Source organism: Thamnophis sirtalis, unplaced genomic scaffold, assembly GCF_051295495.1.
Source record: "Thamnophis sirtalis isolate CommonGarterSnake01/CBP01778 unplaced genomic scaffold, rThaSir2_p1.2 scaffold_5, whole genome shotgun sequence".
NCBI lineage: Eukaryota > Metazoa > Chordata > Lepidosauria > Squamata > Natricidae > Thamnophis > Thamnophis sirtalis.
Genome location: NW_028261385.1, coordinates 46,790,716 through 46,862,804, shown reverse-complemented (window position 1 = coordinate 46,862,804; position 72,089 = coordinate 46,790,716). Strand labels below are relative to the sequence as shown.

The window sequence follows — 72,089 nt, the reverse complement described above, 5'->3', positions numbered from 1 at the left end:
CCTTTCTACGAGTTATGTGGGTCTGACATTAGCATGGTAATTATATATCTGTTTATGCAATAAATCATGGTGATGCTAATATTGCTGTTAATATGGGCCAATGAACTTGGAAAGCACATTTGCCACATGAAACTGAGTAACACTTGCATTTTCCTTGTAGACTGTGGAATATTACAAAGGACAGCTGGCTGATTCTTTCTTAGCTGTTTTGTACAAATAATTTTGAAGGTCAACAAACTTTTGTTTTCAGTATAAGGAATAACATTTTAATATCAAGTTCTCTAACGTTTAGCATGATGGCTGAGAAATGTAGAAGAATAGCTAACTTAGCATTACATTTCTCTAAAATGTAATATTTATATCACTTGCTATTCCAGAAAGGCAACAAATCTCACACAGATTTCATAGACCAAACGCTTTAAGTATTAAAAATGGCAATGTCTGCATGTCCTTACAATTTCCTCATCCAACCCAATGGTCTCCAGTTATGTTGGGGCTACAGTTTTCAGAATTGCCAGTCAACCCAGCTAAATTACCTAAAAATTGTGGATACGTAGTTACCACATATCTGGGAGGAATCATTCAAGTGAAGAATGTCTTATATTAATCAAATAGCATATAAAGGTTACGAACATATGGATTATTTATTTATTGACTAAAATCTATTATTATTCAACAAAACAAACTCTTCATGGCTGTCAAACTTATACTTTACCCATTGTTCAAAAAACCTTTTAAGTCAGTGAGCTTTAATCCAGTTTTATTAATGCAATGTCCAAGATGTCCATGTGTGAGAAGAAGGGTAATAAAAGATATTCTGGGGAGCATCAGCATTTTCTTTTTGAACTCCTCTAGACTCTACATCTGAAAATTACTTCCACGATTAAAGGAACATTTTTAATGCTAACCAAAAAACAAAACTTTTAGAATTTCACAAATTATGAACCCCAACAAAAGAGAAGCAGGATGCATGATTTTCCTGAGCAGTCAGTCAGCTGCATATAGGATCATACTTGATAGGAATAAAGTACTAGCCCTTTAAGGATTCAAGAAATTGTGGCTGGGATAATTAAGCTATTAATCATAATACTTTAGGTGGAAATTTTTTCTAATGTACAATTTCATAGAACATAACATATACAATATGCAGTAGTTTTACCAACTTGCTTCTCTCCAATTGTAACTGCCAACATTTCAAGAGAGCAAGGATTTTCTCAGAGATCATTTTTATCCAAGAATTCTATGTGTTTCATTTCATATGCATCCAGTGCCCAATTAGGAAAATTGGTAGTAGTAAAAGGTAGTAAAAAAAAGAGTAGGGTTGTCATCCTCGCTGGACTTATTGTTCTATAGAGAAACTGTAATCAGAGCATGACTCAAGCAATCATAAAATCACAGCAGTGGAAGGAGCCATTTAGGCAATCATGTCTATACTTGGTATAAAAATGCAAAGTTAAAAAAAAATCATAGAATGTTGTTGTCTCTAGCTCTTCTTTATGTAAGCACTTTTAAACTAATTTATAATATTCAGGTAGTTCTTCCTGCAACTTAAATTATTTCTACTCTGCACTATTAAATGACAAAGCTTTGACCTTCTGTGTGACATTATTTCTGGGACTCAAAGAATGCAGTCATATCCCCTTCCCCCACAAGTCTAAAGTCTTCTTCCATCTTTTCTTGCAGGATTTTCTTTTTACCCTCTCATCATCCTTGTGATCTTCTCTTGACCTGTGCAGTTGACCTGAATCCTTCTTAAAATGTGTTTTCTTAAATTGATGTATTGCTGAAAATGGGATTTGACTAACACAGAATAAAATGGCATTTGTGTTATTCTGCAGCTATATTTCATTGCTGACTCATATTGTTTGCAGTTAACGGCTATTCTAAGATCATCTTCACATGTAATGTCATTTAGGCAGGTAACCTGAACTCATGTATGGGATTTCTATTTCCTAAGTGAAAAAGTGCACCTGTCTATATTTAACTTCATTCTATAACTTACAGCTTCTTTCTTTTAGGATTGGATTATTTTAAATTTTCTAGAGTATTAGCTAAGCCACTAATTTTTTCATGAAATCTGATAAACATTCCATCCCCTTCTTCATCCAAGTCATTAACATGTTAAAGAATATCAATAAAAATGTTTAATATTTCAGTTTAATGAGAACCTACTGAACAACACAGATTTCCTGCAATTTCAAGTCAGCTTTAACCATCAAGTAGAGGATATAATTAAAACATTCTAGAATTTTTGTCCACTCAGCTATAATAGAAAAATATCCACTGATACAAGTCTGTAATTTTCCTAAGAGAGTAATAGTATGAGAAAATGATAAAAGGTGTTTTTTTGCCGTATCACCCATGTAAAATATCACACTCAAATCATTTTTGTTACGGGTGATAATTAAGACTGGTTCATTGTGAAAATGAAATCATATCAACCCATCTTAGTCCCTAGTGATTATTCTCTCCCTAGCAACAGATGTTTCCTAGAAATGTTTTCCGTGTACAGATGTCTGAAAATATTTATGTAGTTCATACATATTATATTTCTTCAGACTTATTCTCCAGAACTTCTATCCTATGTATAATTCAACAGTTCCTTGCATATTCATATATGAAGATTTCTAAAATTTTCAGTCAGTGGATACTTTCAGAATTCATGTAAAGCTTACGACAGAAGAGTTACATGATGTATATGCTCATTTGTGAAATGGCTAAAACTATAATTATAACCAGTTATTATGCTAATAGGGATATAACTATAAACAGCTGAAGGGAGGGCTTCAAAATAATGATCTTTTAAATCTAGGTTTTTACTTTTACTTTTTTTTTTTTTAGAAAAAATAGATCTAAAATCAAACCGAAGAAGTTCAAAGATAAGCAAAACACTACCCAAGGAGAAAATAACACACAGGCAACATATATTTCATTATGAATAACAGCAGGAAGACAAAAAATAGACTACACAAAAACAAAACCAACAAAACCAGCCAAAAACTAAAAGGCAAGAGTGGCAAAATGAGAGCCAGTTTGTTCTAGTGGTTAAGGCACCAGGCTAGAAAGCAGGAGACCCTGAACTCAAGTTCCACCTTAGCCACGAAAGCTAGCTAGGTAACTTTGGGCCAGTCACTTGCGCTCAGCCCAACCAATCTCACAGGGTTGTTTATGTGAGGAAAATAGGAAGATGAAGGTGTCCTATGTATGTTTGCTACCTTAAGTTACTTATGAAAATAATAAAAATGAGGAAATGAATGAATGAAGGCATCAGACATGAACAGAACAATGTCTCCCTCCTACATCCTCACCCTTTATTTTTCAAAAATTATCTGGGGTCCACGGAAGTCCCAGAGGTGTTCCTGGATATAAATACGGCACTGGAGACTGGCAGATCCACCATACATTTCCATCTCCTAGATTACAAATAAACATATAAATAACATATATTCATAAATGACTGGAGCCTAATGGATACCAATGAAGATAACTTTGCATATAAATACTTCTACCATATAATTCTATATCATAAAATCATGCATTAGTGTTTAATAAGGATTTTTCCCCCAAACTAGATTCTGGCATGTCTCTCTGATAACTTACATTTGTATGGGATTGTATTAAATCTTACTCTACTGGGCCTGGAATCAGATTTATTTTTAATCTTATTGATCTATTGATGCCTTTTTATGTCTCTCTCTTTGTATGTTTGTGTGTTTGTATGTATATTTATTTTTGTACACACACACACACACACACACACATGTCATTACAATAGTAAAAATAATTACACACCAGATTTAGAGAAATAAACATACAGCAGATAAACATGTGTACACAAACACACACACACACACCTTCAGGCCTAATCTTAAATATCAAGAGACAAGCTACAAAACTATGATGCTTTGGATATTAACATCCTTCACCCTCTGGCACTCAAAGGGACATAGCATGTATACAATACTCAGATTTTCTGAACCTGTGACGTATATTGTTAGAAGCAGATCTCAGATTTTGCTTGTTAGAAAATTACTTATGGAAATGGCAACAGCAAATCAAAACACAGCAATTTTAGCAATTTTATATCAACACAGAAAAATAATGTATAATTTTACTAGATTGCTGGGTATGATTTTGGGCTACAATGCTCTTATATTCAGTATTATTGAATACAGTATTATTGTTGGGCTTAATGTTTTAAAGTTAATGTTGCCATTAGTTTTTATGTTACTGTTAACAATTGTTTTAAAATATAGTTTTGTTACTATACACCTTTTTTTCTTTTTTTACTCTAAAAGTCAACCACAAAAAACCAAAATTTAAAAGTGAAGCTGCATAACTAAAAGTCCTGGGATTATCTTAAAAAAAATCAGGTGAGAAATAAAATTACTGCAGGACAGTATTTATTTATAGCATGCTGCCTTTGCTGAAAATATTCAGCAGTCATCTTATCTGCAAAAAAAAAAAAAGCCTTCAAGCATTGGCATGATTTTTAATAACTTTGCCATTGGTTGAAATGAAAACATTACATTTTTCTTGTCTAAACACCAAATTTTATTTGCAGTCATTCTGCAGAGATTCCTCCTCATTATTTAGATCTGATTTAGGGGAGCAGATCTAGGAAGATACATTTGAAGGCAAGCCAGATGAAAGCAAACTCTCTGTTATGCAGGGAATCTGTAGCTGCCAAGAGCTCTCCATAGTGCTACTTCCTTTTATGGACAATGAGGCAAGGCAGCAGTACCATGGAGAGTCCTTGAAGCACGTGGGCATACATACGCACAGGCTTAAAAACTATGCTTCAGAATCAGCTCTATTCCTCAATGGGAATAGACAGCGGTGCCATGAAGTATATGCTGCAAATAGCAGATGGCAAAATGTCAGAGCTCCACTACCTACTATGAAACTGCAAACAAAAGAAAAACATAAGTACATCAAACATCAAAAGCTGTACATAGCCTGAAGCTTGCTCAGATTTATGGCTTTGCTCTCTGGCTTCTTAAAGTCTTATAAAATCAAAGGTTTAATATAGTCAAATGGCTTACATTTAAGAGCCGGAGTGTACATGAAGGAATCGCACTGCTTTCACATTTGTTTTTCACTGTAAAAATATTGACACCTCCTACAAGGTATATCTCCTACCTATGCAAAGGGTAAGTATATATAGGATACAGCAAGGATCAAAATGCCACTGAAACCAGCAGCATGTTTAAATAGAGACTGGGCTACTTCTCTGAATGCGAACGTTATTTAATAGTTTTAATTTTAAAACCCGTTCATAAAATAGCTAATAAGCGAAGACTGGCGGTCCAAGAACGAACGTCATACATGTTAAGCCACACCAAGCTTAGGTAAGTATACCCCGAGAGTCAAAAGCACACGTATTCACACGCCCACAACAACCTACACCGGGCACAAAAGTAGGCCAAACGACGGCTCGCACTTTTTATAAACACCGCACGCGCGAATTCGACCTCTACGCATTCCCCGAACGAAACCCCACAACGCGCCGCCTTCGCCGAGCCAGAGACACGCAGACACAATGAAGCCACTGCTGCGTCACGGAAGCTCGGGAAGGCAGGCAGGCGCGCGCGCGCAGGGATTTCTGCGCTCGCAGGGGGTCCGACGGGCACCCGCAAACCCAGCCACAGCGTCGGCGAGTGTTTACCTTGCAACCGCGCATATAGGTGACCTCTAGAGAACCGGCCACCTCATCTCCGCCGTCGGGAATCTCAAGAGGCAGCCCCCTCCCCCTCCCGGGCTTCCACCAAGCCGGGCGCGCCCGCTGTGTTTACAAGCACTGGGTTGGCAGCGCCCACCCACCTATCCCTTCCCTCCGCCAAGCACACGCGGGCTTGTGCCACAAGGACGCCCGCACCGCAGTCAGCGGGTGGGAGCGCGCCTGCTCCCTCTTCGCGTCGCCGCTCCTCGTCCGCCCGGCTGCCGCCTCGCCCTCCTGCTCTGCAGCTCTTACAGCTGCCGGGGCCCATCCCGCCCGCAGCCTTCCAAGGGCGGGCCGCAAGCCCTCCACCGGCTCAAGCGCCGTCTTTGGCGTCGATGGCGCCCCCACCCCTCCTCCCTCCACCCCAGGCCTACCGACACCATCCCGGTCTCCTCCTACCTGCGGTCCAGGATGCCGGGGCCTGCGGGCCGCGCTCCCGCCGCCCGCGACGCTGAGCAGGCGAAAGAGCAAGCGAGAGGCAAGCGGCAGCCCCTCCCCGCTCTCTTATTTTGCCGGCTTGGGGCGGGGATTGGAGTTGGCGTGGCGAGGCGGAGAGCCGCTCCTCCTGCCGCGGTCCCGCCCACCGGTGCCTCCGTTAATGCCCTGCCTTATTTCCCGGCCTGGCTCTAAGCGTGGGAAATGCGGAGCGCGTAAAGTCGTTTTTGCCTTCTAGCGGCGCCTTTCTCCCCCTACCCGTCCTTATTCCTTTGGTGGCCGCCGCCGCCGCCTTTCGCGCGTTTTTGTTCGGTCAGAGCTGATGGAATTCATGAAGTCATAAAAGAAGGAAAAGAAAGTTCCGGGCACTTGACACTTTTTCGCCTTATCTCAGTCCAGGACATTCGTAGTTGGAAATCAAGCCCATACATTCTCGGGCACCCATAGGTCTTCGTGAGGCTGTAAGCTTTCTTTCATGAAATCTGGGACTACAACAAGGATGACAAAAGATGTTATGACATCCATTTGCCTCTCAGGTGGCTGACTGGCCTTAGCGCTAAACTGTTAGTACTTGGATGGGAAATTATTAGAGCAATTGGTGGTTGGGGAATTCTGGGAGTTGAAGTCCACGCATCTTAAACGTTTCCAAGTTTCAGAAATATCTAAATATCAGGACGGGTGGACAACGCTGGAAAATCGAAAACATCCTGGAAGAACACAAAATGTTTTTCCCCTGTTAAAGATGGCTGGACAATAAAGACAACAGGATTCAAAGTAAACTGTTTTCCTTTAGAAAGTCCTTCCCAAACCTGAGTAAATTGCCCATAATTGGGTAAAAATGTTTTTTTTCCCCTTTGGGTAACAACACATGAACCCATTACCCAAGAGATAAATATTTTAAGATTGCCAGATTTTTAATAAATTTCTCAGTAGACCTGATTTCATCTTGCTGTTGTGTCCTTTTCAGTTTGACTGGTTTAGCTAACAGCTCTTCCTTAGAAATTTTATCCTTTTTTCTCTCCAAATGTTTACCCCTCAGTGGTGGCTTCTGTTGCAATGTCATTTCATTTAACATCATGACATATGAGATAGCTTAGGCTGATAGCAACTAGATATAAAGCAATTAATTCATAAGTTTCATGAGATTGTGAGAATTTCAACATAGGAGTCTCCCAGTTCTTTTCCAGGCTACAGATTTAAAGTTAATATATCATTGAATACACTAAGTCTTTTATGTTGCAAGTCTTTGAGCACTGTGTGCGTGTGTACGTACATACAACATACATGTATGTACGTACATACAACATAAATACAGAGTACAATACAATAGCAGAGTTGGAAGGGACCTTGGAGGTCTTTTAGTTCAACCCCCTGCGTAGGCAGGAAACCCTATACCATTTCAGACAAATGGCTATCCAACATCTTAAAGACTTCCAGTGTTGGGGCATTCACAACTTCTGGAGGCAAGCTGTTCCACTGATTAATTATTCTAATGGTTAGGAAATTCCTTCTTAGTTCTAGGTTGTTTCCCTCCTTGATTAGTTTCCACCTTGATTAGATAGATAGATAGATAGATAGATAGATAGATAGATAGATAGATAGATAGATAGAGATAGATAGATAGATAGATAGATAGATAGATAGATAGATAGATAGATAGTCATTATTATCTATTTACCCTTACTAGTAAAATTATACACTAAATAAAGGAGAATTGAAAGAATAGAAACTGCAGGAAAAAATACATAAACAAGTTATTTCTAATGTTCATAACAAGTATAAACAGTTTTTCCATTTTTTATTTATTTATATAACATAAAAATTTAATTTCCATCAAACTGTGTAATCTGAGTACAATTGAAGTATAAACAAATAACTCTTCACCCTTGTAACAGTTATCTCTTATCCCATATTTCATATCTTATCTAAATGCACATCCATAAAATATTTTCTGGATTGGCATCCAGAATTATAGATCCAGTATGAAAACATTTTACAGGTCTTAGTGTATTATTTGTATTTTTCTTTTGTTTTTTAAAATTTGTCAGTTTCTTTTGTATATCCAGCAAAACATCCTTTTCAAAACCATTCTCTTGGTTGGACATTGATAGAACTACATTCTGTACTTTTTGTCGTCAGATAAAATTAATTCTATATCTGTTATTTCATTTACATCTTTTAGAAATAATCCATTCATAGCTGATATCATTGCTAACTGTTGATATTGTGGTTCTAGCTACATTCTTCAAATATCCCCTTTAATATTTCTGATACTACACTGTTTTGTATCATTCTGTAAATCCCAGTGTTAACTGATATCAGGTTTGTATTTTTCTTCTGCTTTAAATCTTTAGTTCCCTCAGCACTGTTTCTAAAATAATCACTTATCTTTTCTTACAACTTATATTTGATATTATCCTTCTGTTGATGCAGCCTACCACTGCACTGGATTTCTTGGCAGCCCAGGACATTGCTGGCTCATATTTAAATGGTTGTCCACCTAGTTCCCTCTCAGTTACTGCTATTGAGCCTGATACTATACCTGTGCATTTAGTTTTTCTTGCCTAACTCTGTTAGGTAGTGCCCGGTTTTCAACTCTTGTCAAGATCCTTCTGCATCTTGAGTTTATATTCTAAAGCAGAGGTGTCAAACTTGCGTCATCACGGTGGTGCCACATGACATATCAGGACTTTTTTCCCTTTTGCTAAAGTGAACAGGGCCAGTACGTGACGCATCTGGCCTATGGGCCGTGAGTTTGACACCCCTGTTCTAAAGTTTGGATGTTTTTCCCAGCTGGGGGTGGTCTGCAAATTTGATATATCATCACATCTAAATTATTTATGAAAACATTGATGAATACTGGTCCTAAGACAGAACCTTAAATTCCACTGCATGCTACATGCAGCATCCCTCCATTTAGATATAGCTCCATTGAAGATTGTTGAGCACAGTTGATCATCTAATTGCAAATCCACCTGGTGGTGATTCTGCCTAGCCCATATTTTTCTATCTTATATAGAAATGGGCTGTGATCTACTTGGTCAAATACTTACTGAAGACTAGTAAACTATGTCCACAGTATTTCCCTGATCCACTATTTTAGATACTTTGTCAAAGAATGCAATAAGGTTTGCCTGCATGACTTGTTTTTAACAAGTCCATGTTGATTTCTAGTAAATAATTATAATAAACTCCAAAACAACTGAAGCATTACTTGAACACAATCAACATTGACAAAATCATCATCAGTCAATTGCAAAAGGCAGCTTTGCTTGGAACAGCTGATATCCTGTGACTATACCTTTAATAGTATTAAATAACAAATCTGCCTATCCCAGGTCCTCAGGAAGGACTCAATAGGTGAATAAAAATATCAAATCCCATGTAAACATTTGGCTGACTATGCAAACAACCATAATAATAATGAACCATAATTTAAATAATTGTGACAGATGTCCGAGACAAGTTCTAAAGTGCATTCTTTTCCCAATGACTTAATGACACAAGATAATGGTATCATTTTGCATAATGTTTTTTGTGGACACTACTATCTTTTTGCTTGATAATTTGTTATATTGCAATTTGTAATTTTGTAATAGCGAATTAATGCAGCAAATTGTGTAATATTACATTTGTCCTATTTTGAACTTTTTGAAAAGAATTTCATATTTAAAGAAAAATCTGATGCAACACACAATTATTATGGCATGTAATTTATTATGGCATGTAATGTATGAATGCTGAATAGCAATGCTATATATTGCATTATATTATCTTTCTACCAGTTGTTATTTTTGAGAGAGATCATTCACATACTGCTCTCACATCTTTACAATTATACTTTTTCGCTTTGTTGTCTAATTCATTTCTTAACTTGGCCTGATTTCTAGAATAGGTCAAACCAAACTCAGATGGATTATTTGAGCAGACTGTTTCCATTCAGTGTTTTAAAGATGCCTATTACAATCTTTGACAAATAAAAATGCCAGCTTTCATGGTGACTTTGGGGTCGTGCAGATTGAGAATATCTACTCAATATTATTAAACTTCATAAAAAATAATGGAAAATGAAAAATAGAGTTCTAGAAACATTTTAGAAATTGTGATTGGCATTTAGAAATTTATTTTTATTTGCAATTCTATGGTTAATTTGCAAAACCAGGGCTGTCGTATTGGCAGCTAATTATCCCTCTGTTCTTTTCACGATCATGGGGGAAGCCATTGCCTGCAACCAGCCAGATCCTTTCTAGCCTTCCATGGTTTGGGGTCTTTGTATGGAGTTTTGTCTCTCTGGGTTTTCACACTCCAAATAATAACTGACACTTGCCATGGACACTTCTCTTCCCTCTTTTCTGCAGCCTTTTCACTCCAGCTTCTCCTTCCACAGCAGCAATAAACCTTTATTCTCCATTCATTTTCTTTTCCAATTTTGGGTTACTCCAGGAGTATGTCCTGCAGCTACTGAGGAGGTTGGTAGTCCCCCAGTCGATAGTTTTTAACACTTATATACCTCCCCCTACCAATGGGATTGCTCACTCAAAATCTCCCCTCCTCACTCCTGGTCGTCATCCATAACAGCCCAGCTATCCTTCAAGAATACATTTAAGCTGGAGGTGGGGGGAGTGGGGGACACTACTTTTTCCTTCACTCCATGTCTGGCTCATACCAGCAAAATCCCAGTCACAACAGGCTTTAGCATCCATATGCCACAGACCTAATCTCTGATTCCTATGCCTTTACAATTGTATAATGGATACCACTAATAATCTGTGGGATACTACATTTACTAAATTTCTTCCTGTCACTCAAATCTAATGTAATTATATACTTGAGCCAAATTTTTAAAAAAGGATTCTTTACTGGTCAGAAATACTTTCCTATGAACAATTTAGTATCCCATCTTTGAAAGTTATACAATATATCTTATAGTATCTTGAGTTGAGGGCGTGGCAACTCACAATCTAACTGGTATTCTGGACAGCAATAATTCTCATAACAGTATAAACAACAATAAATATATACCTGTTTCATTATGAAATCATATTACTTATGCCTCTGTAAATTAAAAGATACCATATTTTCCAAAGTATAAGACACCTTTTTCCCTCCAAAAAGAGGGTGAAAATCTGGGTGCGTCTTATACACTGAATACAGCATTTTTGCCCTCCCGAAACCCTGCCCCCTTTGCAAAAATGGACGTGCAGAGGGTTTGGGAGGCTGGGGTGGGGGAAAACGAGCAAAAAATGGGCCCTTCACAAAAAACAAGGCATGCAGAGGGTTTGGGAGGCCTTTTTAAATTTTTTTAAAATCTTCAAAATCTTGGTGCACCTTAAACTCTGGTGCATCTTATACTCCAAAAAAATACAGTACGTTTCATTAATAGTTTCAATCATTAACATAGCTAGCTATTGAGCATTTTCTTTAAAGCCATTTCAAAATGTCACCAAAATATAGAATAAGGTAGTATAAATTTGATACAAACTTATTAATGGCTTTAATTCTATTGCAGTGAGCTAATGTAATAAAGTAACAGTAATGAGCAAAGGTGGCTGTACTCTAAAATGAGACTGACTTAAAATGGAATTTCTTTTTCTGAGAAAATTTGAATTTAGTCTATTTTGTGTTGCTAGCAATAGAACTACAGAACAAGAAAGAATCTTAAAAATATTTCATTTTGATTAATGAATAGGTTAGATGTTCTAATGTTGAAATACTTTATCTATCATATAGTCCTTTTTTACCATTCAAAATTTTATTAATTTTTTTACAAAGCATAAAATACAAAAATATAAAGAGAGATGAAGGTAAAACGAGGAAAAGAGAAATGGGTAGAGTCTTTACAGTCCTGTGGAAAGATCCATATTAGGGATAGAGCAAGAACCATCTGTTGACAATTACAGATTTAAAGGAAACCATTTAACATTGTGAATCTAACTCCCTTGTCACTAACAACATCAAAGCAAACATTCCCAATAGATCATTCCCTAAGCTTTGCTTGAACAGATCCAGGGAACAGAACCCACAACTACTTGATTAATTGGATCTATTGTTAAACTGCTCTAATTTTTAGGAAATGGTGTTCTAATAATCAATCTGCCTTCCTACAATTTCCATCCATTACTCTGTGTTTGGCACTCTTATGTAATAGTAAACAGATTTTGATCTACAGTGTCACATTCTTTCAGATAGTTGAAGAACAGGATAGCCTGAAAAAGCATCCAGAATATTACATACGGTATATCTGTCAATTAAAAGAGATTATCCCTCTTATATTTTGCACTGTGGCTCAGCGTGACATGTTCCCGGTATTTATTCTCATGCATAAATTTATACCAAAGTATCATATTATTTTGATAACAATATAGAGCAGATGTTTTCAACACACTATTATTGTAGGAAAAGGAATGACAGAATCAAAAGAGGAATCAGCCTAGCGACTCTACATAGCCACAAATGGACTAAGTTCTGAACCTCTTGAATTCTGTTGACCTTTACACAGCACTGTGAAGATTATATTGCACGGATTGATCATAAAGTTACTATTTTATCATTGTTGTAACTGAATTGTTGCTAAATGAGACAGTTGCTAAATAAGAACTACCTGTAATGATAGCTCTTATACTTACATTTACTTAAGACTGTAGTTCTGTATTCAGTCTCTTAGGAATATTTGTCAAATAGGACAAAAAATCATATTAAAGATCAAGTAGAATGGATGCTGCTTTTTTGAGGACTCTTTTATTTAAGAGCACATTGTATTTTTATGGCAAAGCTTTGGTTGACTGGAATGTTACACATAATTAAACAACATTTTGTATAGAAAAACAGAATATAACATATACATTCATAGGTGAGCAAGACAAACATTGTCCATATTAAAAACCTGTATTTTAGAAGATGAAATGCAATGAGAATTGTGAACCCATCATATATTTGGTATCTTAATAATTGCTTATATAATCCCATATAATAGGCACAGCAATGCGATGGCAAGCTTTATAAGCAATTACACTTTTATGAAAAATTACTGAATGAGAAGTATTTTTATTCTCATAAAGGCACTGAAACCAGGCCTCTTGCAGTATAAACAAAAATATTGCCATTCCTAAATTATAGAGTTACTGCAAAGACTGAAAATATATTAACCATTCAATAATTGAGCAGGACATAAGGGAAGTCAAAAGACAACTAATATACAGATATTGACAAACCTGAATATTTTTTTTAAAGCAGAGTTCCAGTTTTGGGATGTCTGATAACGCTGATTATTATCTTTAAACATTGTCCACCAGTAGGCATTAATGAAAAAAAAAGAAAAGAATGATATGCCTATTTTCTATATGGGGTTACGCCTAGTGGTGGTAGTCTTCCGGTTTTTACCAGTTCAGGTAAACAAGTAGTGGTGGCGGCTGGAGCACGCGCACATTTGCTAACCAGGAGGGAAGCTAAGTGAATCCCAGCACTGGTTACACCCATACATTCAATGATGAAACAGTAATTTCATAGAATTGGTTTTGTTGCAATTTCTTTTCATTTGAAAACGCAACAAATGACAGCATGTACAGATATATAAAATTACAATCATGAATGTAAACAGACCAGCTGTTTCTGCTTTTATAAAGCCCCGTTATCCTTCTATAGGACTATACTTTTAAACAGTATTCTGCAGAAACCTGTGTGGCAAACTTTTTTTTTTTTAAAAAAAACCCTTTGGATAGTATGTAAACACAAAATAAATTCATAAATAATGCAATCAAAATTAATTCATGCCCTATACTAAAGCATAGGTTAGAATAGTCTTGCGCACATTCCAGATATTGATGTAAACAAAGAATGTGGTAAATCATGTATATACTGTCCATGACTGATTCCCAAAATGTCTCATATTCAAATAGGAAAAAGTAAGAGGTACTTCTACACCAATACTGAGCAGGCCAGGTGTCATCTTAGGGCAAGATACTAATTTATGAGTGTATGACTTTTTGGAGAGTACTTCTTTAGCTATGTAATTACTACAGTGAAATCTCATTAGAAGGTACCTCGATATAATATGAAGGATGTGAGGCTTCCAGAAGCCATATTTAAATTGAAGCATGGAGAGAGATTACAGTCTAAACTTTGCACTTGACAGATGAATGACTAAACGGAATGAACCTAGATTTTGTTCCCTATACAACTACTGCTGACAGAGAAAATAATTGGCATAGAGTGCGAATGAGTTTTTAACTTAGTAGTGAGCATGCATGAATTAGAAATAAAATATTTGCTATGAAACCATTAGCTGTGCTACATTAGCATTAAAATGTTTTCTTTTAAATTTGTTTTGATAGCCCTGACATTTGTCAAGTTAGAATAAATCTTCAGTGAAGCAGATCTGTGAACCGAAACCAAATTTAACTTTTAACAATACAACTGTACAATATTATAGAGATGCTATTAGTGCTTATATGACTCAAAATATATGACACATTAGCTTTAGAGTATTAGTTTCTACAGCAGGTTGTTCAATTTTCTTTGCATTTTCCAAGTCCAAGAATCTAAAGAGTTTTCATCTGTAATTCAAACAACATGCCTGAGTACCAGAAGTAAAGTATAAATTACTAAATTCTAGTTTAGGGATCAGATTTCAGAAAAGTAGCCATTAATCGGAGCCATGTTAATATTTCTTGGAAATGAAAAAAGGCCTACTGTAAACTTTAAAAAGGCCTATTGTAAATCTGTCCCCAAATAACGACCTTTTAAAAATCTTTGTCTTTTCTCCCTTTCTAGCTGTATCTGCAATACAATACTACTATGCTAGGCTGTTTTGGTTTTGCATTGTGCGCATATTTTAGACAACAAAGATGGAAAATTTTGTGCAGTTTTTACATTTAAGATATCTGTACCTTAAAATTACAAGTGTAAACTTTGTTGCTTTTTACATTTTAGAAAGGAAGTCACCTTTAACCTGAAAATATGCAACTTATGCATTCCAGAAGTTATTTTATATACAATGAAACACTCTTTGTGGCAAATGTGATTTCAAAAACTGCCTTTTTCTGTAATGGTTTGTTCATTATAGAAGAGGCAATGAAGTGTTCTTTCAAGTTTTGACTGAAGTGCTTAATTCCTTTTCAGAAAGCATTTCACTACTAACATCACACTACTATTATTTAAATCCTTTTTGTCTTCTAATGGTGCAGTCAAATATCAGGAACTGAAGAGGAAGTGGCACCTGTACAGAAACAAAATACTATTTCAGTCAAATTTTAAGATGAATCCATAATGCCTCATTCTGAGTTCAAAATAATTTCTACAAATGAGTTCAAAAATTTCCACAATACCCAGTCCATTTGAAATTTGCACTGTACTGTAAATAATTGGATTTAAATTCAGAATGGTGCTTTAAAATATATGCTTATGTTTTGTGAACAAAATTAAATTAGAACAGCTGAAAGTTTTCTTAAGGCTTAAAACTAAGTTCCTTGCCAAACCTGATTAGATCAAGAGTTTACTCATTTTTCAATTATTTAAATGTGTACTTATTCACCTCTTTGAATTACTCTTAAAACTAAAACCTCTGGATGTTTTTTACATCACATATCAGTTTAAAAATTGATAATCTTCCACTAAAGTTAAAATTATAGCTATGCATAACTTACAGAAATGTTTACATATTGGCTTCACATATGGCTTTTAATGTAAACTTGCAATATTTAATAGAATCCCAAGAAAGGAAAGGGGCTGGAAGCAAACTGAACAGTTCTAGCAAATGATAGGTAGTAAGAAAGTCAAGATCTTATGAGCCACAATGTCACACAAAATACTTTCAACTATAGCGGTTAAAACAAGATCTGCAAAATATGGGGGAACACTAGCATCTGGAGCATTCAAAACAAGAAAAAGACTTGGAAAATGTGCTGAGCTTTATATTAAATATGATTATTATATAATACTTTAAAGGGCATCTCTTTTTTCAGCTTTTTCAAGTCACTGGTGCAAGCAAAAAAATGGTACAGTACTTCACTTTCATAGGTCAAACTATTTTTTCCATTTGTGTATTAATTAAGCCCAATTGTAAACAGATAATCCTTGCTTAGTCCTTGCTTAACAAACATTTGTTCAGTGATCATTCAAAATTACCATGCTCCTGAACAGAGACAGCTGTTGCAGTGTGTGGTCACATGATTGCAATCTAGGTGTTGACAACTTTATGACCGATTGTCAAACGCCCGCAACCATGTGATCACCATTTGCAATCTTTCCTGCTGTCTTCCCTAGAAAGTCAATGGGAAGTCATCCGGGAGGTCCCAAGTACTCCCCTCTGGTGTCTGGGGAGATGACCAATTAAAACCTTACTGATATGAGAACAGGTACACTTTTTCAAGCATTACTTACCTGAGGGGCCTCTCTCAACAGATCTCCGCACTGCAAAGTCTTCAAATGTTGTTGGTTGGATTTTAGCAGGGGTATAAGTATTCAAAGAACACTTTCTTTCTGTTATGGATTCAATAAATGATGGAGAACCTAAAAGATTAACAGGGGCAAGATAAGAAGTTCTGTAACAAAACGACATTATTATTTTTTTGAGCATCGCTAGTAAGGAGAAATTTCCTAACAATGAAAACAATCAACCAGTGGAATGGCTTGCCTTCAGAAGTTGTCGGTGCCCCATCACTAGAGGCTTTCAAGAAGATACTGGACAGCCATTTGCCTGAAATAGACTCTCCTGCTTGAGCAGAGGGTTGGACTAGATGACCTCCAAGGACCCTTCCAACTCTGTTGTTCTACGTCTATGTAAATCTTTAGGAAATAAAATAACTCAACCTGACTTTGGCATGCCTCTTCTCTTTCAGTCCCTTAGATCATGACACCACTGAAACATTGGATAGATCATCTTTGGAATGGTAGTGGAAATACACTTTCTAGAATTTTCAGTCATCAGTATGAGCAGCTGGATATTGTTCACTGTTGTATATTTGGGTATAGGTTTACTCTCTTTTTTAATTCATTAGATTTATCTCTTGTTATTTCAGTATACATTATATATATTACCTTCTAGTGAGTTTCCATGGAATGGAATCTGGGTCTTCCACTGGTAGCCCACACCTTCCCCCCTGTATATAGGTAGTCCTTGACCTATGACTATTCATTCAGTGACTGTTCAAAATTACAACCCATGCCTGAAATTACAGCTGCTACAGGGTCTCTACAGTTGTGAACAAAATTTGAACACTTAGCAATCCACAGACCACAGGGAAGCTTGCAGAACCCTCCACCTATCTCCCCTCCCTCACCCTGTCTCATCTGATAACCACAGGCCTTGGGCCTATTTCCCACCCTGCTAGATCCCACACTTTCCACCCCATCTCCCATCATGGATTGGTCACTCACTTTTTTTTAGAGATTTCTGGCAAGCAGCCACTCTTCCACAGGACCTTTCTATACAGTGGAGATCATGTGATATTATGCCTGGAAGTGGGTGCCATTTTGGAACAGCTACAATTCATTGTGGCCACTGCCAAAATGGCACACACTTCCAGGCTGATGCCACATGGCTGTCAATGTGTAAAGAGGCCATGTGGCAGAACTGCTGCTTACTGAAGATCTGCCAAAAGATAAATGACTAATCTGTGATATGGTGATGAGAGTGTGACGCCCAGTAGGTCAAGAAGCAGGATCAAGGCCTGCAGGGACTCAGTGAGGTGAGAAAGCAAGTCCAAGGCCTGTAAGAACTCAGTGTGTTGGTAAGCAGAGCATGGAGTGCTGCAGGAAGTGGTGAAGGCCTAGGACAGACCACATAAGAGCTGTGAAAATGCTGCAACTGGGATAGGGAGAACAGGGATCATTGTGGTCATTAAGCAAAATGATCACGTAGGAGTTCTCACTTGACAACCATCACAACTTGCAACCGTAATACGTAGGCTCCATTGCGGTCATAAGACTACCTGTATTACAATATCACATAAATTAGCACATGGATAAATTTATAAATTCTGCTGGGACTTTAGAGGCAAGGTGAAACTGATTTAAAAAGTAGTCTTGAACAAGAGAATGTTGAGAAAAGCAATTTAACTTTGGGGATCTTTAGTATTTGTAGAGATGGAAATAACCTTTGTTATTATATATTATATTCTAAACACATAAATCTGGCAATTGCATAGTATCGTTGTTAAGCAAGATTCAGTTGAGTGAATCTATCAAAATGCTAAAGCTAAGGAGAAATAAGAAATGCATGTATGTTTGGAAACTGTCATCCACTAAAGGACTGGTCACCAACAGTTTTTCAACAGGCCTTAGGATGGAATATGTACTCCACATTGTTTGGAATTAAGTATTTTTAAATCTATACAAACAAGCAAATCAATACAATTGTAATCTAGCCCCTTCTGTAATTGGAATTTCATGACCATTTATCTTAGACACTGTTTTGTACCATATTTATGTCTTAGATTCTGTTTTTCTAAATCTTAGGTATATAAAGAGATATGTAAGCAACTCAAAGTGCTAATTCTGATATTTTAATGAATTGTTTACACTTAGCAATGTTTTGCAGTTTGAAAAATAGAACATATAGTAAATAATTACGAAAGGAGGGTGTAGATGCATTTGGAAAATTTTCACACGAGGTTGAGGCTGTAATTGAGGCAAGAAATTCATCCACTTGCTTTAAAGACAAGGAGTTATGGAGAGTCTCTAGAGGACAAATTGAAGGCACCATGGAATATAATTCAAAGCCTAAAAAAGAAAAAAAAACCCACAGATATTCACCATAAAATCCCAGAAGCACTGAATTATTTCTTGGAGAGCAAAGTGATCTACAGAACTTTAAAGCTACAATAGGAAAAACAACAACAACAATCCTAGGCTACATGTAATGAAATACTTTTTAACACAGCAAATTTCTGATTTTGACAAATCTTTGTTCTGATCAAAAGTAGTTCCAAAATTTTGCGTGATTCTACAATGTAAATTTTGAGAGATACTGCATGTCAAACATGAGAATAAAGAATGGTCAAAAATCACTCTGGCTCTCACTCAAATATGTAAATACATATGCACTGAATATAAATACACTGACCACTTCACAAACTCAAGTAATATTTAGATCAAAGGATTCAGAGGTTATTTCACATGAAGCTCATAATTCTATATAAATGTAATAGAACATGCATTTTTAAACTAGGCAGCAATTTAACCATCACTTACATAGCTGTAGTTACAGTCACATATATATGCATTTTAGCAGAAGCCCTATTTAAGAATTAGTTAAGTTAATGTTGCAATATATCGGAAGACTATTTCTATAACCAATGAAACCGTGTTTCCCACCCAAATAGGAAAATAAATAATACAATTCTGAGTTAAAATTTAAGAAAGGTCCTTTCATAAAACATCAACATGCAAGATTTAACATATATTAAATAATACCGTCCTCATTAATTATACAAAAAATATTTTAGACAAAACTAGAGGTATTCTAGTATTTAATGAGTAAGAAAACTTAACTAAACAAATATTTGATTGTGTGGATATGTATACATACAGACATATATGAGAGATTTGAAGGAGTTTCATGAATTGATTGTGACAGTGCCCCACAAAATGATGTCCATATATTAACATTGTTTAAAGAACAAAACTGTATTTCATTCAATTTAGATTGCCAAATTATTTTCAAGGCATTTGTTTCAAAAACAGGATTGCAACTGAAGTAGTTGTTCAAGGACACATTTAAAATGTAGTATTAATGTTAACTCATAATCTCTCAATGATTTCAATACCATTTTTGCCTCTGTTTTTTAAACCTATAATATTTCATATGTAAAGTAATATTTATTAAGGATATTTGGGTATTTGGTTTAATTGTAGCAATTAAGTTTCTATGTATAATTCAAATTAATTGTATTTAATACTTGGCAAAATAAACTACAACAGTATACATGCAGGCAAGCGCAAACCCTTTCTTTGCATTACAGTAAATTCCACAAGAACTGCAGCTTTTCTTTTACCAGACAAAAATCTATAAGCACAAGTAACTCCAGGATTACAAGAAGGAATTTTATAGCAAACTATTTTTTTTGTCTTAAAGAGCTCATGCCTATCATCCAAATGTTTAAGATATCAGTACCTTGAAAGAAAATGTATAGGAAAATTTTATTATAATTAGTATCTCTCCTTGGCTCTACAGTGGGAACTAAGTAGTCACACATATACTCAACCTTTAGCATTTCTATTATCTAATTATCAAATGTTTTTTAGATATTTCCTAAGAGGCTGTTTCTGTGGGGGGAAAAAAACCTTCCTTCTTAAGTTAATGTCTTTAAAACAAGCCCAGCTTTAATTAAACAATAGTTCTAGGGTAATTTTTATTGCAATATGTATCTGTATCTTAACATGGAAGACAATGAAAGGGTTAGCGCAGCAACAGAAAGCCACCCTGTCATCTTACATTTGAAAGCTATAAAGACATACCACTGGAGCCTAGAAATTCCTCAGAGGAAACCGACCAGCACCTATAGAGGTCTGGATGCTCTGCATAGAGGCCCAGAAAATAAGGTAAAGCACTGTCAGTAGGTACTGATTTCACCATATTTCTTGTACTCAAGATGAGAAAAGGGGAAAGACCGAAAAAAAGGTTAGGGTTACCAAAGTCGAGTGAGAGAGAGAGGCTCCAATGAAAAGGTGAGGAAAAGACAATAAACCACGCCTCTGTCCCTAAGAGTCACTACCAATGAATCGGAGAGTGTCTTTAAAGTTCAAATAAATACCTAAAGCATGCAATAAATTATTAAAGATACTAAGAAACATATTAAATAGATCAGAGAAAGCTCTGTAATGTAGTTGTGCATAATATACAAAGTATATTAGGAACATAATTTAGATGGAATGCATTTAGCTATTAAACAGAATGTTCTTAATTATGCAAATATGTAATAGTTAACATTAAAAATCCAACTTTGTTGCTTTGCATGATCGCACTAAGCTTCTTTCTCTTTTTAGATAGTTTAATTTTAAGAGTTCAAACATGTTTTTAAATTTCTAAATTCATACAATATTTATAATATATAGAAATTGTCTTTATAAATATTTTTCATAATTAAAGGAAATCTGTTATAGGTAGTCCTTGCTTTTTGACTGCTGTTTAACAACCATTTGAAGTTATGATGGACTCAAAAAGTTACAACTGTCCTCAAGTTACTATTGCTGCACACTCTGGTCACATGATCAGTTCAGGTGCTTGACAATTTACAACCCGGTACACTATTCTGGGATCACATGATCATATTTTACCATTTATTTATTTTTTTGCCATTTTCTGGCAAAAACCAGCCATTGGATAAGCTTGGAGTTACAAACATGTGATTTGCTTAACCACCATTTAATTTGTTTAACAGCCACAGTGACTCACTTATCAATCATTGTAAAAACAGTCATAAAATCAAGTACAGTCACATGGTGATTCGACTTATATGACCACAACGACCTGTGACCAGAATTCCGGCCACAACTGGATCATAAATACTTGCATTTTTTAGATTGTTTCTAGTAATCAAATGTATCAAGGAATTAACTATAGTTCTGTAACTTCAGTAAGAGCCCACATTTCTTTCTACTTTTTGATGTTTCTTACTTAATAGTACTGGAGAGCTTTGAATTAAGGATTGAGGGCAATATTATTATTATGGGGCAGTTAGTTCAGTTTCTGTAATAAAAGGATTGACCCTGGCAAAGTTTGTGCAAATTGTTTCATATGGGAACAGAAAAAGGATATGTTTCCACATCTAATTTTAACAACAAAACCAGTTTTTAATTCGTTCAGTCTTCAAGGGAATGCAGCTATATATTGATTAATATATATTGATTAAATAAAACCTGTTCCATCATAATGGGAAAAAGACTGAAATAAGGGAAACAACTTTGTTATTGTTAGTATAGTGTACCACTTTAACTTTTATTTTAATGCAATGTAGTTTGAAGAAAGATTATTGATAGATTTCATTTTAAATGACAATTTAAATTAACAGACTGCTCTTATCAATAGCTATTAATGAAATTAAATAAACAGTAGCCCAAGTTTAAAGGCAGTGTAGTTTGGGATGCTTGAGACAAAAAGAAGTAGAAATACCTTTTCTTTTTTGCCTTCTGCAATTCCCAACACCATTTGATGGTTGCTATTGGAAAAAAAATGCTTAAGAAAATGCACTTTGACCTGATTTAGCAAGACATTTTTTTATGCTGTGGTACAAAGGTTCATGAAAATATCTAATGCAGCAAGAAGGCAAAGAATATTATGAAGAGAGTCCAAGGAGCTTTAAGATCAGATTTTTTTTAAAAAAACACCATGTATTAAGATATATCCATTGTGTCAGTCATTTGGATGAATATGTATAATTAGATTTGAGTTATTTTTTCATATTATTTCCCCAAAAGATTTGATGTGTGAATTAAAAAAATAAAATTAATATATGAAAAGGGATTAATCAATTGCCATACCTAATAATTGGACAAATGTCTATGTGCTTAAGATGGAATGTAGATAGTGGGATAATAATATCCATCCCATTTTTGAAGGGGATGAAGCAAGGGAATATTTTTTTTAAATAAAAGCAAAACATACCATTGGTTGGGTGTCGAGCAAATGTGATAGAAAACCTTTTAACAGCAGAACCACGTGTGGTGTCTGAGAAAGAGAAAAACAGGTACCTGAAATTCAAACCAGCTACCAGAAGAGGGACATTTCAAGGAAAGACAGGAAGGTGGGAAGACGGGAAATAATAATAAAAAAGATTAGAATTAAGTGGCATGCAAAAGGTATTTGAAAAAGTGCACAGGCCAAATAAATTTAAAAATAACCTTTGCTTGATATTAACTTGGATTTTAATGGAGTGCATGGACTTAAAGGAGTAACTACAAATTTGATACACAAAATGATGCGTGATTGGCATTTAATGTTCAGGTAGTGACAGCAGAAAAAAGGTGTATGTGTTTTTTATTCTCAAAACATATTAGAAAATATTGCAATATCATTCAAAATTTGGTGCTATCATTAAATCATAAAGTATGATTTTATAATATATATAATTGTTTTATTCCTGATCAATTTCAAAAATTTCCAAAATATATTTTTCAAAACATTTTTGGTGATACTTCGAAACTTTAATATTTTGTACAGATTATATTTCTTAAAGCTTTTCTTCAGAAGATGATATATTACAGAAGAACTGAAGAAACATTAACCTCAACCTAATGCTGAAAAGGTAGGCAGTGAGAGTCACTGCATTTAATAGTGACAAATAATAACCTAGCCTTCTTCTCAGTCAAAAGATTTAGGCCTTTTTAAAAAGTGTTTCTCAGTGTGCAAGATAGTGGGCATGTGTAAATGTAAATGCATGTGCGAAAGTGTGCACATACCATCTATGCAGGCAGAAGTAGTCAGCTTTTTACGATGAGTACGAGCATAATCCTGTAGATTGGGTGCACTTGAAGACCCCCCGAGCACTGAGGTGCTAAACAGGCTCGCACAGTGAGACCCTGATGGGAGTTAGAGAAAATACATACAAAAACCAGGTGTTCTTCTATTCACATTGGGATGCATGCAACATGCAAGCATTTTGCTCTTACCACGCAAAAGGCACCTTGTGGCATTGCCTTGGATAGATTTGCATTATGCTTGAAGCATCTTAGTGATATTTACAGTAATTTCCTATAAAACTTTGTGTTTATAAAGTTTTTACCAAAGATAAGGCTGTCCTTAAATGAAGGGTAAACAAACTTGGCAAAGGAAAAAGATGGCAGTGTAAAATCAAAAAGACTGGAATTATAAAGGTTAGATTTCGGAAACTGTACTTAAACTGAAAAAAAAAATGAAGACAGAATTCTAGATTCAGCAGAACTGAACACATGTTCATATGCAAATTTTCCTGGAGTTTTTAAGCAGTTCTCAAACAATCTGCGTGTGGCTTACATCCATTTGGGTCTTTGGTAGATGGATCCCATGAAATATTCCCGGTAGCTTATGTTCACTCTACTTGTATTAAAATATATTAATTTCAAATTAATATTGAAATTGTATAAACAACTGTGTTTTTGCTAATAATTTAAAAAATCTTACTTATAAAAAGTAATAGTAATATACATTTACAAGTTTATTTTTCAGTGGCATATTTATCACTATCTAATTCACATTTAAAAGTTACAAAAGTGGCTAATGTAACTTTATTTTTTCAACTATTGATAAAATGTGTTTCTCAATGGAACTTGTAATAGGAGAAATTTCCTATTTAAAAACTGATCTATATTATTTTAACCATGTGTGCCTAACAGCAATGAGTAGCAGTAGCTACCGTGTTTCCCCGAAAATACAACATGTCCTGATAATAAGGCCATGCCACATTTTTCTGATGGGCAAAAATATAAGCCCTCCCCCGCAAATAAGCCCCCTGGACAATCCCCCACCTCCGGCCAGGCAAAGCGTCGCTTACCAACCTAGCGGTGTCCTGAAGGTGCCCAAGCCACAGGAACCGGGGGGGGGGGAGGCAAAAGTGATTGCGTTGCTTGGTGCCTTCGGGATACCGCTAGGTTGGTGAGCAGCATTGTGCCCAGTTGAAGAGGGGGGTTGCCGGGCGGCTACTCTCTTGCGAGGGGGCTCCCAAAGAGCCGGGCACAGCCTCATGGGCAAATGGCTGTGTTGCACTGTTGCAGCAGCACAACACAACAGCCATGAAGCGATCATGCTCACAAGCAGCCACCCGGCAAACCCCCTTTCCAGCTGGGCACAGGGCCATTCACTGACCTAGGGATATCACCAAGCCGCGTGAGGTGCCCTGGCTCTGCAGGGAGAGCTGGGCCAGGGCATTGTGAGGCTGGGAGGCACGTGAGCAAGAGCGGATTTGTCACTCACGCAACCCCTTTCCAGCTGTGCAGAGCGTCATTCACTGGCATTTCAAAGGCGCCAAGCCACGGGAGCTGGGCGTCGTCGAACAGGAGCTCACACGGCTTGGCTATACCCATAGGTCACTGAATAGTGCTGTGCCTGGCTGGAAAGGGGGTTTGCCGGGTGGCTGCTTGTGAGCATGGTCACTTCATGGCTGTTGTGTTGCACTGCTGCGATAGTGCAACACAGCCATTCGCCCATGAGGCTGTGCCCGGCTCTTTGGGAGCCCTCTCGCAAGAGCGCAGCTGCCCAGCAACCCCAAAACAATAAACACTCCCCTCATAATAAGGCCCAAGCCATATTTTGTGAGTAAAAAGAAAACACAGTATTAATGACCTAACAAAAAGCAAAACATTACTAGCACCTCTGATGATGAAACTCATCCAATGTTGAGTGCCACAGCTATAGCAAAACTTTTTGAAGAAAAGTTATACCTTTACTTATAGACATAAGTAGATCAGGCTTTTTTCCCACTGATAATGTGATATAGCATATAGATGAAGATTGAAAATTAGAAAAAGTAAATTACAAAAACCAAGAGCACCTGTTGTATATGCATTTTTCTAAGGAAACTTCTGATATGATTAATACCAATTAAAGGCTGTATTGAAGTAGTACAGAATTTAGCAGAGAAATACATAATTTTTTTATCAGGTTACATGTCAAGTTATTTGACAATATTTATAATTTTGTATGTTCTGAAAGTGTTATACAAACTGGATCATCTATATCTAACAACACAAATCACTAACAATGTACTATTGACAAATTAGGTTGCAGAAAGTGAATGCTGAGCCTGAAAACCCTCTACATTTGCTGTGTTAGAAGACCAGCTCCACTGAGCTGGTTCTTATTTCCATTCAAAAGAGTGCATAAAAAGAGTTTTAGCCTTGAAAACCGGTAACTTGCGATGACTTTTTCCTCTCTTCCTTCAACAACCCTTTTTGGCTTTGTGAAACCTTTTATTATAAATATGTAAAGCACAAATGTTTTTTTTTTTGGGGGGGGGTTCTGATTTTATTGCAACCCACCCTAGAAAACATTTTAGATGAAGAAGGCAGCAATAATGCTTTCAATAATGTTGATAAATACAGTAAAGTATTTTAATAAAGAATCCTTTTGCAGTACTATTTAGAAAACAATATTTGGACTAAAATAAAATGTGCTATAAGATAGTAGTTATAGTAGCTATTTATATTTATACACTGAAAGCTGTAGTTGATGGAATTTGGGGTAGTGCAAAGAACTTTTACTATTGTTTTAAAAGAAAAGTGAAGATAGCAAATAAGAAAAATAAAAGGAATGGCTTGATTTTCAAGAGCATTTTAACTGATACAAAGGAATATCAACCTAGTAATCTTAGTTTGGTTTTAGTATTGATCCAATATTCAGTTGGTATTAAAATTACTGTGATGCCAAATTGCAAACCTATAAAGTTATCAGAACAAAATTAAAAACAGGATGCTTCCATTTCAAAGAATCAGGATTTTATTAGATATACATACCTATAGTACTGGTCTTTTGTTCCACAATTGTTCTTGGAGGTCGAAAGAGAGTATTATTTTCTGTTGGTGCCTGGACATAAGAGAGAGATAAATAAGGAAAGCAGTCTAATGGGTTGGTTGAATCCATTAAACTTGAAACAGCCGCCTGCTAAGACAGACAAGTATTAAAAAGCCATACAATGGGTTAGTAGAAGTATCAACATAATATGAAAGATCATGCAATTATTGCTGAAGGCGTTCCATTTCACTCATGAGATCCTTGCAATGAAGTGGTGCAAGCAGGCATTCATGATAAAACAGAACAGACACCAAGAAAATTATGAAACACAGATAATTGTATCGTTTTAGTTTAGTTTACCAAATGAATACTCCTAAACTGCGCCTGTATTGGAAGGGGAAAAAAAAGAGGAAATACAGACAGGCTGATGAAGTCACCATACAATCACTGAACCATACGCAGCCCTACCAGAATGAATTTCTGATGTTCAAAATTAACACTTATTCTCAGTTATAAAAAAATATTTTAAAAAGTCAAGAACAAACAGAAACAATGTAGTTTCTAAAGAAAAGTTTTCACAACAGAACACCATCCATTGTTTAGTATAAACCATACAACTGCTTTAGCCTTTTGAGTAACATATTTAACTAAATATACAATGTTATATTCATTTTCCCATTTCAGCATGTTTTACATGACAATGGGTGAAGTACTGTGGGAAGAATGAGGAGGAGGGGAAGAAAAAAAAGTACATCCAGTTAAGGTGTGGAGAAAATAATGATTAGTATTAATGATTTTTTCCTGCACAGTTAATGGCAACTGAAAGTATTATCTATTTCTAATCCCAAATATAATCCAATTATTTCCAATGTCAGCAAAAAAATAATAATAATCATTCAGATTTGCCTACCACCAAATTAGATGCTACTGCTTTTATTTCTTTAGGGGAAAAAAGCCTTGAATGACAGCTAAGCCAGAGCTTAGGCCTGTTTCATTAGGCTACAACCCATAATAATCCATATAGTGTTGGAAGCAACCAATTCTATAACCAAATACATTCAGTGAAAATTGTGTAGGAAAAAAAACCAAACAAAATTAAGACATGCACTTGCTTTTTTCCCCCCAGGCATTTTTGGAAGTAATTATTATTTTTAAAATCATATTTTAATGACAGGTGAAGTAATTTACTTTGAACAAAATCCAGAACAAGGGATTAGATGTCCTTAAAGACAATTGGTTCCTGCTTGGAATGCACAGTAACGTTTAATGAAGTAAAGTTTAAAAACCTGTTGCCATGAGCCAAAAATACTGGATGTGAAAGCCAATGATTTAGGGGAGACAGGGGAAGAAGTGATTTGTTCCCCTGATCTGCGTCTTCGACGCCCAGTACCCACACCACTGGTATAATGCAGCCACTCTGGGCTAGACACACTCAGGGGGCTCTCTTCCTGGAAATGAGAAAGGGGGCAAAAAAACAGCAAAGCATGCAACGTTAGAGTCAGAGCTAAATGGTAAGAAAATAAAATATAGTTGCACTCTTTTCTAGATAGCTCGATTCTAACCAAACAAAACCCACCAGCAACTGCAACTATTCAGCTACTGGTTTTGCTACAGGTACAGTACGTCAGCAATATTAATGGTGATTTTTAAATTCTACAAGGGAAATGAGTAAAATTGTGTGTGTATGTGTGTGTATATTTCAGAGACACAAACGTATTGCTTGTAAACATACATACAAACACATACATACATACACTTTTGCTTCATCTTGTATCATTAATGCAGTATTCTTATGAAATAAAATTAAAAATTCTTTGGAAATTATATAACTTTGAATAGCTTTGATAGCAGTAGCAGGTAATTTCTTAATGGTGAAGATATATTTCACGAACTTTTCCTAATGTCAGTGAAATTTAGCCGCACGGATTGTCAGGTTAAGCCTCATTCTTCCTTTTAGTTCTAAGTGTACATAAGTGAACCAAACCAGCCACCAGTTAAAAAAAAATTCCACATCAACAATGCTTAATATACACAAATCTCAAAACAGTACTGAAAGATATTAACTTTCTTAACACCAAGATAAAGTTCAGAAGGAATATTTTTTTAAAAAAAAATAACAATTTTTGTTTATAAATGACAAAATTACAGATAATATATGTTGACACAAACTGACAGTAATTTAATATCAGCATCTATAGAGAGAGTAAAAATCTTTTTATCAAAAAAAAATTCGTAACCAAAATCTTTTATTTTAAATGAGTTTTCAATATTTTTCTTTGAGATAAAAATAATTTGACAATGTTCCTTTAAATATATACAAATAATGGCTTCAAAAGAAATGTAATGTAGTGTAACAGTATTTTCAAGCTTCCCATATTTAAATTTCAAATAACTATGTTCAGTAAATTAAGATTTTAACTGGTATAGAACTAATAGAACTCACATGTATAAATCAAAAGCTAGAGAGGATAGGTATAATACTGTTATAGCAGATCTTTTTGAATCCTGAAAGAAAGCATGTTTCAAAAATATTCATATGTCATTAAAAATTATACGCTGTTGAAATTTAATAAAAGTATTTATGCTATTATAGTAATACATGTTTCCATTATTGTAAGTGACAAACGTTACGGAAATATAGTAAAGCAAAGACAGATTACAGAATTTGCTTTCAACAGACCAGCTAATTCAGAAGCGTCGTGTCAAAAGAATTCAGTGCAAATGCTAGATGATGAAAGATGGGAGGGCTCAAAATAACAAGACATACATTATATACAGCAATCGTTGGGAAACAGAAGTTTATGTAAAAAGATTTCACACTAAGTGATCTGTGAATTCTGATTCCCTGGAGCCAACACTGAATTGTTAATTGACGGAAGGAAGAAACCCTACAATAAGGATTTGGAGATGTCTGCAGCAATAGTTACTGGCTTTAAAATGGATATGTGCAAAGCACGTTAAAAGAAGGCAGGGCTTTCATTTTGAAGCCAGTCACTGTCACCATGGATCCCAAGGAAGGTAGCTTACCTGACTACCAAAGACAGGATAGTTTAACAATAAGTGCAAAGAGGAACATCAATTCTTCATATTTTTGTTACATTTAAGTATCATTTAAGCAACTATATCTCTGCCAAACTTGAGCTACTGCTCTTATAATGGTTTCCAATAGACTTAATAGGCAGATAGAACTTGCACAAAACATAATATATATATTTTTAAACACTGAGAGCAATGTTAAGATCTATAGGAGACAAAGGAAGATTTTCTATAGTTCAAGTAATGCCAAAAGAAATACCCGTGGATAATTTGGAATGCTAAACAATTCTGCCGTGGAGTACAAAGCAGAAGCAAAGAGATTTGCTGTCAAACCACTATTTCCAGATCATCTAATGCAGTGGTTCACAACCTTTTTTTGGCCATGCCCCACCTAAGCATCTCTAAAATCCTATCCCCCCACCCTGCCCCGGGATATATTATTCTTTCTTTATTCAAAAAGTGACCTCTACTCACATGGAGGAAGCCTAAAAGGCCATTAACTTGGTTTAAACAAGGTTCAGTTTTCCCCCATTAAAAGTCAAATTGTTCCCCTGTGGGGCATCAGCCCCACGTCCGGAACCCCTGATCTAATGCCTTAGTTTTTCATAGATAAACAATGCTAATTACTTTTAGCTGTTTGGGGGTTTTTTCCTCTTGAAGTCAGTTTTTGACCACTTGCAACTACCTAGTCTGGTCCCTGCAGTTTTCTTGGCAAGATTTTTCAGAAGTGGTTCGCTATTGCCTGTTTCCATGGGCTGAGAAGGACTGGCCTAGGTCAGCCAGCTGGCTTTGGGCCTAAAGTGGAAGTAGAATTCATAAACTCTGGCTTTCTAGGCTGATGCCTTAACCATTGCACCAAACACAGCATTCCTACTGAAACCACTTAAAAATACTAAAATTCAGTTATATAAAGTTGCCAAATGTTTTGGAATTATTGTTGTACTAGTATTACTCCTTCCTTAGAATAAAAATGTAAAATATATGGGGTATCTTGTTCTTTAAGTCTTTTTCTTCTGTCACTGAAATATTAATTATAGCAAATCTTTCTTCCTGAGTCAGACCACCTCATGTTGCGATTTTTGCTAATCCACATTCCAAATGTCTAGGAGCATCTCAATTTTTTATTGCATATAGAATCAGGATTTGGTTCTCTATAGGTTCTATAGAGAATAGAAATATATATAGAACATATACAGTTCTATAAATTATGGCTGAAATGTATTTTCATTTGTGGCTTGCTTGTCTCTCTGATTTTCTGGATACATTTCTGTCGAAGAAACTGAGATATGTATATATTTGGCAATGATTACCAGAAAAAAAAACAGAACATCATCCAAAAACTATGATAGTAGTCTGTTGGGAAGAACTTTCAGTCTATTAATACTGCATTTCTCACTAGAGAGTGCTTAATTTGGCCAGATAAAATGCTGTGCCATCTCTATTTGATATGTTACACATTGTAGTTCAAAGATTCTCAGCAGGTGTCATTAAAACATCCAAGCTACAAAAATAAATTAAGTAAACAATTGTAAATAATCTTGTTTAAACTCCAAAAATAAAAATAGTAGAAATAATCAAACAAGCAACCAAGAAAGGTGACATCATCTCAACATAAAAGACTTCTGAATTAATTTTTAAAAACCTAATTAGGGACAGAGATTGAAAAGGAGCATAACCTTCCGGTGCAAGAGTATTCATGCCATACCTGGTGAAGAAAATTGAACAAGTATGCATGTATTGCAGTGTCTCCCGTTTTATACAGTCAGAAACACTGATGTAATATTCCCACTTTATCTAATGGTTCTAATAGGGCTCATGGCTGATTAGTTTCCAGAAATCTACAAAAGGTTCACTAATTCTGTTTTATAAATATGTAGACTTTTTCTACATATACTTGATTTTCCCTTTGTTCCTTGATTGCCTTCCTGATTAAGTATAATATTATAATTAAGTAAACTGTATACAAGATTAATGTGGGAATGTATGCACCCTTGGAACACCTCAAAAGCCAGGTTACGGAAACACTGTAATGGAGTAAATCTATCTTTATGGTTGCTAGGAGTTGTCAGTGATTTAATGGTTGATAATCAATCAACTAATCATTATAATACTAGTATGTTTTGTAATTTTTCAGTATCACCAAAATCAATTATATTGATTAGTTGGGGAAGAACTCTAATTTTTTTTATAAAAAAATGGGATATCTAAACTTACTTCTGTTGAACCCATTTTTCTGGGTCTGGAAAGGGGTGACTTCCTGTGTATATGAATTGGATCTGACACCATTGGCTTGAACATCATTATTGAACGATCAGTCTCATCTCTTTTATAAGAATGGGGTTCCTCATCATTCTCATTTCTATGGGATTTTTGCTTTGAATCATCATTCTAGAGGAAAACAGATATTTCATGTAATATAACATTTCGTCAAGCAAACTAAAAGCATAATTCCCTTGAATATTACATATCATGGTCTTAACTAGAAATGTGCATGGTTGTGACTATGACGCACTTACGCTGTTATTCTCATTCGATTATTAATTAATTGATGTTGAGACATTACATGACTACCATTTGTGATTTTATTGACAGCTTCTCCATTGACTCTGCTTTTGGAAGCCAGTTGCAAAACACATAAATGGAAATCACACGACTGCAGGACACTGTGATGGTAAATGCCCATCAGTTGTAAAGTGCCCAAATCTCAATTATTTTACCATGGGGGCTTTGTAAATGTGAAGACCAGTCAGGAAATTACTTTTTTAGTGCCATTATAACTTCTAATGCTCAGAAAACATGACAGTTGTTAATCTATTATGCCTTCTCCATATCAAAAAGCCTAATACCAAAGGTATCAATTCTGTTGTAAGAGCACTCTAATTCAATTTGTAATGCAAGTCCTTGCTAATTATCACTTAATAGACTGTCTTCTATTTTACTTATAATTACATGGAAAGAGTATAATACTGTCTGATTTAAACTAGTTAAATACATCTCTAAGTATATTTAGGAAGTTTCTAAAATTAAACAAAACCTGGAGATTTTTATTTAAGCAACCAAATACTGTGAAATAACATGAAAAGTGCTCTTTAAGTTTCATATGAGAAACATTTCTAGAAGCATTTACCTCCCGTGAAGCAGGTCTGTAGCCAAAACCGGATGGTAAGTTTTTATCTTCTTCACAGCCTTTAGCTCCTGGACTAAAATGTAACTCTACATGGAAGCGTTCTTCTGATGAGACCTCCTAAATAAATGGATAAGTCAGGTCATATTCTGACTATATGTAATTGGCTTTCCTCCTAAATTATTGTTTATTCTTTCCTTACCTTATTTGGATCTTCATACAACATGATAACTATTTGGGTCATGTAATTGAGTTCACTGACAACATTAAGGTAATCCATAGCTCTCTTCCACTGTTCATCTTTTGATGCCTTAGATGAAAAATGTAAATACCACTTGTTTAGTATTCTCTGTGTGCTTATTCCCCTTTTTATTCTAATTGTAAGTTGCAATCTTAAATGTATTTACAATATAGGCGCTCTGAATGTATCTTCAGTTGATATATTTTATAATTCAGTGTTGACAAGTAAAACACCAAAAAAATAAAGATACATTGCCAGACAGAAATTAATCCTAAAGCATTTATTTTGCATATTATTTTAAACTTATTATCAAATCCATTAACATGTAAACTAGGCTATTAAACAACAAAACATGGCTTTAAAACTTAGTTTAGTTTTATATATTAACTAGTATTTTCATATGTTTTAGAGCACAATGAAATCACAAAAAGGTAACACAGTTTTTGCAAAGTAATCAGTCAGTGTTTCCCTTACTGAAACGATCAGAAGTCAACTATGATGACTCTTTAGATCAGTGTTTTTCAACCACTGTGCCATGGCACACTAGTGTGCCGTGACATAGTGTAAGGTGTGCCGTGGGAAAATTACTTTATATATAGTCAATATAGGCACAGAGTTAAATTTTTTTAACATTTTCTAATGGTGGTGTGCCTCGTGATTTTTTTTCATGAAAAAAGTGTGCCTTTGCACAAAAAAGGTTGAAAAACACTGCTTTAGATAATCTTTCAGGTTATTTGTGAAAGAAAAATTATTACTGAACAAGTAGTGTATTCAGTTGGTTATGAAATGAATCTTTTTATCTTTGGTGATTCTGAAAAGGATTGCCACTGAAATACTTACATCGCATAAAGAACCGTAGCGAAGAGTTGAAAGCAATGAATGGACATGACTCTCACTGGTAAAGTACAGCCTAGTTCTCACGTGACGTTCAGGAGACATAACACCGCTAGAATACCTAAAAATAAAATTGCATAAGCGAGTAAAGGGAACCATACATTGTATACACTATTCAACAGATCTAAAAATCTAAAATTTCTAGATCTAAAATCTAAACATTAACTAACAATTTCCACAGTTTTCTACTAATAATAAGGAATTAGGCACACCGTTTAAGCTTCTGTATCAATTTTCTCCTGTTCATGATTAATTAACCTAGGCATAAAACAATATATTTTTGTTTTTGTGCTTACATTTTATGCAGCCTTTATGAATCCATATTTATTTTGGACCTAAATCTCAAATTGGAGGAACACTGAAATCTTAATCAGTGCTACATTTATGTTTAATAAAAAATATACTTCACAATCTGAATTGTCTGAAGTTGAACCCTTGTTTTAAACTGCAGAATATAATGTCTGCATTTGATAATCTGTGCAACCTTGACCAAAAATAAAATCAGAATCTTATCAGAACCTTTACCTAGAAGCTAAACTGTGAGTGCAACATGTGAGAAACTAAAATTACCTTTGAAAATAACAGAAATTAAGTTCAAGTGCCTAAATTTACCATGTTTGTGATGATATATAAATAAAGACCATAGATTTTTTAATGCTAAAATTATATAGACTCCATAGGACTGGAGGCTACCATTTTAACGAAATATTTATCTAAATTTATTGTTATATAAAGGCTTTAATAATGTTGAAAAAATAGTTTAAAAAAAAACTTACAGTGGATGGAGTTTGTTAACAGTATCATCATCCTGAGTCCTCTGAAGATCAGACCGAATTTTCCTCAGTAGTGGATTACAGTAACCTTTAGCAATCTCTAATTTTTCAGCCTCAGTAATACCATATTCCTTAAATGCAAAAAAATAAAAATAAAAAAATAAAAAAACTTGGATACTCCTGAAAATTCCCGTTCAATCTATAAGTCAATTTGTTAGATAAATACCTATTTCTACCTAAGCCCTAATGAGGTAATTCCACTTGCAGATAATATGTATGAGTACTTTCAGGCACGAGCCTCTAATCCTTGTCCTGCTGCTAGATCTGCCCCTGGACTCAAAAAACCAACAACATTGCAATTCTTTGCCAAGTTGTAAACTGCTATTTTTCCTGAAGATAGGAAGGCATGTCAACTGAGAGAGCAATGAATCCATAGGATTAACCTACCCATAACACAGAATGGGACCTAAGCAATGATAGTAGCAGTAGAGAACTTGTTTCAACCTGAGTCCAGATAGCCTTGAGCAGGGGCCATATGCTAGTTAGTAGGATATGATATGAACAAGCACCCCCAAGCATATTTTTTGATACAGATTCCTCCAGAAAATGCATTCACTGGATTCACTAGATATATTTTTAAAGCCTTCTTTTATTGCAGGGACAAAAGGTAAAGGATACAATATTCACTGGAGGGAGAATAAGTTATTTCCTCCTTAACTCTATATTACAATAAGGCTTTAAATCACCATTTGTTGCAGCTGAGTTATTTAAAATGGAGATTCTCTGTAATAAAGATGTTGTGACAAGCTCATTTTTTGCTGACATTATGCCATTTTTTGGCTTCCTGGTGCAAAAACCACCCTTTTTGTTTTGGATTATCATCTTGCCTATATGCTAAGGTCCGAATATATTGTATTTACATTGTTCCTTAAAAATTATTTTATTTTGTTATTTTGTATTGTTATTTTATTTATAATAACAAAAATATTATTATTGTCATTGTCGTTATGATTTTGTACGGTTGTTTTGTATTCTGTATGAATCAAATAGCTATTTGTAATAAATAAATAATTCTCTTTTCAAAATGTAATTTAAAATCATACGTTTAGGTTATCTTCTACATGACTGCATTAACCTAATTCAAATTCATTTATAATTCCAATTCCTCCATTTCATTGATCGTTTGCATCCCAATCACCCATTAGTACTTTTATATGCTTTCTAGATGCTGTATTTAGCAACACTTGCACTTTGCCAAATATTTTTTTCAATGTCTTTCACAACTTGTTAACATTGATGGTTATAACTTCATTAATTCTAATCTAGATGATCCTGTTGTTTACTGCATATTACTAAAGTATCTACTTAGCAATATTCTTTGAGTATCATTATAACTCTATTTTCTTGTATGGGCTCATAATCTGAATAGTGTATCATGTAATCCTCATATTTTAATTTTGTGAACCGTGTTTTTGCTCCTTCTTAGGGAGTAGATCTGAGTTAATCATAGGTCACAAACAATATGCCTCATGATTCTATTGGAAGCCACATTAAAATAAACTAATTATCGGATACAAGACTACATCTAGAAGAAAAATCTAATGAACTGTACAGCATTCACAACTGAATAAACAAATACAGAATTGCACCATTATTCTGGATGCAGTCTAATGTCAACAAGATGTGTGTCATGTATATATAAATATCAGACTCAATTTAATAAGGTAAAGAGGTACTGCTCTTCAATTTGTGAAAAACTGCTTTATGAACTACAAATGCAGATTTGAGACAGTAAATTTAGTCATTTCTATAATAGTTAGCCCTAACCCTAACAATATTATCTGGAGAACATAGCCATTTTATTATAATGAGAGTACTATGTAAGCGGCAATGTACATACCTGAGGGATCACAATATCAGCCAATGCCTTTGACAGTCTGTACAATTCCATTGTATTTTCTAGCTTTAAGGAGACATTATGCTGAACATCGTATTTTATGCAGTCATAGATATCTGGGATTTTACTTATATCATATTTTCCATTCTTTGTTTTAAAGTCTTTTTCAAGCTTGGCCCACCTACGCAGCATTAGGTCCAATGTTTCACTGTGATAAAGTTGAATATCTAGTTGGACAATTATTAAAAAGTAATAATTACACACACATACACTAAAATAGTTTATATTTCTGCAATTCTGGTACGTAACTAAGCCTATTGTTATCTTCTTTCCTGCGCAAGGTTACTGCTATTTTACTTACATAGCAATCTACATCAGTGAAGTTAATTTGCTATTAATATATTAGAGTAACTAGCAGTCATTGGGCAAACTATTACAATTTCTTATTCTGAAAGTTGTTCCTGAATTAATAAAAAGATTGTCCCAACAGTTAATTACAAAATAAATATGCGTAATTAATATTATCAATCCAGCCCGATCAAGCAAACTGTTTACCTGCAAATTTAGGATCTTCCATTCGTTGTTTGATTTGAGATGTCAAACTCTGGATTAAGGAATATACCTTATCACATGTCTTAATAGGATTTTTTATCACTTGCATTGATTTTATCAGAGAAATGCTGCCAGATGGTGTCAGCTGTAGTACCAAACCAAAAAGAAACATGTAAGCTATAATACTTAAAGTCTACATCAGGGCTGTCAAACTCAAGGATCCGGCCCACCGGAGTCCTTAGATCTGGCCCATGGGGTCGCCCTGGAAACAGCAAATGACTGCAGTGCCTCTACCAACATAAACAGAGCTCATGGGCAGCCCTCCTGCATTCCATTTATGCTGGCAGAGGGTTGCAGGAAGCTGTTGCAAGTGAAAACGGAGCTCAGGGGCATATTTTTGCAGTGCAGTCGGGTCACCACAAGCGCCCTCAGCACGAGTGACATTGAACTGGCCATGCCCACCCTCACCCTCCCCGAGGTGAAACAGAACCCTGATGCGGCCCTCATTGAAATCGAGTTTGACACCCCTGGTCTATATATATAGCATCTGATATCCAAATCCCTGAAAAATATGTATTTTTAAAAAAATATACATAGTTGTCTGTCCTATATGAGAAAAACGTATAAATAAAAAAACATTTTTACTTATCTTTTAAATACAGGTAGCCCTTGACTTACATTTAGTGACTGTTCAAAGTTACAATGGCACTGAAAAAGTGACTTATGACCATTTTCACACTTATGACCTTTGCAGCAGCCCCATTATCATGTGATCAAAATCCGGACACTTGGAATTGCCCCATATTTATGACGGTTGCGGTGTTCTGGGGTGATGTAATCCCCTTTTGCAATCTTCTGATAAGCAAAGGCAATGTGTAAACCAGATTCACTTCACAACCATGATAGTAATTTAACAGCTTCAGTGAGTTACTTAACAATTGTGACAAGAAAAGATGTAAAACTGAGTAAAACTCACTTAACAAATGTCTCATTTAGCAACAGAAATTTTGGGCTCAACTATGGTCGTATATCAAGGACTACTTGTATACCACTAAAAAACCTTGGCTAAAAGAAACACTAATTTAAAATAATGACTATATCAACAATTATGTTTATTAGTTCTAGTTGACAATATCCGATTTAACTGATGTCCATCTTTGCCTTATTTTCCATTAATGCTCCTACTTTATTATTTCAAATCATGTAACTACAGCTACATATTAAATTATATATATATTATGTTTAAAAACTCCAGAAGGCCCCAAGAAGGACCAGACAACTAGGCTTTTAGATTAAGGCATATCATGGAATTTGTATTCCTCGTGTTAATGAATAATCTTTGGAGAGACCAAGATCAGAGAGTACAGTCTTTTTAGTTTCTTGATGTCTCAACAGCTTTCCATATGATCAACCACTTCTGGACTGTCTCCAGAGGATTGGGGGGAGGGGGGTTCTCCTTCCTGAGGGCAGTTTATATTTCTTTTTTTCTCTCCCTCCCTCCCTTCTTCCATTTACACAGCCACACATCTCAAGTACATGACTCTGGATGTCTTACAATTTACAACCACATAAGTAAACAAAATACCATATAAAAAGACATGAAAGTAGATAAAGCATCCATGTAAACAAAATATTAAACCAAATCAGCAATCAGATTTCAGAAATATGGATTCAGAAGGATACCATAGTTGATGGTATCAAAGGCTACCAAGAGGTCCAAGAATGAATGCAGAAGTTATCCAAAAGTGACAACAGTGCTGTTTTAATCCCATATCCAGGTCTGAAACTTGACTGGAAGAGGTCCAGATAATCCTCTTCTTCCAAGGTTCTCGGAAGCTGTTGTACAACTACCTTCTCTAAACATGTAAGTCTGGAGACTGAACAAAAATTGTCTAGTATGATTGGGTCTAATGGATGGCTTGTTGGGTGAGTGAGCCAGCATTTCTTAAAGAAGACTTCACCACAACGAAGACTTGGTTAAATGTCACCTCTAAGATGCAGGCAACCTAGGGACATGAATCTAATATGCAGGCAGGGATATTCACACTAATGAGAAATCTGTCCATTTCATAAGGTCCAACAGGTTCACACTTCTATCAGATAACACAGCAAGACTGCACCTAGATCTGTATAAAGGCTGTCCAACTGGGAGCGGATTCAAGCAGCTCTGTCCAACAGATGCCTGATATATTCCTCTAAACAGCCTTGTACAATCTTACCTTGTCTTTCACAATTTCAATTTATCTGTAGAGTATTTTCTAACCTTTTCATAGTCCTCAGAAGTAAAGTCTCTATCTCTTTGGAGAATTTCATTAAGGCGTGCCTTCACACGATGTTGGCAGCTGCTAAGAGAGTCACTGTCACTGTCCAACAGACCATTCATATTAGCACTTTTGACCATCTGCACAAGTATAGGTGTGAGTTCCCCTTCCAATGCCAATAGACCCTGGGAAAATAAAGTTACTGAATAGAATTAAGTATATGAATTCTCAAACTAAACAGAATATATAAATTCCATAAATAAGTGATTGTCTTACCCACTATGAATTTGTCAGAAAAGATGCATTGCAACTTACACACAGATAAAATAATTCTAAAACTGCCCAAATTCAAATCCATCACAACATGTGATACCAAATATATTTATATTTGCAGTGAGGAAATATTGTTTTAATCCATTATAGATTTATCATCTCTTCTTTTTATATGATGATTCTAAGCTTGTATTATGATAGATAGGGGGAGAATCCTGTTCAGTTTTTCAACACTATTTTTTATTTCAGGTTCCCTTACAACTTCTTTTTTATATTTTTAATAAGTTAAAATGCTATAAACATTATGTTTTGTCATAGAACCATTTGCTTCAGCTCCGTATCACTTTTGTTTCTGGGCACCATTTTCAACTGTTTAATTTGGTTTGGGATCTGATTACCAAAACGAGGGGCAATACTTCAAGCAGTTCAAACTGATGGAAGACTATTCAAACTTACAAACTGTTACACAATAAAAGCAGCATTAAGCAAAACAAAAACAATCAATCGCAATTCTGTTTGACAATCTGCCACACTCATTAAATTCATGTGCTAAACAATAAGATTGTCAAGTTTTGGGGTATCATATAGCATGAACTTAGCCATTGTGGTTTGTAAAATAAGGTTTGTAGCTTGCCATGATGTATGAATTCAGCCAATTGTAACACAAATTAATAGACAGTATACATGTTGAATGAACAGCCATTGAAATTTTCACTATCACTTCTAAATCACTTCAGTTTGATCAAAAGGCATTTTCTGAACTTGATTGGATGTTCAAGTATTAATTTTCATTTATGAATAGAACATCGCAGATTGAAATTTTTTGAAATGAATTACAGTAGTTCATACAGGAGAGCCAGTTTAGTTAGTGGCTAAGATGCTGGAGTATAAACTTTTAGTTTTAGTACTCCCTTAGGCATTGAAATTGGCTGGGTGACTAAGTCAATTACACTCTGTCAGCTCAATCCACCTTACAAGGTGGTTCTTTTAGAGAAAGTAGGGGAAGGAAAATCACACACACACACATGCTACATTAACTAGAAAGGGATATGTCATGTTACATGATCCATTGTGAAGTTTGTGCAAAGGATTTTGCATGAATTAAAATTTCAATCTGGTGGGTTCGAAGTTTGAGAAAGGTTGGTTGAGAATATCTACAACTCATTCTCTAATTTCAATTCAAAATATATTGTTAATAAAGATGGTATGTAGATCAAATAAAAAAATCTTGATAGAATTGCTACCTAATTAGACTCAAATTAACTAGGCTGAGAGAAATACATGCATGCAATTTTTATTTTTTAGATCTATTTTTGTATCATATTGCATGCAATTCTTTATGCATACTTATATTTTTCTATCCAATAAACTAGCAATTTATACATTTCATGCAAATTAGCAGAAAAATGTTGATGCTGATTAAGTACTGATGAAGTAGTCTATTTTGCATTGAAAGATTGTAAGAAATTATCTTTTCTATGTATAAATATAAAAATGCAAAGAAGCGGAACTCTTCTTGCAAGTAACCAATACACATTTCATATTTTCTGCTGATATTATACTACCTTTGCAAAAGCTGCCGCTGTCATTTGAACTCTTCCTTCATCAGATGCATAGATTTTGAGATCATGCCGATAGGTACTATGCAATCTAAGTAGACCACATCCTGGAAATCCTGCATAATCACCTACCAAAGAAAAAGACTGAAGTTTCTCGTTTGTTTCTGTAGATCTTCTCTTTTCATAGATATGGCTTCCAGCTATTACAAAAATTTATTTTATTTATTTATAAAATTTATATGCCGCCCAATCCCGAAGGACTCCGGGAGGCTTACAAAAAAGAGGGGGGAAAAAGACACATAACGAGGAAAAAAAAACACGGTTTAAAATAATAAATAAGATACCTTGTCCACCGGGATACATACATCGGAATGCTCTTCCTAGTTCCTCTGCCTGAACTCTACCTGCAGGTGTCAATTCTCCTCCCCATTTGAGAACTAAGAGTAGAGATGGCTCTTGTTTGTGGTTATCTAAATACATACAAGGCGGGTAAAAAGATTTTTTTTAACTTATGTTCAAAAGTCAAGGTGAAACCAATGTTATTTTTCTACAGGGACAATCCAAAGAATATTGTTACTAATTCTGTATGTTGTAGTGAACTGAATTTGATTTTGAAACAGCAGTACTTTAAGGTATATGGCAAATTATTCTGAAATAAAGGAATGAAGGGATGTTATCTGATGCATGCAGAAATAAATAAAAAGCAATACTGAAAATCCTATATAGGATATATATTATAAACTGAATTAATGTATTGATATTAATCAATTCAATAAACCTATTGATCAATTCAAGAATAATCAGATCGACCTTAGCTCTGTTGACCTTTCACAAAGTTCTAACGGCATAACTGTGTTCCTAGAATTAAATAAATAAACTAATTAATGCAAATTAGTTTCTAAAAATAATCAAAATACCTTCTTCTTCACTAGATGTTTTAGGACAACCATGAGGAAGATACGTCAGTTGTACTTTGCGATTTATGCCAGAAAAATGTCCATACCTAAAAACAGCAGTGAAGATATTAAAAATCACACAATACTGGTAAAGGAAATACAACAGATCAGATGAACTGATAAAATATTGCAATACACCAGATTTTGGAAATATCATGATTACCGTATTTTCACGACCATAAGCCGCACTGAAAATCCTAAAATTTGATCCAAAATCGGCAGTGCGGCTTATAACCCGGTGCGCTTTATATGTGGAAAAAGATCTCCCAGCTGCTTTGCTCCTCGCGACTGCAATAGATGTCCAGAAGCGGCCCCTGGGGCCAATGGGGACCGGACCCCCAGCTCGACAGCCCCTGTCGCCTCTGGACGTCCACCGCAGCTGTGAGGAGCCGAGGAGAGCGCGGAGAAGAGCGCGCGACGGCCCCCGGCGCTCCAGGAAGCGGGAGAAGCGCGCGGCCCGGCCTCTCCTCCCTGGACGCCGCAGCAGCAGCCCCAAGCGCACCGATCCCCGCGCCCTTCGCATCGGGGCATGCTCTTGCAGCACGCCCCGATGCAAAAAACACAGAGATCGGTGCGCCTGGGGCCGCCGCCGCGACGTCCAGGGAGGAGAAATCAAACCGCGCGCCTCTCCCGCCTCCCGGAGCGCCAAGAACCGTCGCGCGCTCCCCTCCACACTCTCCTCGGCTCCCCACAACCGCAACAGACGTCCAGAAGTGACAGGGGCCACCGAGCCGGAAATCCAATCCCCACCAGCCCCAAAAGCCGCTTCTGGACATCTGTTGCAGTCGCGAGGAGCGGCACGAAGGCTCCCGGCGCTCCAGGAAACACCGAAAGCAGCTGGGAGAGGCGCGCGGCCCGGCCTCCCCTCCCTGGACGCCGCAGCAGCAGCCCCAAACTCACCGATCCCAGTGCCTTTCGCATCGGGGCGCGCTGCAAGAGCATGCCCCGATGCGAAAAACACAGAGATCGGTGCGCCCGGGGCCGCCGCTGCGACGTCCAGGGAGGAGAAACCAAGCCGCGCGCCCCTCCCAGCCGCCCTCGGCGCCCCCCGGAGCGCCAAGAACCCTCGTGCCGCTCCTCGCGACTGCAACAGATGTCCAGAAGCGTCGGGAAATGTGCGGCTTATAACCCGGTGCGCTTTATATGTGGAAAAAGTTTGAAAAATTAACGTTAATTGATACTGCGGCTTATAATCCGGTGCGGCTTTTGGTCGTGAAAATACGGTACTCCAAAAGAAAGGCTACCGTGAAATGAAATTAAGAGGTTGACCCTGATCCTTTAAAGGATCCACAACATTTGCAGCCTAGCGGCCCAGATGAGGGTGAGAAAAGGGCAACTAGGCTGAATAAGTGGAAGGCCAGCACACACATGTGCTCACACAGCTCTGCTTGCACGAGTGGAGTTAAGCTGCTTACTCACTCATGAGAGTGGAGCTGCACACACACATGCATGCCAGTCCACCTCTCATGTGGCCCAGTTCTGAATATGCCACGGCCCGAAGGTGAGAACCCCTGCTTTAAAGGAACACCAGAACAAAAAAATAATAATAATTCTGTTTTCTTTATCATTGTCTCAGTCAAACTAATGCAACCAACTTCCTTTCAGACAAATAAAGCAACAGTCAGAATTAGGTTTAAATTAGCAACTGATCTGACAAAGTAAATTAAGACTAGTTCCAAAGTTACAGATGTATCTATGAAGAAGATCAGGTAATCTTTACATAGTTGTCTTAAAAGGTATTTTTATTATATCAAAAAACTTGAAATAAAATACTTACATCTCCAACACAGTCTTTAACTGTTCAAGTTTAGATTTGTTTTCTTCAATTTCAGAGTCATTATTCTGTCCAAGTTCGATTAAGAGCTGTCTTGCAATATCAAGTACTTCCTAAAAACAGTGGTAATACAGGCAGTTCATGAAAATGGATAATTATGCAAATACATAGAAAAGAATTTTTTTTAAAAAAAGAAACCTTACCTGTAGTTGCCTAGGCTTCTTCAGCTTTAACTTCCCAGACTTATACCCATTGCATTTTTCAAAAAGATCAAAAAACCTTTAAAGAAACAGAGAATGACGAATTGATTTCACAATATAAGCAGATATACATTCTAGCATTAGCTAGTGATAATGGCACAAATATCAACTTCCCATGAATTGATTGATAGAACTTGTATTCGTTTCATTAAAAAAAAAACCACAGGTATTTGCTGAATATTATCTCATAACAGAATTTGGATTACCTGAAAATTCAGTGAGGTTTATATTTACAAATTTTTAAAGAAAAGTTCATTTTTTTATGTAAAAAACTTATTATTTACTTACTTATTTATTTATTTATTTATTACAATGTATATGGAAGTCCATCTTATGATGACAACTTTTAACCATAATGAAACACAGTGTTACAACATAGTAAGCACATAATCCAGCAGCCACATTCTGATCCCCATTCCCAATAATATAGCCAAATCTTCAAGGCTTATAAAAAGTAAACAGGTTTAGGGTTAATCTATGCCAAATCTGGGGGAAGATATGCCAAAGTGTGTGAGCCATCACAGAAAAGGGTCTTTACCTGGATCCCACCAGATGTAACACTTTAAAATGGAGTCACAGCATGCCTCTTCAATCAGATTTGATAGAAAAGATAAACACAAATGGTGATAGGTGGTCCTCCAAATAACCTATCCCATGCTATGAACTTGATAGATAACTACCACCACCCTTATGTGAACCCAGAAGCAAAATGGTAACCAACAAAACTCATAGAACAAAAGTGTACCAGTCAAGGAGCACACATAACTACAAATGAAGATGAATATACGTGTCCCAGGATTCAATCTGGATCCATCACCGGGATCAGAGATTTTGTCTTCTGATCTTGCTGGAGTCCATTGAGAGTGATCCAGATTGAATCCAACACATAATTGCCCACACTGCATTATGAACCAACAGTTTCCAGATGCTCTTCAAGAGCAGCTCAAAGTAAAGTGCCTTGCCACTGTGAGCAAAACATCTCAGTCCAATAATTACAGGCTGTGCATAATATAAAGCTGAATAAAAGCTCTCCTGTCTGCAGCTGCCACCTATTCCTCAAACAGGAAACCCAGAAAGACACCCAAATTGCATTACATCTGTTTGGGGGTACTGCGATACCTTCCAGAATTAAAGATGGAAAACAAGAGCCAGTCAGTGTGCTATGTTGAGTTGAAGCTTGTCCTTCCTCATCCAGATCACATCGTTTCCAAACATGGTTTCAAACATGAATCTCCATGGTGAGCATGGGTAGAGATAACTGATGTGATACATATAACTGCATAACTGATGATACCCATGCCATCAGGTGACCTTAACCAGTAGTTTCATGTAGATGTTAAAAGGAGCAATCTGACCATGACAGAAGAGCAATAAAAGTCTCCCCCAACTCTAGTTCATGTTGCTACTGCTTCATCAAGGAATTCACAGCAGATGTGCGACCACTGCCATGAATTGGGTCCTTGATGACTTGTATCATCCCTACAGCTATCATAGTGACCATGAACTACTATGCTACCTCATACTCCATCCCCAGTTTTTTTTTATTTAAATCAAGCAGGTAAGGTAGGAAGATTGGTCCATAGCATGGAAACTGGTATATCAACAATCCCTAATGATCCCTAGAACCCAATAAACAGAGCCTTCTATTCAATAATTTATGAATGCCACCAATCTTGGGATAACCATAGCCCCTCCTCCACCTTCTGTCCTTGACTGATAGCGCAAAGTAAAATCTGTATGGGTGCATCTTCAAGAAAGGAACACTTCCCTCAGATCCCATCCAGATTCTAATATTAAACACCATGTCATTCCTCTTATTCGTGATAGATTCTGAAGTCTGATTCAGAAACAGCAACCAATCCATGATCTCTGAAGGCCTGTTGATCAGAAAATGGAGTCAAACACAGTGTTATAATATAACACCTGTGAAAAGCATCAGGGCTGTGTTTCCCAAGTGAGCCCCCTCCCACTACACCTTCCTCATCCATTACTATAGACATGTTCTAGCTTACCATTAACACACATACCCCAGACCTTCCTCCTCTCCCAATTCACTGGGCCATCTCTAGATGAAAGAGTTCCAACCATGCCACAAACCAGGAAGTCCATCCTCCAGGACACTTCTATTCATGCCATCAGCTTCTCCAGCAGCCCTAGACCACACACTTTACCCCTACAAACTTCCAAGTTGTATCCTATTGTACTTTAATATCATAAGAATTTCATCAAATTTAGAAATAAATACCTAGGAGGATTTTCCCGATGTGAGGCCTCTTAGTTATGTTTAAAGTATAATCCCTAGAATTCCAAGTCAGCAAGCAGAAGTAAGAGTCCCAACATTCGTGGAAGACACTTGTTGTATAATGCCTCTTAGTTCAAACCCTAATACTAAATTGCAAAAAAAGTATTCAACTTAAATATTTCACTATTTCTTTTTATCACCAAGATGCATACTTTTGGTTTTTAACTTCCATTTTCATTTTTTGCTTTGGTGTCCGATCTCCATGCCGTATTACAGCAATCACACACCTAAGCTCCATCCTGCAAGTATAAAAGGAATATGATTAACTATATGCTTCTATTTATTATTGAAATTAAACAATATGATTTAATCATAAGCAAAATATATATTGAACTGTGGAAGACACCAAAACGCAAAATCTAAAAAGACTTAGTAAGCAACTTCCTAAATTGGAATAAAGAGTCAATGGCAACTTGTTCCATAAAACAACTACTATGGAATAATTATCCAGAAAAATGATGGGCTTACTTGTTGCAATTTGATTCTGAACATAAAGTGTTCCTTTTGTGAATAGAAGACTGTGTTCATAATACTGCAGGGTTTTGAGCTTTGCGTTAAGACAGTAAAACATTCAATTTGACTGAGGCATTGCTTTTGATCATGTATGGAGGTGGATTACCTGTCATCTGGAGATAGCAAAATGTACACTCCATTTTAACAAAGGGAGCAAGAACTGAAAGACCATGAATCGTAGGGGAAATGTTTGGATTCTGTCTTTCTCTTCAGCAGCCTTGAGCTCTGAGAAATATGAGTAACTACTACTTTCAAAATGATAGGTAAAACGATTAAGCGTGTTATGTTAAATGTAATCTTGGCTTTACTATGCTCTACTAAAGTGATCATGTCATACTGGTCATCATCTGCCCAATTTTATCTTTTTTGGGGTGATAGCTGTTATGCAATCACCACGTTTGTTAAACAAACCCATTGGCCACAATGGGTGGGGTTTTTTGGTGAAAACTGGAACACCAGTTCCTGGCCAAAAATTTAAAAAAATCATAAAATGCAATCATGTGACTATGGAATGTGGCAGGTGGTCATAAATGTGGACTAACTGCTAAGTGCCCAAAATGTGATCCCATGACCATAAGGAGTGGCTACTGAAACTTCAAATCCAGATTTTAAGTCCCTTTTGTAGGATCCATTGCAACTTCAAAAGGTCAGTAAGCAACCAATCGTAAGCCAAGGGTTAACTGTATTTTAGGCTGCATTCATGACTTTATCATTAGAAAGTATTATTTTTGCTTAGAATTTTACGGTCTAGGTTCTGAACATACAGTTTTTCTTTTTCCAGTAAAATTTTATTTATCTCCTGTAAGAATAGTTTATTTTCTATAGAGGGAACAAAATGAAAGATTGCACCATCTAGCCTCATGAATGTACATCACACAGGGGCAGATTATATTATCAACATCATTTATTTTTTGCCATTTTTAAGATGTAGTTGCCAAAAACACAATATACGTCAGGGGTGTCGAACTTGCATCGTCATGTGATGTATCACAACTTTTTTCCCCTTTGCTAAATCGGGCATGGGTGTGGCTAGTGTGTAACGCATTCGGCCCACGGGCCGCAAGCTTTGAACCACAGGTATAGGTTGTGAGAGAATCACAAGCCCATAACCTAAACCAAAACGTGAAGTCCACAGGCCTACTGGGGGAAGAGGACTGGAGATATCTAGCTTTCCACTTGATAGGCTCAGCTGTTCTGCTATAGTTATGTGGTGGAATGTGGTATAGTGTCGTATGAGGAGGGGATCTTTCCCAAGGACCAAAGAGGCGTCAGCCTGGAATCTTTGACATGCAGGAAGAGACCAGAGAGGATCCTCCCCAACCTTTCATAAGGTTTATCTAATAGTTATGCAGAGTGTGCTTCAGTCTGTCAAAATTCCTGGTTATTGGTGAGCAATAATAAAGAAACTACTCTGAGAAAGTTCCCCGTGTTGTTCTTGGTTTCTTGAGCCTGACAAGTTACTATCTATGGAATATGTATATTAACAGAACCTAACATGGATAAAGAAAAAAAAATCTTGGTGCAATTGTATGCAAATATGTTCTTCTTACATTGTTCCTGAGGTTGTTGGCACAATAGGAATATCTTCTGCTTCCAAAGGTATAGACCAAGGGATCTGAAATTGTGGAGCAAGTTCTCTCATAACCATATTTCTGAAAGAGGAAAAGTAAATTATTTCTTGAATTAAATAATAAATAAAATTAATTAAATTAAATAAATATTTATATACCATGAAATAAATAATTTGTAGCAATAATAACCTACAATTTTAATAATTAAATGTACTAGTTTTTTTTACACCCCAGTAAAGAAAATTCCTCTGAACAATTTTGAGAATTGACAATCATTATTATTTGACAAATTAAGACTTCTGGTTAAACACGATTACGTGAGGACATATTTATTAAGGCTGTCAAGAAATCAAAAACTATAAGCTATGAAAGTTGCTTATTTGGCAAAAATCACTTTCAAAGTTAGACTTCTAAAATGTGCACGTTTCTTAACTAGGGGATTTATGTGCTCCATATACCGTATTTTTCAGAGTATAAGAAGCTCCAGAGTATAAGACACAGCTTAGATTTTGGGGAGGAAACTAAGAAGAAAAAATCTGCATGGTATTCAGCAGGCTAGCTTCCTGACTTAGAACACGTTAACAACGTCAATCAATAGGCATAGCAACTAAGTCAGCCAATGAGGGCTATTTGGACTCTGAAACAGGATTTGCCACGTGAGCAACAAGGAGACAGGCTTAGCTGAGGAATGAAAGTGAAACTGCTTGTGTTTTGCTTGTATTTACTGCTACCTTGGTAAGCCTGCTTTTGGTATTGTATTGTATATTATTATTATTTTGAATCCTGCTTGTGTGTGCTTTCTGAATGTGATTGCTGCTGCAAACTCTGACCAGCCAGGTCAGCTTCAGAACTTGTTGCAGCCTGATTCAGCACAGCTGATTGGCGAGTGGATCGGACTGCCGGAATACCCCAAAACAGCTGTTCCCGGCTGCAGGGATTGCCACGGACTCTTGCTGCCTCCATGCCTTACATTTTTGGCCTCTGGTGGGTGGGTGGCTACATTAGGTGTATGAGAGGCACCCAAATTTTCACCCTCTTTTTTGGGGAGAAAAAGGTGCATCTTACACTCCGAAAAATACGGTAGCTAGTATAAATAAATAAATAAATAATAAATAAATAATAAATAAATAAATGATAAATTTTTAGTAACTCCTGAACAGCAAAACCTACTTTTGCACAAAGTAAGTACATCTTAATAACTCGCTTAAAAAGTTAACTTTCTGAGATTTTATCCATTATTGTTCCCCCAAAGCACTACTAGGAAAGTATTTCTTTTATTAATTAAGATTTTATAGCACAAAAATGACAAACATGAGAAATGGAGAAATCTGGTACTCTAGTCAAACCAAAGATCGTTGTGGGTCAATAATAGTGTCCCAAAGCCCACTCAAGTTCTTTAAACTCTTACCCAAGGATTTTAGCGCAATCATCATAATACTTCATAGAATTCTTCACAAAACTGAAGCCATTGACATCACAGACATAAGACTGTCCATTTGCACGCAACAAGTCAAATCCACAAACTGTTTGCTATCAGAGAAATCAACAACATGCTCAAAACTTGTAAATATCATGTACAGACATGTAAAACTCAAAAAATCTATGTAGCAGAAACAAAACATTCCACATATTATTAATCTAAAATATTACATGATAGTGTTCTGTTTTCTTGTATCTCTTTAAATGTTTATCTGTCTTAATCTATGTTTAAAAGGGACATTTGGAGAGGCATGTTTTTGAATTTAACGTTCATATAAACTCTTGTCCTATTCTTTCTAAAATTCCAAAAAAAACTTTATAAAACAGGCTAACAGTACAAACAGCCCTAAGAAATGCAAAACATCTATTTATAGGGGCTTACTGCCATGTTGATGCAAATAAATTTCATTTATAGATTTTCTTAAGATTTTCTCAGCTGATTAAAGCAGGAGAAAAAAAACCACAGAAAAAAAATCTGTAATAATTGGAAAGCAGGAGATATCCTCTATATTAAAAACAACAAAAACTATTTTCTGCACATTTTTGATGCAAGGGGTCAGCAGTATGATCTTATCAATGCCGAGCTGCTTGCTATAGCATAATTTTGCTATTTTGCAAAACTGAACAAATTTTTTAATTATTTTTTTAATGGCCTTATCTTATGAGATTAGCATTCTCATTTTAAACTTCATGACATTTGACCATTTTGGGGGGGGGGGGGTATCTGGCCCGTCACATGAAATCACTCCATGGTATCCAAGGCCTGAAAAAGGTTCTGACCCCTGGAATAGGCAATACTTTCAGAAAATAATTTGCTCTGAGATATATGTTATTGTAATCTTGTTACCTTAAATGCCAGGCATACTTTCCAAGCTATTAGCTTTTCCCTTGCATTAAGTATCACTGGATACCTCACTTCTTTGCCTTCACTATCACGCTCCACCTTGCCATCCAGAGCAGGGGATTTACGTGCTTCTGCATGTGCATAATCTGGACCTACAGTGTACACCTATATTTGAGTGTAAAAGGAAAAGACAAAGCAAGTAAAATCTTCTTGGTTAAATACATGGCATTAGGTGTAGTTTCACTTCCTAGCCAGTTCCATTTCCAGCTTTCCTGATTTAGAATTTTACATTTCCATGGAGAAAAAAGAGACAAATTAAAACACAATAGAATGTACCCAGAACTGCCAGATCAGGCATGGTAAGAGAGCCCTTAGATAGAGAAGGCTATAGTGTATCCTATATTCCTTGACCAGAAGAAGGAATTAAAGAACAGAAGATCAAGCAATATCAAAGGCCAGACAGAGATTCCAAAACTTATTCTGGAGTATTTAGACAAAACCATTCACTTTATAAAGCAACTATGCTCCAAAGATGTCCAAAGAGGAGCAAGGTAAACAAATCATTCAAGTAATTGGAAGAAAAATAAGTAATTCAGAGAGGCAACCAAGTGTAGAAAGTTATCAAATCACTGAGATTACTGTACAAGTATTTGATAATAGAAAGGTCATCTTTTTTCTCTCCTTTTTTAAATCCTGCACTCGTGTCCCTTTTCATCTTTATTTACATTGTATTTAATTATATAATAAACCTTGATTTTTTTAAAAAATTACAAACCGGGGAGCAGGTTATATGCAGCTGTGCAACACAGGGAAAAATATAACTATGTCAACAATTCAAACAACATACTTCATTTGCACTCTCATGCTCTTTAAAATATATTTTAAATTTTCTTTAAAAACAATTAATTTTCACTGAATAAAACAAAGAATGTTAACTATTTCACATTTAACTACAGCAATACTTCAGCAATAGTAAACGTTTCACAGAGTTGCTAGGTTCCTTAATCATTTGACTGTTCCAAAATTAAATCTAAATATGCAATTATACCTTCACATCAGTACCATCTGTAGGCATGAATTCCTCATAGATGTATGAACCAGTTTTTCTCACGTTGCTTTCAGGAGAGTAAACACTGCTTCTGCTACCAATCTGAAATACATTATTTCCATCAATGTTAATATATGCTAAAAAATACTCACAAACACATTTTTCCTTCTTAAAAATTCCTCTGAGGAGAGTAAATTGTATTTATAAAGATTTATAAAAACAAAATACAACATTCTTACCATACTATACCGTGACAGGGTAGGAAAATACCCTGGCTGCACGGACTGAAAAAAATCTCTTCTAGGAAGGTTTCCTGAGATATATAAATTTATAAAAGAGAATATTTTTTTAATCTCTCTTTTTGAAAAAGATCACTGCTCACTCTTCAATCCTAACTTAATTAATAAATTGAGAGAGATAATTATAAAATTGTTTGACTTTATCTTTGATTGAAGGCATTTTAAGTGGCTTAGCAATAGATATGAGAGCAGAGAGGTTATTTGGATAAAAGGCAGGATCTCAAATACTATTTGGTTTTTTTAGTAATCCTTTTATTGGATTGAAGGGTTGACCTTGGCTGATTCTTCCCACCAACAATCAACTCCCAGATGAGCACAGATTAACACCAAAATTGACATCAGACCACCAATCAAGCATTAAACAATACCACAAACAAGCTAACAGTAAACAGTCCAATAAAGAATCTCCAAAACCACTCCCACCAACACTGAGAGGAAAGGCCATGGAGTATAAAATGAGACTAAACCCTACCCCCTATTAGCATTGATGATGCTACTTGGTTTGGGTAATGAAACATCTGTAAGAAAACAATGAAGCTTAGAGCACCAATGACCCTGTCATTACAACCTTAAGTTATGAATATTCTCCTCTATCAGTATTATTGAATTGACTTTTAATGTCATTCTTCATTACATACAATATCATAAATATTCTACTTTTTACCCTATTGTTAACATTATCCTTTATTTTTATTTCATTTTTGTGAATAAAACAATATCACTATTCTTAAAAAGAAACTCACTCTTTCCCCCCCTCCCTTTTCAGCTCAGACTCAAGGAAACCCTGCTCCTTGGGAACTGTGAAACCTTAAAAACCATTTGGAAATGTTCAGATGAAGAAAAGAAATTGAGAATAGCATATTCTATATCATGAAGAGAGAATTTACTTAAAATTTATTTCTTCATCTTGAACCTGTTATGGGAGAAAGGTAAAAAAGCACTCATCAGGCTGATAGGAATACTATAATTCAGTAGTTCTCAACATTTTCTTCACAGACCCCCTTAAAAACCATATGTGACCACAGATCATGGCCAGGGACCACCAAAACTTAACTCAAGATTTAAACCATATTTCTTCAAGCCTTTACAGACCTCTGCGATGACATTAAAGCCCTCCAGGGGTCAGCAGACCACAGGTTGAGAATCAAGCTATAATTGATGTATTCCTAATCTTTATTTATATGGTGGGGAGGGGAATACATTCAATAAAATTTCTTTTTGCAGAAAGAAGGGCAGCAAAATGAAATCTAAATTAAGATGTAATCTAATCACTTGTTCACAGATCAAATCTACCTTGTGGTATTTAGCAGCCATTTTTTATATCCACTATTTCTGCTTCATTCTATCCCACCTCTAATTATGAAACCCAGATATACAAATTACCTGTAATTCTTCAGATAATGCAATCTGCAAGATAACTCTCAGAATGGAATGCTATTCAATCTAATTACCACCACCACCATCAGCACAGAATATTTACAAGAAGGAGCAAACTAGATTATTCTTGTGTAATTTACATTAGTCTTACTTTCCGAAAGAGCCTCTGACTTCCCCCACCGGCAGATGTTGGATAATAAATATATACATTGTGGTCCTCTGCACTAACTGGTTTTTCCACAAATGGCTTTTGGAAAACTTCCCCATTCACTTCCACATGATCTTCTCCTTCAATCAAATTGCATTCTGGAAAAAGAACATAAAAAAATGCAGACTTCAGGCTTCAATCACAGTCACAGATTAAAAAAAATCATTATAAATTAAGACAAGACAACTGGCTATAATCTGTAAAGAATCTTCTAAAGAATATATGAACTTTAGCAATTTTGAAACTTAACTAAGCCAGGGATAAGGGATAACCTTTTTTTTTTCTTATTGAGGCCTTACATAGGGATTTACAGAATATGTATATAGTTATAAATGTATGTACAGATTATCTTTTTACTCGGTTTCCCTAGTTATTATCATAAATCAATTTCCTAGTGCAAATAAATATTTCTTCCCAGCTTTAGAGTGTGCTATTATTATCACTATCATAAAAATCAAGCAAACAAACAGAAAAAGTAAGTGGGAAGTCACAAGGTAGAACAAATGGATACTGAAAGAGGCAGTTTGGGACAGAAATAGGACCATGATAATGCCTGGGAAGGAGAGGCAAATCAGAATTGCAGCAAGAGCAAAAGCAAAGCAGGGAGGTTGTGGAAGAAAATGGCAATAGGACTTGTTAAGCATTTATTGAATCTTAGCTGATTCTTCATATGCTATGATACAGTAACTCATTAAACCAGCCATAGTTCTTTTTTTCAGAATTTCAGAGAAGTCTGAAAAAAGATGTGGTTATTTTTCAGAGATGCTACAGTAGTTTTGCTGTGCAAATGAAAGCATCTTTTCAAAATAATTTCAAAAGCATGAATAGCTCTAGAAATGATGTCTAGTAGTAAATGGAATGGAAGAGCAAGATTAGGAAGATGATATTAAAAAGAGAAGGCAGAATCGTCTAAATTTCCTGCACTGCCAAATTTTACTTCACAAAGAACACATCTGGACAACAATCAGTGTGTCAAAATTTCTCTTTCCAGCAACAACATGGATACAACTATCTACTGACTACTTTTAGATTGCTATGTTATTTGAATACAGTAATAGCATTTTTGGTCACAAGCCAGAAAAAGAAAATCAGAAGAAGTCAGAGGTTCCTTCTCTTGTTACATTTAAAAGGAACACCAAGATTGAATGATATGACAACCTAAAAAAGCCCCATAATTTATGGTTTTCAGCTTCAGTGTTCATAAAAAACAGGCTGTTGATAAAATGCAGTTGGCTTGTGACCAATAATGCAGCTGAGTGTTGTGGATAAAATGCACCTGATTGTAGCTACATTGCTTTATGTTCTTTGGGAAACGGTAATATTTTAACTGAGTCCCTCTTCCCCAGAACAGAAATTAAGGCTATCTGCAAACATAAACAAACAAACAAAACATTAAGAGTGTTGAGGGCCAAAATAAATAAGTGCCTAAAAACAAAAAGGCAAATACGATCCGAACATATTATCTTTTCTGTACTTGACCTAGGTATTATAGGAAACTAAACATTGGAGGATATAAAAGGAGCAATGGAACCAATTTTTCCTAACTAAAGGAAAGTTTAGTCTATGGAAAAGAAGGATCAAAGAATATACCCATAAAATATGAATCATTTTAACAAAAGAATCTACTTCTAAAGTTTTCTGAAATAAAGAAACCATTGTACTGAAATGACAGCTTGTTTAGCAAGTCTAGCAAAAGAAAATGAAATTAAATATTTTTATGAAGTAAATTCCTATAGAACTTTATTCTGAAGTTCCATTGGGTCCAGTGGATGGTTTAAAAAAAACTATTACATAGTTTTCTGAGTTTAACCTTGTAACAAAGGCATCCATGTGATCTTCCACTCCCAATTCCTAGGTTGATTATAGCCACAAAAATAACATTTTATTAAACAGACAAGAACAACTGTTTGTAGATGAGTACTTTGAAATGCCAATATAATAATTACCTTGGGGATTATTTGGATCCCGGTTTAGGACTGCATAACGAGGAAGTAAAATGCCTTCATCTTTAAGGATGCCATAAACCTCTCTCCTGAAAAGAAATAATATATCCCACACAAAACACTGCAATTACTGGAAAAACATGAAAATAATTCCCAATTAAAATCACAGAATAGACAGACAATTTTGTGTAAAGTTGCAAAGCACATCTAATTAGAAAGCTACATTATTAAAAATGGCAGCTGGAACAAAATGTTGCATAGTGTAGAACATCTATTCCTAGACACAGTATACCTCTAATAAAGTTTTAAAGTAATATATGTGCCTATTTGCACAAGAGAAAGAAAACGTGATGGTGGGAATTAGAACAAAAACCTCTTCTTCCAAGTTACTGTGCATTTTGGTTCAGGACAATCAAATTAGAGGATAATTGTTCAACTGAATTTGAGCACTTATTTCTTCAGGTTAGCATTTCTGATGTCAAATTCTCACTGAAGATAATTGCTGCATTTTGTCTGCAACAGCTTGATGCTGATAGTAGGAATAATGCAGTGATATGGCTTTGTCAAGGGCATTCATATGAATGTGTACAATCAAAAGAAAAAAGAGGAGGAAATACTGAAGATCCTTGAGAAAGAAGAGTTTAATAAATAAACAGCAACATGTTAACAAAATATAAAGACAAACAAAACACATAACTTGAAAAATGAAAACTTGAAAATTAAACATTTTCAGATGTACTTTAAATAGAGGATATTCTTTGCAAATATAGTAACTAATGTTCCATCTTGATCATACTGGTACACTAGAAGTACACTTGCAGGTTTGCAGTTAACAAAATGCAAGGAAAATACCAAAACAGGAATTTACATCTAGGAGACAACAGTTATCTATTTACCTGTCTTGTATATGATACTGCATATTCAAATCATTAATAACAAATGGATTCCTGAGTTTAGAATAGGCAACTGCTTTGTCCAATGGAAATCCTACACAAAATGTAGCAAAGAAAATGTATATTTATTTTTTACATAGTTCTTAAATGCATAAGAATTACAACTTATAATAGGAATTTCACAATTGATAAATTTTATAAATTATTTTAAATTTCTTCATCTGTATGATCACTCAGGTTACAGTTTCATAGTTTCATCCATCCTATTTTAAAAGCTTTCCTCTTTATTTTGTTTACCCATTTTGTTCAACTGAAATATTAGGTATCGTATATCAGTTAACTATCAATTCAAATACAGCAGTTAAGTTAGCAATCTAGTATTTCATTAACATCTTTTTTAAGTCAAGAAGAAAATAACATTACAATCATTTACAATAAATTTCACTAAATTGGACTCATTTCTGACAAAAATGAGTGTGATTAAACATTAGTGTGATTTAAGCATTCATTAGGATTCCAATACTTTTTAAATAACAAAATAATGGGGAAATTGAGAATAGCAGAAACATTAATTTAAAATAAATTTAAAGGAAGGCTCAAAAGGTTTTGTTATGCATGTTTCCATGCACTGTGTACTTCTTTCCAAAATTAGCATTAGCATAATTTGACATATATTGTTTCCAAGATTAAATGTTTTTAACTGTTGTGTAAAGTGAACCAATGACACTATATATCATTGGAATAATGTGAATCAGTCCATACTGTATTTATATTGAAACATTTGACTCCATCTATTCTTGCATATCACTAGATAATCCCAATACATTAATCTTTAAATAGTTTAATATAAGAAAGATTTCAATAACACTATTCAATATCATTAAAAATATTCATAAAATTGTAACCAAATGTTTCACAGTGTGTAAAATTTTACATTCTTCTGAATAAACAGCAATCACCTTTAGAATGAAAAGAAATGAGACAATCACATAAAGGCCAGTTTTCTACCGGTTCATTCAAAATAACATCTTCTTCAAATATCACTACTGTGATGTATTTAAACATGGAAAGCCGTTCAAGGATTTCATTCATTGGTTTTGATTTTGATTTTTTTGCCATAGAACATATTCCAACCATGATTTGTCTTTCCGGTGGCTAAGAAAAATAATAATTGTTAAGATCAATTATGCTATCAATTAAGGGAATGTTTCTATCCTTATTTGATAAACAAATTTCCTGGTTATATTATCAGGTTCATTTATTAAGAATACAATATGAATTGGAAATCAGTGCTTAATTCTGCATAAGGTACACAGTAACATTAGTATAAAGAAAAAATGCTTTAATACTACTTGCATAAAGAAAAAAACAATCATGCCCATTTCACAAGATTTAAAAGAATATATATAAATTTGAAGCTACCATTTGAAAGTGAAAACATATTTCAGTGTATTAGGTTATTAAATTATAGAAAGCACAATAGAACCATCTTTTAATGGGACTTGTAATGAGTTAAAATTCAGTTATGGTGAGAAGTATTGTTGAATAGTAGCTACATAGCTTGTATTTATAGATGCCAGTTGCACTATTCAACTCCACAAATGGAAGAGAAATCTCTGAAATACTTGCAACAGAAAGGAAATTATTTTTATGCAAAGTATTAGTAACGTTTTGATATTATAAGAGATTAATTTTAGATACTAGATTTTACTTTCTGTGACATAACCAAAAGTCCATTTAAAAAAAAAACCTTAATTTAAAAAAAGTCTTCCAAACTCTGATGCATAAGTTACTTGTAGCACATCACTAAAATCCCTAGATAACCCCAGATAATAAAGTCTAAGGACAAAACTATGGGAAGCTATATAAATGTTTTAAATAATAAAAATAAAATAAACACAATACATACAGAATCATATTCATCATCATCATCATCCTGATCATAGAAAGAGACAAAATCGGAAGCTCTGGAACAATCCAAAAATTCATCTCCATCTTCATCGCCCACAAAAAATCTAGGAATGTCACTCTCTGTGGCATGAACAGACATTATTATAATTCCTAGTGATCTACATAGAAACTGTAGTTACTCCGAGTACTCAGGCACTGCACATAATTCCCAGTGCCTGTAATAGTAAAAATCCTTGCGGTCTGATTGCAGTTGCTTACGTAGTTGCTTGCTGTCTGATAGTCAGCTGCCAAAAGCAGTTTAACTGATATCATCTGCCCATTGTTTTTGTTACATTAGTGAAAAAGAATCCAGCAGATTATTTCCCTGAGATAAAGTAGAAACTTTCTATCCTAGAAAAGAAAGAAAGTTATTTAGCATATTCCATTACCAAGAGATAGTTGAAATAACATTTTGAAAATATTTACATTACTATAACTCCAAAAGCTATTCTGTATGTTATAATAAAAAGTACTACATGAGGCAAATAAACATGTAAAGGAAGACTGGATTTATGTATCATATTAAACCACACTGTGATTTGTTTAGTTTCACTAATGTACTAACTCAGCCACAGTGCTTTATAAACCATGGTTTGGCACTTAACATTATCTGAACCAGGTTAATCTGGTTTTTGTTTTTCAAACCACATTTAAAACAAATCCTGGCAGAGTGTGGAGTGGACAACCTATGGCTCTTGACTGAACAACAGGACAAATACATGTTGCACAGAGTATTAGTTTTTTTGGTATTTTTTTCTGCCTCCCAGTATCAGTCCAGATTTTTGCAATTCAGTTCTAACAGTCTTACTAAATAAAATGAGGAACTAATAAGTTTTAATAATGAAGCAATAGCTTAAATCGTTTAGATACATAATGCAAAGGCAAACATAGTTGGAGAAAATCTTACAACTTGGAAAAATTGAAATCATGTAAGAGACTGAAAAGGGAAAAGGTCACTTATATGAAGTCATTGTTGACACAATCAAGAGGTTACAAGAACTCAAAGAAGTTACTGACAGAAACTCATGGTGAAATGATGATGTAAAGAGTCAGGAAAAAAAATAAGTAAAAAGAAATGTGGGAATGGAAAAATGAAAGCAATGCACTTTTCCCACAGTAACGGACAAACATGCTTTATCTCAAATTTTCAAAACAGAATAAATAAATATATACATATACATACATACATACATACATATATATAAACTTTTTTCTTATACTTTTTAATTTCATATATTCCATATATTATACCTTCCAGGTTTTAACTCACCACTCTTCATCAACAATTATTACAATGGAGAGTATCAGAATATATTATTAGCAAGCATAGCAAACATATTAAGATGATATGAGCCACGGTGGCACAGTGGTTAGAGTGCAGTACTACAGGCTACTTCTGCTGACTGCTGCCTGCGATTTGGCAGTTCAAATCTCACCAGGCTCAAAGTTGACTCAGCCTTCCATCCTTCCGAGGTGGGTAAAATGAGGATCCACATTGCTGGGGGCAATATGTTGACTCTATAAACCACTTAGGGAGGGCTATAAAGCACTGTGAAGCAGTATATAAGTCTAAGTGCTATTGCTATAAAAAGCAATATATATATATACATACACACACACACACAGTGTGTGTGTGTGTGTGTGTGTGTGTGTGTGTGTGTGTGTGTGTGTATGTGTATAAAATGCAAAAAAAGCCTGATAAAAGACTAAAGTAAAATATTAAAGTCTTAAACACAGGGCTTTGTTATATGTGCACCCAACTTAACAACAAAAATATGGTTAAAAGTCCAATCAATAAAACAATACAAAAGCAGAAAAAGTTAATTTAATTTCATTTTAAATTTTTCATTAAGCAGAATTACATTGCTATATAGTCACTATAGAATCTAAAAGTATTAATATTGTAAGCTAAAAATAAATGGTTATTATTTAGAGCCAAGGTGGCGCAGTGGTTAAATGCAGCACTGCAGGCTACTGCTAGATCAGCAGTTCAGCGGTTCAAATCTCACCGGCTCAGGGTTGACTCAGCCTTCCATCCTTCCGAGGTGGGTAAAATGAGGACCCAGATTGTTGGGGGCAATATGCTGACTCTCTGTAAACCGCTTAGAGAGGGCTGAAAGCCCTATGAAGCGGTATATAAGTCTACTGCTATTTCTATTGCTATTGCTATTCAAATGGCTCTGACAACTTTGGATTTATTTATAACCAAATATGAGAATTGTTTCTAGAGAAAATATACATTAACAATGTGTCTTTTAAAAACAGAATTTGATATATGTAGGTGCTTGATCTTGAACTAATAAACTGATGGCATAGTTTTCAATATAAATTAGACAGTAATATTTGTGAACAAGACTTTTTGCAAGGAAGCTTCAAAGATGAAAAGAAGCTATATTGGATTCAATATTTTATGAACATTTTTGTGTAATTTCTACTATTTACTATGTATTATAATAAATCTTGAGGGCAGTTGGACTTGTCAAAAACATTTCATATTATTTCACTTTTTATTTTATATCTTGATTATAGAAGTCAATATTCTTCCTCTTGAGTTTATGTATAAACTAAAGGATCAAAGGATAATTATCTATTTGAAAAAATAGATTAAAAGTGCCATTATCTATAATCCACAGGATTAACTTTTTTTTTCCTCTGTACTTACTAAACTTTACAAACATTTTGTTAATTTAGTAGACCTAGCATTGGAACAAGGAGAAGGAATTAGAAACATCAAGTTATCCAGATAAATGTAACATACATGAGTAGAATTGAACCTAAAGTTAGGTGTTCTTAGCCAATGGTTTGTATGCCCTTTGTCTCAAAGTAAGCTACCACATCATCCAATCTGCCAATGTATTTAAATACGCACTGTTTCTAGGATTAATATTATAGTTGCAATGTCAGTATTATTATTTAGCACCAAGAAAGCTTCTATAGCATCAAACAAAATCTATAATCCAAACAAAACAATATAAAATGTGTCCACAGAACAAACTAAAGATGGGCAACAATAAAAAAAATATCATGTATTACAGATGCTTCCAGTGTTAAGTATAAAAGCATGGAACATAGTGGGCTATATTTTAATACAGCATTAATAATTTTTTTTTAAATCTCTAATACTTTTTCCTATTACTTTTGAAAGTCGATAGTTGGAAAACTGAGCCCACAGTCAGTATCAAGCATTTAGCCTAACCCAATGATGATATCAACAAGCTCAAAGGGTAGTATTTATTACCTCGCTGTTAATATCTAACCAACAAGAAGCAGCATTGCAAGAAAATGGTTATAATAATCAGATGACGTATAAGGTAATATTTTGCATTTGCGTCAACTGACTATCTATGGCCACTACATATTGCCGATATCAACAGCAGAAAACAATATTCAATTTACTTTATTTCTCTTTCTCTACTTCCAACATAAATAATTCCAAGTTTACCACAGCATTCATCTATTCATCTGCTAGTTTGCATGCAGACAAAAATTAAAATACGAATACAATGCCTTCATTTTGTTTTTGTTTTTTTAAATGGAGATCTGATGGAATTCCACATTTAGATACTGTTTTTCATGCAGTTCTACATTTGCATTCTGGATCCCTAAACAATGAGGTGTTAAGATATTCAATCTCCCCTGCCCTCTCTTTTCCACCAGGCACAGCAGATGGGGTGGGTGGAGGATTCTCACACTATGATCACTGGCGGCCAAGGGCAGCGAGTTCAGGATCCATTTACTATTCAGGACTACTAAAAGACAGGAAGGAGAAGTCAGTATTTTTCTTGGTACCTCCAGGCAGCTGTTGTATATCAGCAAGGAAAAAATCCAAAATGTTAAGATTCACATGACAGAGGTAGGCTCAGAATCCATGACGGCCATCCTTTCCAATCATGTATCACAAGCTGTATGATTTTGACATTCTGTATTAAGTTTTTCACTATGGAATTTGGAGTATATTAAATAACCAGCACTGTTTCTAGGAAAAAATGGCTCTTAGATTTCTGAACAAAATTGCTAGAATACACTTATCTGTTTAATTCAATAGGCAACATGCTTTTTTCCTCTTCACACAAAGCTATTATTTCGCCCTCTTTTTCTCTCATTCTCTCCTTCATTCACACACAATCTTCTTGTTTCCTTACCCTCCACCCTCAGAAGTCCCCCCCCCCACTAAACAGGACTACAAATCTCTTTGTTGCCAATCTCATGGTTGTATATAAAGGCCTGCAGATATGCCTCCATGTCACGTCTCATCCAAGAGGTCACGCTCTTCAGGAGCCACCATTACATCTACTACTAGCATAACCTGTCTTGTTTCTCTTTCACTGGTTAACTCACAATTTCTCAACCCTAGCAACATTTAAGAAGTGCGGACTGTAATTCCCAGAATTACACTGAAAGAATATTGTGATATTTTGTTATTTTGCAGAAAATATTTTAAGTGTAGCTAAAGATATAGTATTTCTCATAATGAAAAAAATGGATGGGGAAAAATTGAGATGGCTATGTAAACTTTTTTAAAAGAAAGAGAAGATTTTATTCAGTCCTGTTTCCATTGGGAAATCACTTCTGGGTTTTATTCTCAAAATAGAAAACCGAACTTAGACTTTAGTTTGAAGATTGAATAATTGTGTAGTTATAGAAATATTTTTTTAATAACTAAACAATTATGGCAATTATGGAAAATGTTGATGCTGTAATGTAACAGTGGGAAGTCAATGGTTCCTCCCTCTCCCCTGCCCGCCCTATTTTTAAATCTTAATTTTCATTGTATTTTGCACTATAATAAATCTTAATAAAACATTTGGAAGAGAACAATACTTCTCTAGCTTGATGCATTTAGGAAAGAATGCTGTCGTATGCAGTTTGTAGCTCAGCCAGGAATGTAGCAGGTACAAGACAAAAGACTGGCAGAGCTGTATGCCAAAGAAAGGGAGTGTGATGTGGATAGAGTATTTGCTCAAGCAACTATTCCATTTTCCTGGGGCTGTGTGCAGCTGTATGTACTGTGAACCATGCAGAATATGCTGGAGTTCACAGACCCATTCACGTGGAAACCCAGGCAAATTAAAATATGATTGCTGACTAAATGGATATAAAAGATATAACTGGCTACTTTCACACTAATGAAAGTATACAACATGATAAGGCAATATAAAATACAAATTAGTCATCTCTAGGAATACAAACATTGTGTGAATTCAGATTCTTTAAAAATGAGAAAAAGAACAATGGATATAGGGATTTTTTTTTTGCCAACTACATGACATTAGCCTGTTCCATTGTGAAATGATTAACAAAATATTTCTTGTATAAGTAAAAAATAATTAATTACATATAACATTAATCACATTGAACTTTAAGCCAAAGGGAGAGGATTGAGATAAAGAAAAAGTGAAAAGTATGAACATGTATGTTGAAAGAATGTGGAACAGGTTAAGAAGTAGTTAGACAAGTTGTAAAAATATGTGTCGGTTTTAATGATTGATACTTACCTAGATTCACAAAGACCCTATCTTATTTTAAAAAATAGCCACCTACATGCTTTAAAATGATTTTTTAAATGTTATTTTGTTAATCAGAAATAATTTTCATAAAGTTGATGTGCAACCAATGATATTTTCAGGTGCAATCTGTAAGACATTTGCTAATAATGAAGCCAAACTTAATGCAGTATTTTAAAAAGATGTTTCTATGAGTTTTAATTACCAATTGAAACTTTTTTACTGGTAGGAAAATTGAAATATTTCTCTTTTCTTCTTCTCTTACATGACTTCCAAGTCATGCTTCTTACATTTTTTGCAATTAAACAAACCTTTAAAAAATATTAGCAATTTATCATCCATAAAATAAAAAAATCTACAATGCTGTTTTTAATAACTAGCTTTATTTCTCCAGCAACATCTTAATTATTCCATAATACTCAAATTCTGAATGAACATACACATCTTTATTATCTTAGGAAGGGATTGTACAGATTCAAGGAATGGGAAACATTTTTGTATTCTTGGTTTTATAACTGATTCATACTATCCTGAAAGCACATGATGTTTGGTCCTTTTATTTTTAATGATCATGTAATTGTCTTGTGACTCCTATATTATCTCCAAAGTAACATGTGGTTTCAAAAATGACCTCTTCCAAATTTTATAGCCAATATACAGGTAGTCCTTGACTTACAACCACTCATTCAGTAACCTTCAGAAATTACAACGGCACTGAAAAAAATGACTTATGACCAATTTTCACACTTACGACCATTGCAACATCCTTGTGGTCATGTGATCAAAATTTGGACCCTTGACAACTGGCATGTATTTATGATGGCTGCAGTGTCCCAGGGTCTCATTTTGCAACCTTCTGACAAGCAAAATCAATGGGGAAGTTAGATTCACTTAACAACCATGTTGTTAAGTTAACAATTGCAGTGATTTACTGAACTGTGACAAAAAGGTCATAAAATGGAACAAAACTCATTTAACTGTCTTGCTTAGCAACAGAAATTTTGTGCTCAATTGTGGTTAAGTTGAAGACTATCTGTAGGTCAAAATACTGGGAAGATAAATGTATATAGAAGAAAAAGAGATGTAGATATAAAAACATCTGGAATTACAAAAATAGAAAAAGCAACAAGCTCAAAGTTACAAAGAACCAGACGTACAGTTGAAGCTGTAGTTGAAGTAGAGACAAAACAATGAGAAACATTTGAGCTGCATTCAGTTTAGTAACCTAATGAATAACTTAAGGAGACTTTATACTGGACATGGTCCTGATGTTGTCAGTGGTAGAGCACTGTCTTTAAAAAGGCAAAATTTAGAGAGCACCTAAAATCAAACTACCTTACAACTTGTCTCCTCAGCCTCAAAACCCCTCAAAATTCTCAGCAATGGACATGGTGACTGGAGTATTAATTAGTTATGCACCTGGAGATAAATTTAAGAAAGTATACTGAAAATTTATGATTTCACAAATACAAATAATAATTGCACATATTTTCTTACCAGGAATTTAAAAGGAAAGCTGAAAAAAGTAGAAAGAACGTATGAAATAGCATAATGGCTCAGCTCCTTAGATGCAAAGCAGGGCAGGTAACCGTAGATTTACAACAGTTAGCTTAGTGACCCTTCAAAGTTACAATGGCACAAAAAAGTGACCTAGGACCATTTTTCACACTTATGGCCATTGCAAAATCCCCATGGTCACATGATCAAAATTTGGACAAATTTGGTAATTGGTTCATACTTATGATTATTGCTGGGTCCCATGGTAATAAGATCTTCCTTTCCAACCTTCTGACAAGCAAAAGATTCACTTAATAACCATGTTACTAATTTAAGAACTAGGGACACAATGGCTCAGTGGCTAAGACACTGAGCTTGTCGATTGGAAAGGTCAGCAGTTCGGCGGTTTGAATCCCTAGCGCCACGTAACCGAGTGAGTTCCCATTACTTGTCCCAGCTTCTGCCAACCTAGCAGTTCGAAAGCATGTAAAAATGCAAGTAGAAAAAGGTACCACCTTTGGTGGGAAGGTAACAGCGTTCCGTGCGCCTTCGGCATTTAGTCATGCCGGCCACATGATCATGGAGATGTCTTTGGACAGGGCTGGCTCTTCGGCTTTGAAACTCAGATGGGCGCCACCCTCTAGAGTCGGGAACAACTAGCACATATGTGCGAGGGGAACCTTTATCTTTACCTTTACTTTTATTTAAGAACTACAGTGTTTTACTTAACAAATGTGGCGAGAAAAGGTATAAAATGTGACAAAACACACTTCACAAATTTCTCACTTAACAACATAAATTTTGGGCTCATTTGTGGTCGTAAGTTGAGAATACCTGTATATTCATCTTTTAGTTATATACTTGGCCCTGCTTTTCATCAGATAATTTCCTAAGACAGAGGAAATAATCAAATATAAATAAATTCTAATGTATTGATAGAGGAGTTAAATCATTTTTAACTTCTTTCATTCATAAGAGATGTTTATTATGTCCATTGTTATATACTGTACTTCTGAAGTAATAGAAGTATTTTCATTGCTCCAAGTCCTTATAAAAAACTAATAAGCCTGCAAGTCTACTGGTTAATTCTTTCAGTTATGCTTAAAATAGCTAATATATAAGTGACCTGACAGGAGCATACACTAAGAATATCCTGAACATATATAGTTAAGTTATTTATTTTGATTAACTTCCAATTATTTAAAACAAATTGTTTATTTAAAAAGTTATGCTTATCTAGGTACCACTAAAGAAGTGGAATAAACTGGGTTTTTTTTTTGCTATTTTTGGTAGTTGGGATTTTTTTCTGTATTTTCCTGCATTTTTTTTAAAAAGCATGCAATATATATAAGCAATTATAGACCCATACTTAAAGAATTATTTCATTATAGGATAATATTAGGAGCTATTAATTGTTACCATATTAAGATATAAATTCTTTTTGGAACAGTTATGATTGTTTTTAATTTAACATTATAGAAAAAATACATTAGAACAAGACAGGTAACAGTACTGCAATTTTTTTTGAAATTCCAAAATAAAGAAGTAATAATCAAAAGTTATCTCAAACCAACTAGTGAACAATATCACATCACAACTAAGGAAAAAACTGACAAAAACATAACCAAAGCAATGTAGACTTTTTCTATTAACACAGGCAAACTTCAAAAGAACTACGGTAAGTTGGGGATTCTACTATAGTTTCTGAGAATTTACAAATAAATGTTTATATAACATTTTATCTTAATTATCTTATCTTAAATAACATTCCCCAAATATCAATGATGTAACTTCAAGTCTACTTCAACTACAGATATTCAGTTCATTTATACAGCATTATGTTACCTAAAACTCATTATCACACCATTGTTATTATATTGTGCTAGACAAATACATTCAATGCCTATAGAATTTAAACTTTAGTAAACTCTATTGGCGTATTGCTTATTTCTTTCTGCCTTTTTTGATTTAGCTACTAATTAATGTGCAGCAAAAGTGTAAATTTAAGTATTGATATTTTCGGTTTATTCTTTAGGTTTTACAAAAAGCGATTTTTAAAAAAATATCAGAAAGTGCAAAAAAAGAAGAAACCAAGAATGAAATGCTTGGGTATTTCCTGCAGATGGCAAATGTGCACTTTTAGCCTGAGCTATGCAGGAAAGCAAGAAGATCAAAAGTAGTGCTTTTAAATGTACTGAGGTTGCAAAAAGGGAAGGAAACCATAAAGCATCGGTCAGTGTTCACCCAGTGTTCACACTAAATCATACACCGAGATTCCAAAACTAGCACCTGAAAAATCAAACCTTTTTGGTTTTATATTTTAGCACAGGGGTCCCCAAACTTGGCAGTTTTAAGACTTGTGGACTGCAACACCCAGAGACTTCTGGAAATTGAAGTCCACAAGTCTTAAAACTGCCAAATTTGAAGACCTCTGTTTTAGATACATGCAGCAAGCCATCATAAGATGTCATATTTTTTTTAAGTATTGCTTCCTTCAACTCCTCACGTTAAAACTTGTAATCATAAGTTCATATACATTCCAGCTTCCTACGTTAGGGCAAATACAAGCCAGCAGGATTTGTTAACTGCAGCGTTGCTGGGAAGAAGCAGCGGTTGCAAAAACGACCCGGGATCCCAAATAAACCCATGCTGCCCCGTGACATTGCCCGAAACCGTAATTAAAAACCGGCAGCCGCTCGTTCTTCGAAAAGAGCAAAAGATTCAACCTCCCGGATCCCTCCGAGCACCGGACGGCTTGTTAACGAGGGAGGTGGCAGCCACGGCTACTGCACTCTCTCCCACCCGGAGTCAGGGAGGCCGAAATGCATGAACGGCGGAAGTTTTTTCTGCACTCCGGTTGAGGGAAGGAAAAACACCTGAACGCAGCAAGAAGCACCTTCGGGTTTTCTCCTCGGCTGCGCCCGGCAACACAGCAAGAGCAAAAACTCGCAGCAGCAGCAGCAGCAGCAGCAGCAGCAGCAGCAGCAGCAGCAGCAGCAGCAGCAGCGCGCGCTTTTTCCCGGGGCGGGGGCAGCGAGGGTAGAGCGCGCGCGCGCGCCCCATTCACCTTTTATCCAACGTTCCATACCTGACACGCTCGCGCCCTGGACCCGCCCCCTGCTTCATTGGCGCCCTCCGAGGGAGCAAGAGCTGCAAGGCGGGAGCGGTCGGCGTTCACCCACCGGCGGAAGGAAACAAGACAAAAAAAAACACCCCGCCCCACTCTAGACCAGCAAGACAGGCCCTCTCACCTGCTCCTCCGGCGGCTGCCATAGCGTGTCCGCATCGTGCTTTACTTCCTTCCCAATAGAGGGGGAAAAGCCGAGGCTACCGTGGTTACCGCCACCACGCCCCTTCTTACCCTTGACCCGCTGTTCTTTCTCCGCCGCCCCTCCTTCTTCTGCGTCATAATGTCGGTCGTAAGGATTGTTGGGAAGACTGACGCCTCTATCGGGCGCATCAGGGACTTCCGGGTTCCTTTCGAGGTGGTTTTTTTTTCACCCCCCTTTCTGGGTGGCGGAGAAACTTCGGGGTGTCATTCTGAAACTCTTAACTGGACTCAATCCAAGTGGCCGCGCTTAGTCGACCTTGCCTAAGGTCAAAAATGTAACTCGGATCATAGCTTGGAGGCAAGACGATTCCAAAATGTCAGTGCTGGACTGCGAGGACGATAAAAACTTTACAAGGAAAGATTTTTTTTTCTTTCTTGTCAAGAAAAACGTTGTCATGATGTCCCCAGTTTGGGGGATGGGTGTGTGTGTGTCAGCCAAAGGAATCTTATCTCTTTAAAGCCAGGACAAAGAATTGGCATGCTTCCTCGTCTCTATTACTTTAGTTTACTTTATTGTCATTGCACATGGTTCACTGAACATAATTATAAAAATAAAAAAGCAAACATGCATCCTTTACTTTCTATATAATTGAAATTCAAAATTAGAAGAATAAAAATATGTACATTTTAAATCTGGGTTTCATTCTATATTGCAGGCTAAGGGCTGAGAAAGGGCACCTTGCAACTGTTCACCAAAACAATGTAAGGAACGTTGATAGTGGCCTGCCTGAAGGTTATTTATAAAGGAGCTCATATCTTTTCTAGGATGATCAGGCTGGGATTGTAAAAATCCAAAGGGTCACTAGAGTTTTCTTTGCTGACACCTAGTAATTTGTTGGTCTTTTTCAGTCTAAATCTGGTAGTCCTTAATTTGCTCTTAACCTATAGATCAGTGATGGCAAACCTTATTTTTATGGCGTGCCAGAATTACCACACACACCCGTGTGCCCACTCAATTCCCCACCCAACTGTGCATGCGCATGTGACTCCCCCCCCCCACATGCGCATGCACCCCGTTCCCAGGCTCCTGAGGCTTTCCTGAAGCCTGGGGAGGGCAAAAATGGTCTCCCCCACTCCCCCTAGAGGCCCTCTGGAAGTCTGAAACGGATCGTCTCTGAACTTCTGGTTGGCCCATTGGGGCCGTTTTTTGTCCTCTCCAGCCCTCGGAGGCTTTCCTGAAGCCATTTCCAGCTTCTGGAGGGCCTCCGGGAGCCTTGGGGAGGCTGTTTTTGCTTCAGGAGATGGTGATTGTGAGCGCTGGGCTGGCTCTGGTTGCAAAATGTCAGAAATTTCCCCATTTTGCAAGGTGGCTCTCAAAAGAGAATGAAGCAGGTGTGGGTGCTTCTTCCAAAACCCGAGGGCCTGGTTCCTCTTCCTCGGCTGTTGGGAGAGCGCTGCGCCTATTTCATTCTCTTTGAGAGCCATCTTGCTTGCTGTGGCGCAAGATGAGCACTACCAGAGAGAAATCACCAGAAGGGGGAGAAGAACAAACTTCTGCTAGGGATGGCCTTCTCCTCCCTCTCCCCCTGATTTCTTCCTGGCAGCACTCGCCTCACACTGCGGCAAGCAAGGTGGCTCTCAAAGAGAATGAGAGTAGTTGTGGCTGTTGTGCTGCTGCTTCCAGCTGAGATATATTCTGCCAGGCCCTCAGCGGCGTCCTGGTGCCGAGGGCGAAGAAGTGGCAATGGTGACGACAAGCGAGCCCGGGCTTCCCTTCCTCCCTCCCCCACCTGAGCAGGCTTCTTGCACAGCTCCAGACGGCGGCTCTGATGAGGATCTGGAGTGCTGCCACTCCCAGCCAGGATATGTTCTGCCAGAATCTCGGTGGCATCTTTATGCGGGTAGCTCGCCTCCCGCCAGCAGATTCACCATCAGCATCCCGGCTGGATGAAGGGGAAGGGATAAGGGGTGGCAATCGTCCGTTCTCGACACTGCCACCCCTTCGCCCCTGGTAATGACAGCTGTTGCGTTGCTGCTTCCAGCTGGGACGCTGGAGGAGCTGCTGGCAGGGAGACCAGAGCCAAGGGCCTGTCTCGCTGATGGAGCAGCTGCAGTGGCTTCCTGGTCCCTCCTTCCCTCCCCCCTGGGGCTACCACTGCCGCTGCTTTTCTAGGACGCCTGATCCGGCCAGGCCATGGATGCACATCAGTACCGCGGGCTGGAGCTGTGCAAGTATCCCGCTCTGGCGGGGAGGGAGGAAAGCCCTTACCTGTCCTTGCCGCTGCAACCCCCTTGCCCCTGGCGGCTGTCCTAGTGTCACTTCGGCTAGTGTGTGAGTGGCTGCAGGGGCTGGTGAGCCACTCCTGCTCTTCCCCTTGTAGCTTGTTTGTTTGTTGTTTGTTTATTGGATTTATATGCCGCCCTTCTCCCAAAGGACTCAGGGCGGCATACAACATAAAAAACATATTACAAAAGTTAAAGAGGAAATTAAATAAAGTATCCAAAAGCAAACCCAATTAATATTAACAATAAAAATTTAAAAATTAGATTAAAATTAACAATTAAATTAATCATTTATTTTACTCTGTTCAGGCCAGGCCGGCTTGCTGGAAAAGCTAACTTTTTAGGGCGCGCCGGAAGGACCGGAAGTTGGAGATTATACGAAACTTTGGGGTCAGCTCATTCCAGAGGGAAGGCGCTCCCACAGAGAAAGCTCTCCCCCTGGGCGTCACTAGCCGATACTGTCTGGCCGACGGCGCCCTAAGGAGACCAACTCTGTGGGATCGCACTGGACGGGGGAGGCTACTGGTGGCAGTAGGTGGTCTCGCAGGTACCCTGGGTCTAAGCCATGGAGCACTTTAAAGGTCATAATTAGTACCTTGAATCGCACCCGGAAAACAACCCGCAACCAGTGCAGGCTGCCTAAAACGGGTGTAACATGGGAAGACCTAGGTACCCGAGGTGGCGCAGTGGTTAAATGCAGCACTGCAGGCTACTTCAGCTGACTGCAGTTCTGCAGTTCGGCTGTTCAAATCTCACCGGCTCAGGGTTGACTCAGCCTTCCATCCTTCCGAGGTGGGTAAAATGAGGACCCAGATTGTTGTTGGGGGCAATATGCTGACTCTGTAAACCGCTTAGAGAGGGCTGAAAGCCCTATGAAGCGGTATATAAGTCTAACTGCTATTGCTATTGCTATTGCTATTACCCCCATGAT

At 36.1% G+C, this 72,089-nt stretch overlaps 2 protein-coding genes across 20 annotated transcripts in view; both read right to left on the bottom strand.

Moving 5' to 3' along the window:
• Positions 1-6,245, bottom strand: part of MACIR (macrophage immunometabolism regulator) — a 12,878-nt gene extending 6,633 nt beyond the window's left edge. For 2 of the 4 annotated variants that reach the window (XM_014063610.2, XM_014063609.2), the window contains exons 1-2: positions 6,122-6,242; positions 3,309-3,413 (exon numbers count right to left, since the gene is read on the bottom strand). Coding sequence is in view for 1 of the 4 variants with exons in the window: in XM_087715776.1 (XP_087571902.1) it covers positions 5,669-5,683 (15 nt within the window). In the remaining 3 variants the exon portion in view is untranslated. Of the gene's footprint in view, positions 1-3,308; positions 3,414-5,668; positions 5,766-6,121 lie in introns of those variants that run through there. The other 2 variants (XM_014063608.2, XM_087715776.1) reach the window with 2 other exon arrangements.
• A 5,642-nt stretch (positions 6,246-11,887) lies between these two features.
• On the bottom strand, positions 11,888-68,948 carry PPIP5K2 (diphosphoinositol pentakisphosphate kinase 2). 16 transcript variants are annotated; one of them, XM_087715759.1, is made up of 32 exons: positions 68,856-68,948; positions 58,563-58,954; positions 57,613-57,808; positions 56,657-56,747; positions 55,764-55,849; positions 53,761-53,915; positions 51,934-52,035; positions 50,889-51,050; positions 49,971-50,092; positions 48,542-48,643; positions 46,631-46,717; positions 44,120-44,195; positions 43,920-44,029; positions 42,104-42,189; positions 41,531-41,656; positions 41,193-41,314; positions 39,357-39,539; positions 37,097-37,238; positions 36,545-36,768; positions 34,648-34,775; positions 33,818-33,932; positions 32,939-33,046; positions 32,740-32,856; positions 31,827-32,000; positions 27,863-28,024; positions 26,579-26,648; positions 23,552-23,671; positions 22,758-22,820; positions 20,612-20,671; positions 18,725-18,874; positions 16,535-16,663; positions 11,888-15,371 (listed from the first exon to the last, which is right to left on the bottom strand). In XM_087715759.1, the coding sequence occupies exons 2-32, from the start codon at positions 58,701-58,703 to the stop codon at positions 15,340-15,342; spliced, it is 3,741 nt and encodes a 1,246-aa protein (XP_087571885.1). In that variant the 5' UTR covers positions 58,704-58,954; positions 68,856-68,948; the 3' UTR covers positions 11,888-15,339. The 16 variants fall into 16 exon arrangements, with proteins under 16 accessions (XP_087571885.1, XP_087571888.1, XP_087571891.1 ...); XM_087715762.1 differs by having other exon boundaries at positions 41,552-41,656; XM_087715765.1 differs by lacking the exon at positions 27,863-28,024 and adding an exon at positions 26,937-26,960 and having other exon boundaries at positions 68,856-68,947.
• Between the last annotated feature and the right edge of the window lie 3,141 nt (positions 68,949-72,089).

Excerpts from the sequence above, each read along its gene's own strand:
- PPIP5K2 (XM_087715759.1), bottom strand. The coding sequence starts at position 58,703 with ATGTCTGTTCATGCCACAGAGAGTGACATTCCTAGATTTTTTGTGGGC. Across the intron at positions 48,644-49,970 it reads GATTGCGCTAAAATCCTTGG|AAATATGGTTATGAGAGAAC; the intron begins GTAAGAGTTTAA and ends TTCCTCTTTCAG. Across the intron at positions 33,047-33,817 it reads GCTACGGTTCTTTATGCGAT|GCATCAAAAGATGAACAGTG; the intron begins GTAAGTATTTCA and ends TTTTCATCTAAG.